The sequence below is a fragment of the Dreissena polymorpha genome, chromosome 1 (assembly GCF_020536995.1).
Source record: "Dreissena polymorpha isolate Duluth1 chromosome 1, UMN_Dpol_1.0, whole genome shotgun sequence".
Classification (NCBI taxonomy): Eukaryota; Metazoa; Mollusca; class Bivalvia; order Myida; family Dreissenidae; genus Dreissena; species Dreissena polymorpha.
Genome location: NC_068355.1, coordinates 169,465,801 through 169,537,889, shown reverse-complemented (window position 1 = coordinate 169,537,889; position 72,089 = coordinate 169,465,801). Strand labels below are relative to the sequence as shown.

The 72,089-nt window shown below is 35.0% G+C and overlaps 1 protein-coding gene and 1 long non-coding RNA gene across 2 annotated transcripts; both read left to right on the top strand.

Annotated features, from left to right (window-relative positions):
* Positions 1-7,703: 7,703 nt before the first annotated feature.
* LOC127860291 (uncharacterized) lies at positions 7,704-9,773 on the top strand. The gene is made up of 3 exons (XR_008039679.1): positions 7,704-7,894; positions 8,449-8,559; positions 9,179-9,773. It is a non-coding gene; the product is annotated as an uncharacterized LOC127860291 (long non-coding RNA).
* Positions 9,774-27,393: 17,620 nt separating this feature from the next.
* On the top strand, positions 27,394-59,135 carry LOC127860140 (GTPase IMAP family member 8-like). Its single transcript, XM_052398000.1, has 7 exons — positions 27,394-27,537; positions 27,797-27,844; positions 30,087-30,125; positions 30,278-30,414; positions 42,314-42,872; positions 44,270-44,394; positions 58,209-59,135. Exons 1-7 carry the CDS (start codon positions 27,513-27,515, stop codon positions 59,115-59,117), a joined length of 1,842 nt encoding a protein of 613 aa, XP_052253960.1. The 5' UTR covers positions 27,394-27,512; the 3' UTR covers positions 59,118-59,135.
* Positions 59,136-72,089: the final 12,954 nt, after the last annotated feature.

The following is a 72,089-nucleotide window of genomic DNA, read 5'->3' as shown; positions in this document are numbered from 1 at the left end:
TATGTTTGATTTAACAAATCAAGCAACGGCTATAGAAAACAGTACGTCTTTTTGCTAAGATGAAATTGAAACACATTTGGTTAATTAAGAAATAATATTTTGTTATCATGGTTTGTTGTCGAATAACCCACATTAAGGAGTATAGATGCGTATGAATCAAATCAAGAGTGCGAAGCACGAGTGATTTGATAACACGCATCTATACTCCTTACTGTTGGTTATTCGACAACAAACCATCATAGAACAATATTATTTAGATTCTAACAAGATTCTGATTGATTTTGTTCAAGCTTTTGGACGTGAACTATATTTTTCAATACTGATTACTCCGCCCTTCTTAGTACAAAGTTCACTATTTAGTGACGTCATTGAATTGTACAAACATATGACGTTTTCATTCATAAATATTTTGCAAATGACGCCACTTTCATTGAGAACAACAATCATAGAAACTAAATGACATCACGTTTATTGATGCTTACTGAAAAGCTGACATGCTATAAATGTTTTCTTAATTACGTTTCCTAACAAATAACATTCTTTGTAGGCGTGGTTATGCCACTTATCACCAAATATACAATTTGTTGTTTCATTACATTTATATACATGCTACATTTATTACATTTCTTTTAGAGTGGGTTTTAGTGCGTGCATTTTACTGCAATATTTTCTTTATTTATTCAGAACTATTTTCGAAACAATAAGCTCCGCCCATAATTATTGCAGAATAACCCACACTTGATTTCCTTCTTTGTCTATAGAAAACAAGACACGTGTGGTGTTAAAATCATCTTTTTGGTTTTGGTTGCAGTTTATTTATGTTTACATATAAGTTGTCTGCAAGTGAAACTCTTAAAATGTACAAGATTAAGCAAAGGCATACATGCCATAATTTTTCAGACCAATTCCGGGACATTGAGTTAAATTGTCTGGGACTTTTGTCGATTTTCCGGGACATGTATAAAATGTAGCGATATTTATAGACATATGCATTTTTGGTACGTTTTTTTTGTTTCGCATTGTTAATTGCATAAGTTCGAAAGCCTATCCAAAATACACTTAATCTATTAACGTCAAATTAAACATTACTACTTCCGTTACTAGATACAAGCCATGTTTTTTCAGTGTAAGCGTTCTAAACATAGATGGTGACGTAACTGCGTTATTGTTATTAAGACCGGTGTGTAACGCGTAGTTGTTGATACGCCATTATTCATTTATAACATTTATAAATAACAAGATGTGTTTGTGAAACACAATGTCCCCCTATATGACGTTTGACCTTGTAGGATGACCTTGACCTTGACCCTTTACCACTCAAAATGTGCAGCTCCATGAGATACACATGCATTTTAAATATAAAATTGCTAGCTTCAATATTGCAGAAGTGACATTACATGAGCAATTTTGACCCATATATTTGATGACCTTGACCTTGACCTTTCACCACTCAAAATGTGCAGCTCCATGAGATACACATGCATGCCAAATATCAAGTTGCTATCTTCAATATTGCACAAGTACTCATAAAATGAGCGATTTTAGCCACATTTGACATCTGACCTTGAAGGATGACCTTGACCTTGACATTTCACCACTCAAATTGTGCAGCTTCATGAGATACACATGCATGCCAAATACCAAGTTGCTATCTTAAGTATTAAAATACTGCAAAAGTGTACATTAAATGAGCGATTTTGACCCATATATTTGACCTTTGACCTTGAAAAATGACCTTGACCTTGACCTTTCACCACTCAAAATGTGCAGCTCCATGAGATACATATGCATGCCAAATATCAAGTTCCTATCTTCAATATTGCAAAAGTTATTGCAAATGTTAAAGTTGGCGTAAACCAACCAACCAACGAACAGACTAACCAACAGACCAACAGACCAACAGACAGGGCAAAAACAATATGTCCCCCACTACCATAGTGGGGGACATAAAAAGTTTTGACATGGTGAACGTAATTCAAATTCACTTATTATTTTTAACGTTATGTTTACTAGGGGTTTAGAACAAGACAATAATAAACCTAGTGAGGATGACGTTTTTATATGCTTACTTTTTTACTCAACTTCTTTGTCGGTTAAACGTGCGAACATAAACTGCTTTTAATTTTTTACTCAGTGATGTTGGACTTCAGATGTGTGAACAACTATCCTTTGCCCTTACGCAGCGGGAAATAATTACGTAGTAGATTAAAGTCAATTAACAATCACATTAAACAATGCAGCCTTTTCGGTTTGACCGAAAACGTGAGACAATCGATATGATAACAGGACCCCTGTTAATTGATCGATTTTGACACGTAGTGTAGTCTGCCTATTCGGGTAGGCATTGTCATGGAGACGCTGCAGATATACACAGATTCGAGGTGCAGTTAAGCCTAAGATAAGGTACATGTATATATGGATTTTGTAAATTCCGGGACAATTGACAGATTTCCGGGACAGCGGGACAAGTTCTTCATTTCCGGGACTGTCCCGGAAAATCCGGGACGTATGGCATGTATGGAAAAGGAATATATCCTACCTTGCCAACATGTGTCCAATGTGCCACAGTCTTTGACGGAGCTTACTCTGATAGAGGAGTCTTGGATTGCACTAGAAGTTACCACAATGTGCTGGAAATAAAGAAGAAACATGGGGTAATACATAGGCGCCTTATTGATATTATTGCTAGATGTATTGGACAGCCAAGGGCAACCAGTAATCATATTTCTCTGTTAACCATTTACCACTAAGATAAGTATTTTGACGCATGTGTAGTCCTTAAGAAAGTTACATTTAATTAAATACCTTTCTTACTAAATTCAAGTTTTAAAGACTTCATTGCAAAGCCTTAGTTACTGATGAGCAGCAAACAGCGTACAACACACCGCAAATTACTTGCAGGCTGTTCTGGTTATATGCTGGTTGCAAAAGCCATTTTCACTTTGCTTCTTATGGGTGAAAAGGTAAATCAATTAAACTCTCTATGTTATAATGCTGAATCCAATATACATGTAACGCCCTCCGTTATAACACTGAATCCAAATTTATAACGCGTTCCGTTATAACGCTGAATCCAATAAAAGGTGCTCCGTTATAACGCTGAATCCAATATTACGCACGTTGGTCTTAGCTCCCATTTTTTCTATTACCTTTCATTTTGATCTAAAGCGTTTTTCTTGACATTCAAAAATGGCAGCGCCGGTTGTGTTGATTGCATAATTTGTCAATTATAATTAATAATCAATTACTGAGGCATTTGACAATTTAAGTCCCGTAATCAATTGTTTGATGCACCTAAAGGTGTAACAAAAATATATGTTTATCTGTGTTTCACGCTATAATGCTGTAACTTTTTATGAGCTATCGATCTTTCGGATGATTTCGAGTTTTTACATTCAGTCTCACAAGGCATTTTTCATTTTATTGTTATTTGTAAACAATATGTATTTTAATATTGTTCACTTAAATGTTATGAAAATGTAACAGGCAAAGAAAAATTCAATAATATATCCACATGATTCAGTTACATGCAAACTCAGGGTAATTGTTTACAAAAGTTCACCCTCATCATTTTCCCTGTTTTCCAGAATTCCCCAAGTAGTTTTTTTTTTGCCTGACTGTGAATGAAGCGATTTATCATAGTTGTTTATTGTATTGCATTCAATCCGATTTCAAAATAACGTGTCCATTGGTTGTTATATTTATATCTGAGCAGTTATCTGAGCAGTGGCCTGTCCAATAACGAACTTAACTCCTTACACTTGTGACTAATGGCGCATCTTTGTGTTTACAAAATTCTTAAACACATTTATCATCATAAATGGCCAGAATTATTTCTTTCATTTGATGTTGTAATTTAATTAGATTATCTGATGTATGTGCACATAAGAAAGCACTTAGTATTTAGTAATCTAAACAGTGAGTACAAATCATTGCAAGAAATGAGCTCAGAATTTATAATGCTTGTCCGTTCATATCATTTTTGTGTGGGTTAGACCTGTTATCCACATTATAGGACCAGAAGAGGTTCCAGACATTTTCTAGAACCAGCACAAGACAGTACATGTATATACCAATCAGGAAAAGTATAATGCACAGATGACGATGAGAAGTGGATATCATATCATATCAATGATAAAATGTTAAAGACCTTTTGGAGGATAAATACAAAACATAACATCTAAAAGTTAAACAGTATCAGACACAAGAAGACATCACATATTGAGGATGAAAGGTATCAAGCAGTGAAGAAGGTGGGCATAATGAATCACATATGAAAGATGTTCCGATAAAAGAAACAAGAAACCGTCGGAGACGGGTGATGCTCCCCAAAGTTTTTTTTTTACAATATTGCACAGTAGTTGGGGGGACAAGAATTCAGTTAATGGAAAATTTCAAAGGGCCATAACTCTGTGAAAAATCATCCGACCAGAACCGGCTGATAATATGCACATCTCCTTTTGGTAGTGAGGCTTCCCGTAAAGTTTAATTGAATTCCTGTCATTAATTGCTGAGAAATAGCCCAGACAAAAATTGTGCACGGACGGACGGACGGACCAACATTCAGGTGTTAATGTGGCAAAAGTTTTCTGTGGCAAATAAAAGTCCACTATTATGGGCTTTTCATTTTTGTGCCAACATTTGGGTTAAACATTTGGGGTTTATGAGGCTGTATTGGTGTCCACGTTTAAGTGTTTCACAGTCCAAGGCTTCAGAGGAATCTGTTTTTACCCTTGAATTTGTTTCTTTCTTATATATATATAGGAATGCTTTTTCAGCTTTCCAGATATCTTAGTTGGACTTAGACCTATCCAGAAATGTCACAGATTCCCGGCTCCTTCTTCTACTTCTGGCGAACAGTAGCGCCAACTTTAGGGTGTCAGAAACAAATTAAAAATAGGGATGAACCTGTATTTTTGACTCCAAAAAACAAGTTTCAATGAGTTGAACACATGGCCAGAACATGCAAGCCAAACTAAGTTCCGAATCCCTTAGCCTATGTTTAAAGTTAAAAATATATAAGGGGTCAAGATATCCAAAAACTAGCACTGAATTCATACCTGGGGACACTTTGTCACATAGATTTTACTATCTTATTGTTTTATTTCGAGGCAATTTAAGGTCTCCGCCGCTAGGTTATATTGACTCTGGGAAAACGGGGTTTAATGCGTTTTGTTTTTATATTTATAGTTTTTATACAGCTCAAGATATCCTAAAAATATACAACAGATTCGTTCTAGGGGACATGACGGCATATAGATTTGAACAACTTATTGTTTTATTTCGATAAAAATATTTTACGTTAAATTTCCAGCTATCGGTTTAAAAAAAAATTTGTTTGTTTGTTCTCAATTATCAAATAAACTGCATTTTCTTTATGAATGTTTCATCGCTGAGCTCAAATCCGTTAAAACAAAGGTGCCATTAAAGTTATTAGGGTCAAAGTTCCCCAACCCATGTGTTTGTGATTAATGGGATTAACTGAAAACGGTGTTTATTCTTCCATTCAAAGATGCAATAACAAAGTCTTCATGTTTATTGTCCTGCAGTAATTGATCTAAAAGTATTGCTTCAAAGAAGCTGTAAGCAAAACAGAACACTGTGTATACTATAAAAGTTTATTTTTATGGCAGTTGACATTTATATACAGCAGTAATCACTGGTACTTTTATACATGGGCTGTATAGCAGTTTTAATTGCAAATATACAATGTCGACCAACTCCAAATTTCAAACAATTGATAGATTAATCGAGATTTACCTTAGGAAGTCGATGGTTGATCGTAATTTCATCTACTGTATAACCCCTTAATGAGCCCCACACGAGAGATGACACAGCTTTCGCAGCAGAGATAATCAGGCTTCAGAGTAAAAAAGGTTTAAGAAGAAACCTTGCAAACAAATTTTTAGAAAAAAAACAATAATAATATGGGCGGGTGTCAATAAGACTGGGCGGGCGTAATGAGCTCTTAAGGGGATTTACAGTTACTGTAGATGAACCCGGGTGTACATTGTCCAGGGTAATCATGGAACTTAGGCTGGAAATCCATGGTATAACATGGAATTCCATGGAAATCCCTGGAATTTGAAACAGTTTCCAGGGTTTTCCAGGGTTTTGTTCTAGAAATGTCCATGAAACGTGGACTTTTTTTCCAAGCATTTTCCAGCCTTGGATGGAAAAGCATGGAAAAGGAATGGAAAATGCTGGATTTAGGCTGGATAACCATGGAAAATATTTCGACATAGCATGGAAAGTGGAACATAGAATTTTTTAAGCATGGAAAAGACTCTAACATTTTCAGCTGACCCTGGAAAAAACTTAGACTTTATAAGAGAAGAAAATAACTTATAAAAATGCAACACATTTTATTCAAAGTAAATCAGAGTTCAACAATTTACACAACATATGAATAAAACATAAAACAATGTGCATAGTTTGGGCAGAAATAGTAGTAGTTATAGTAGTAGTAGTAGTGGTAGAAGTAGTAATGCTGAGGCTGGCAGTAGAATATGTTGTAGGAGTTGAAGTAAAAGTGGTTGTTGTATAAGTTGTATAAGCAGTTAAACTACTGATAATTATACTATTGGTGCAAATTTAAGTGACAGTAGCAGTAGTAGCAGTTATTATTGTGTTGTTGTTTTAGCATTTACAGGAATAGTAGCAGTAACGGTAGCAATAGTAGTATAAATAATAATAACAATACTAGTAGCAGCAGTAGTAGTAGTAGTTAAGGAAGTAGCATTAGCAGCAGCAGCAGCAGTAGTAGTAGAAGTAGTAGTAGTAGAAGTAGTAGTAGTAGAAGTAGCAGCAGCAGCAGTAGTAGCAGTAGCAGCATCAGCAGCATCAGTAGCAGTAGTAGTAGCAGTAGTAGTAGCAATAGTAGTTGAAGTACTAGTAGTAGTAGTAGTAGTAGTAGTAGTAGTAGTAGTAGTAGTAGTAGTAGTAGTAGTAGTAGTGGTAGTAGTAGTAGTAGTAGTAGTAGTAGTAGTAACAGCAGCAGCAGCAGCAGCAGCAGTAGTAGTAGTAGTAGTCGCTGCAGCAGGAGTTGTAGTAGTAGTAGCAGCAGCAGCAGCAGTAGCAGTAGTAGTAGCAGCAGCAGCAGCAGCAGGAGTAGTAGCAGCAGTAGCAGCAGCAGTAGCAGTAGTAGTAGTAGTAGTTGAAGCACTAGTAGTAGTTGAAGCAGTAGTAGTAGTAGTAGCAGTAGTAGCAGCAGTAGTAGTAGTAGTAATAGTAGTAGTAGTAGAAGTAGTAGTAGTAGTAGTATAAGTACAAGTAGCAGTAGTAGTAGTAGTAGTAGTAGTAGTAGTAGTAGTAGTAGTAGTAGTAGTAGTAGAAGTAGTAGTAGTTGTTGTTGTTGTTGTTGTTGTTGTTGTTGTTGTGGCTGTTGTTATAGTAGTAGTAGTTTTGCAGAAGTAGTAGTAGTAGTAGTAGTAGTAGTAGTAGAAGTAATAGTAGTAACTTTCAAAGCAATGTCTACAAGTTTAAATTCTTTAACCCTGTTCAAGGTGTATACACACTCAATATTTAACTACAGTCCAGGTTTGCAATTAACAAACTATCTGATAAACCTGTGTGTGAGTCAGATATGTCTGCTGCTAATCTATTGGTTATAAAATATCACAGCCTTTTCTGATTGGCTGAGTTCAAATACAGAAAGGTTACCTGTTAGATTGAAATTCTGGCGTATTGTAAAAAATTTGCAGGTTAAACTTGTTGTTAAAATGAAGTTAATGTAATGTTCACAAACAGTAGAGTTAATGAGTTTTTCCATTAACAAGAATTTCTTAAAATAATAATGTATGGATATCATTTGGAAAGTGACATGAAATGTTGTTAAAAAGTGATGCATACAAGTGTTTCAGAAGTCTGTCTAGGAATAGAACAACAACTGAAGGTTTGTGCTTTTCATTATTCCTAAATATTCCTTTAAATTTATTCTTCTTATGTCATCATTGTAGACCTTTTTTGTGACATTTTAGGTAAAAGTATGGCAAATATAGAAGTTTAAAAGCAGCTGTCACACACATTTTCACTAAGTGCAGTTTGCAGCTTGATAAAGGAAGTCCTATGTGGAGATATTTAAAGCTTGAATGTAGTATCGGAAGTTTATAATGCATGGCTAGGGAACTGAGGCTAAGGGAGTTATGTGCTGTGCATGATGAGAACTCAATGCTCATTAATGCTGTTAATGTTTATAAATAAATTAATTAAACCAATAGCATTGTTTTTTAGGTTTCACTGTGCATTTTTATACCAATAGAATTACACATCATTCTAATTATAGCAATAATAAATTTGTACAAATCATACCTACAAATTTTGTTATGCTATGCTTTGTGATGTATTAACTTCATTGTTAGTTATTATTTAAAGACAATTTTACTGAATATTTAAAACAATACTTGAATTATTTTCTATATACATTTTCATTATGTGCTTTAACTGTAGCTGACCAGTTGATGGAAGATACTGCAGAGTTTGGCAGGGAAATAACCCAAGACAGCAAAGCGGCTCTTTTGGCGCATTTACCAAGAGGACTAACATGGCCACAAATTCATGGTAAATATTGTTATGCCCCGGGCTCATATAAGTAATTTAGTGTTAACCACCTGAAAGTATTTTGTCTTTTTGGTATCCAATATTTTGGTCTAGTTTCAATTACAGGTTATTTTTATATGAATTAGCAAATTAGCATATCTTTCATATAGCAATATCTGAATATAAAATTCCTATATATGTTTGAGTTTCCAGATACATGCTAGTGTACCCCGTTTTGGGGCATTTAAGAAAACAACAATATAAATTTCAAAATAAAAGAGAGTCATATAAAAATATAAGTTAAATCACCAATTTATTCACTTGAAAGTCTCAGTTTTCCTGTGTGGTTGCCTGTTTGCAAGTAGATTAAAGCCCGTTTGCAAACTTTAAGAGAATAAATTTCAGTAAATGGAAAAGAAATAATTGCTAACTACTTAGGATCGTAAATGTTCGCTCAAATACAAAAAAGCCAGATGTACCGAATTGAGCAGTGATATGAAATATCTAAAATAGATTAAAATATGAATGAGCATTGAAGTATATATATTCAATCATATGATTGCTGCACATTTACTTTTACAGATGAATGTAAAAAACTTATGACTTTCTTGTAATATTGTTTGCTTTGTTTTTCTTTCAGAGATCATGCAGGAGCCGTACAGTATAACAGCAGTACAAGTTCTATAAAAGATCCACGACCTACTGAAGCCCAGCTAATTAACAAAAAAGTTTTTAAAAACTGTAATTTTATCCCACCTGGGTACTTATAATTTACTAAGCTGCCTTCACAAGTTTTAGACTTGCAATTATATTTTAAACTGTCACTTGGAAAGTAATACATGTACATGCATTATGTTCTGAATTTCTTTGAACAATAAAATTATATAAAAGTATTTTAATGAAATTGAGCACCTAAATTGCATTAAAGTGAAAGTAGCTGAGAAAAATAGTATCCTTGTGCTCATGGGCAGCTACATATATTGTGACAAACATGAAGTAGCTAAAATAACTTAAATTTTTCATTTTGTTTCTTGTATATCGTTTGTACAGGGTTCGTGAATTGTTACTGTATATTACTTGACTTGCTTGTATTTTGTTACTTTGAATACATGTTGTTAAGGTTGCATTATACTTTTTAACTTTTAAAGTAGCGCCTGTTCTGTTATGTAAGGGCCTGATTTATGATAATGGACCTAGAGGCTTTGTAAGCATGTATTAAACAACACTTGTTTGATCTGAATAATGTGTTAAATAAATGTAACACAATTTGTAATCTGATGTTATATTTTGATGAATTGTGAACAAAATAATACATCGAAGAAACTAAGGCATTATGTTGATTTTTTGTTTTGTTTTAATCTAACCTTAAATTATGATTTATTTAAGCTGTGAGTATTGTATTCATTTAATACATGAATATTGTTTTTAGACCAGAAATTTCTTTTTCTATTCAGTGACCATGGTAAACGCTGGACAATTTTCCATGTTATACCAGGCATCCATGGAATATTAAACAAAGAAAAACCCTGGAACATTTTCCAGGGTTTTCCAGCCAGCATGGAAAAAATACCGTCCGAATACTCCATGTAATCTGGAAAACCCTGGAAAAAAATCCATGGTTTTGCAGATTACATGGAGTATTCGGACGGTATTTATTCCATGCTGGCTGGAAAACCCTGGAAATTGTTCCATGGTAATTATTCCAGGGAGCCTGGAAAACCATGGAAACTATTCCAGGCTATTTCCACATACCATGGACAATTTTCCACCCTTTTTTTTTAAATATTGACGCTGGAAAAGGCTGGAAACTTAGTCCGAATACTCCAGCCTCATATTTTCCATGGATTTCCATGGAAAACCCTGGACAAAGTACACCCGGGAAATTACGATCAACCATTGACTTCCTAAGGTAAGTCTCAATTAATCTATCAATTTCATCTACTGAATTAACCCCTTAATGAGCCCCACGCGAGATTTTAGAGAATTTTCTATAAATTTGTAGGAAATATTGGAGGTTAAGAAATAATACAAACATTGTTGCATATTAAAGATATGTATGTCCGTTTATTTACATGTCTACCTCATTTGTTTAGCACAGCAGATTGAAAATTAGTGGTTTTATTTTCTATTTCCCGTGAATAGAATCTGGCAAATGTCTTTGCATTTGTCCAGCTGGCTGCTGCCATTATTTGATCTAGTGCAACCCCTCCTTTGCTAGCTTTGGAAGTTGCTGCTGATCTAGTGCTATGGGGCTTGTACTGTTTGTCAATACCGGCTGAGGTTAAGACTTCCTTTATCCAGTTGCTGATTGTGGACTTAAAAACATTTGGAAAAATGGACTAACTGTACTTATAACTAAATAATCATCTTGTCTTAACGATTCGGTTATATCGAGGTATTTACACATTGTTTCCACAATACAAATGTCCATTCCCCCAATATATCTATGAAGAACAATGGCCCTCAAATGTGTCTGCACTGATTTGAATATCATTAGTTTTGAGGGAGTGTAGAGTCTGACATCTCTGTCCAGTGACTAGTAAGAATAACATGCACAATTTGTGGGATAAAAATGCAAGGTTATCAGTTTTCAGTGAATGTAAGAAATCAAGAACAATATTAACATCCCATATGCATTGATAACGTAGGAGAGCTGGTCTTGTATTGAAACAGCCTCTCATAAATCTTAATAAAATGTCATCATCATGAATGTTTATATTTCCACACAGTCTTTAGAATGTTATAATGTGCGCTTCGTGCTGTATTTAACACACTATAACTAAGTCCTTGTTTGAATAAAGATGCTAGAAAATTAATGACATGCTTTAGATTGGGTTTAATGGGATTCTTCGATTGTCCACAGTAGTTAATCCATTTCTTAATATATCCGTCATATTGTCTCTTTGTAGTTTCTCTTCACGATCCGAGGATAATGTCTCTAGCTTGTTTTGAAATTCCTTTGTTTTTTAACGATGTCCTGATAAGCAAAAAAGTCCTAGTCTCATTTTGGGAAGTGGATACGTTTTGTTTGGTTTGTGTGGAAGTGTCAGAATAGATTTCGGAAGCAGAAGTAGATGGCATGATCCGCTGATCAACTGTAATAGACAGGGCCACCATGTCTGTGTTGGCAAAATTGGCCTCAACGAATAATCTGCGCAGCACGTTTCAATGCCACAAAACAGGATACGTAAAACACACCATGCGACAATTGCAGCTATGTTCGCTGTATCTACTATGCCAGGTAGCGCATATGTAAAATCAAGCTCTATCAATAGCGTGTAACAGCGTAGTTATTGACCTACTTTTTAGGACAATATTGTTTGCCTGTTGTCGTTAAAGCAGATATTTGTCTGTGTATACTAATATGTTCATACAAGATGTGTTTGTGAAACACAATGTTTCCCTATATGACGTTTGACCTTGAAGGATGACCTTGACCGTGACCCTTCACCACTCAAAATGTGCAGCTCCATGAGATACACATGCATGTCAAATATAAAATTGCTAGCTTCAATATTGCAGAAGTTACATTACATTAGCAATTTTGACCCATATATTTGACCTAGAAGGATGACCTTGACCTTTCACCACTCAAAATGTGCAGCTCAGTGAGATACACATGCATGCCAAATATCAAGTTGCTATCTTCAATATTGCAAAAGTATTCATAAAATAAGCGATTTAGGCCACATATATTTGACCTCTGACCTTGAAGGATGACCTTGACCTTTCACCACTCAAAATGTGCAGCTCCATAAGTTACACATGCATGCCAAATATCAAGTTGTTATCTTCAATATTGCAAAAGTATTCATAAAATAAGTGATTTGGGCCATATATTTGACCTCTGACCTTAAAGGATGACCTTGACCTTTCACCACTAAAATGTGCAGCTCCATGAGATACACATGCATGCCAAATATCAAGTTGCTATCTTCAATATTGCAAAAGTATTTATAAAATGTGCAATTTTGGCCACATATATTTGACCCCTGACCTTGAAGGATGACCTTGACCTTTCACCACTCAAAATGTGCAGCGCCATGAGATACACATGCATGCCAAATATCAAGTTGCTATATTCAATATAGCAAAAGTTATTGCAAAATGTTAATGTTGGCGCAAACCAACCAACCAACCAACAGACCAACAGACAGGGCAAAAACAATATGTCCCCCACTACTATAGTGGTGGACATAACAAAAGTTAATGTATGCGTAATGTATGTCCGATGATATGAATATGTTTACGGATGAGAATGTAGGGTTCTCATTGATCTGGATTTTCCAGTATGTATTCGTCCCAGCGTCCGTTACAAATTAATTTGCCATTTTTGGACATTGAGCCGTTCAGGCATACGCAGTATTACTACGAGTTAATGAGAATAAACATCCGTATTTTATTTATACAGCGTTTGCTTTTTAACTTTGCAATGTGATTTTCCCTTGCGTTGCAAATTTTTTGCACTCGAAGTATTGCAAAAATGTTAAACTAGGGACACTTATCCCTCCTGTACATCATGTCTGACTCATAGAAACTACATGAGCATTTTCGACACTTTTGCTGTCAAAAACCCGAATGTTTTCCGTCTATAACATGAAAATTGGCTTGAAAGAACAACGATGAATATAATAAATATTATGATTTCGACTTAACCGTGTCTGTGCTATTAATTGTATGTGAATATTCTGAATTTACACTGATTGATAAATTTGTTGCCTGCTCCGCTGCTAATAAGCCTCGTCTCTGATTATCTCTGCTGCGAAAGCTGTGTCATCTCTCGTGTGGGGCTACAGTAGATGAAATCAGAACAAGCTCTTCCTGAATCCTTAACAAATGATCCATACTATATATGTTATTAAATGAACAAACATACTATTATATAGATATTTTATTAAATAAACAAGTGTTAGATGGTGGGAAATTATACTATTATATAGATATTTTATTAAATAAACAAGTGTTAGATGGTGGGAAATTAAGTTATTAAGTCTATTAGGGAAGGAGTAAAATTGACCAAAACAAAAAACTTAACCAAATGTTCAATTATCTAAGAAAAAAAGGGGCCATACTTATGTCAAAATGCCAATCAGAGTTACATAACTTTGCCTGCACAGTCCCCTTATGATAGTTAGTAAGTGTTGCAAATATGAAAGCAATAGCTTTCATACTTTAGGAATAAAGTGTACCTAAACACAAAACTTACCAACCAAATTGTCAATTTTCTAAGTATACAAAGGGAACATAATTCTTACAAATGCTTGATACAGTTGTTTGCTCTTGTTTATAGATTGGGGTCATGTTGGTAAAGAAGTATGCAAAATATAAAAGCAATATGACAAGGTACAATGAAAATATTTGAGGTGCTACGCAAACTTTAACATAGATTTATGAATAATATGCATATTCTTTGTGGAAAAAGGGCCATAATTATTATAAAATGCTTGTTACAGTGTTGTCTGCTCTTGTTTATAGATTGGGGTCATGTTGGTAAAGAAGTATGCAAAATAGCAAAGCAATATGTCAAGGGACATAGAAAATATTTGAGGTGGTACGCATACTTTAACACAGATTAATCAATAATATGCATATTCTAAGCGGAAAAAGGGCCATAATTCTTACAAAATGCTTGATACAGTTGTCTGCTCTTGTTTATAGAGTGGGGTCATGTTGGTAAAGAAGTACGCAAATTATAAAAGCAACATGTCAAGGGAATATTTGAGTTGGTATGCAAACTTTAACATTCCAACGCTCACGCAGACACGCACGCCGACGCCGGGGTGAGTTCAGGATAGCTCCACTATAATATATTTCATATATAATAGTCACGCTAAAAATGACCGAGGTCATGTTATGAACCTGCATAGGATGTAGGAAATCAATGCTGGTAAATTATAAAACCTTCGTTATTGGCCAAACTTTTGATGTTGAAATTCAATAAGATTTTGTATTATGATGTTGTTTAGTGACCATTTCACATATTTCTATTTAATAATCATCTCTTAAGGCGTATTATACTAACTACCAAATACTTATTAGTGTTCTCAAAATGTTGTTTAAAAAATATTTTGTAATTAAAGTGAAACCTTCGTTACCATAATTTTGCGACCAATAATCCTATTTGTATTATTCTGCTGTACACAATAATAATTTGTTTTGTTTTCTGTATCATATTAAAAAGAAAGTGTCATAAGAAATACATTGCTTCGTTATAGAAATTGCTAATTTGCTAATTTGACTGTTAGTGTCTATTTAATTCATTCCTCACATTTTGCAGTTGAATATGTTACATGATTTTTTCAACAGTAGAAAATTAAACCACTGCATTATTATAAATTGCTTTATGTTACATGTATAATGTTCTGTATGTTATCATTCTTGCTTTGAAGGTTAAAAAGTTTGTCATAACACATTTTGATCCTTCTGATTTAACTCTCGATAACATAAAACCTTTGTTATATTTTAAAATCATTGATGCTTTATGTATGATCAAAGTATTGATTAGCAACAGGGAAAATAAAATGTGTGCAATATTGATTCCCAACTCGTATTCATAACTTGCATTTGAGTTGGCTTATGATTTCCTCTGCAGCCTTTTTTAGATAATTCTTTGAAACCTATTTCTGTTTCAATAATATTTTTACAATCAATAGATAATTCAGCATATATCATGTGCGTTTATTTTCTGTAATATGATCAAATGTGTCAAAACTTTACCAAATTCAACATAGCCATGGATATATGTAACCATTTTTCCTAAGCTTTTATAAATTTGTTTGATCATTGCATAACAAACGTGTACATTTCACATCCTAGGTAGAAATAATGGAGGTTTCTTAAGCAGAATGATTGGCTTTTACCCATATTTGTTTGCATGATCCTAAAATAAAAACTACGACAGTGTTGCACTCAAAATTTTCGCACATTACAGCTGGATGATATATCTTCCTTTTATGGTAACATACAATTAATCAGGGGAACTTAAATTTTTCATAATCTTTTTCACCCTATGGCCCTACTTATTGAAAATCAATGAATACTTTCTTCTGTGCATTTCTTAAATCTTGGTTAAAATATTTATGACTCAGTATGTTCTTTGTAGCACCTTGTGTGCTTTTGACTGCTTGCACAAAATTACGTATACAAAAGACATTTGAAAAGCTTTTCACTTTACCTTGTCATATTGATCACAATATGGCATTTTTCCAAAGTTGACTTTGTAGAGATGTCAGAAGACAGCTTGCTCCACTACTCCCTATTTTTATGCCCCACTTCAAAGAAGTGGGGGTATATTGTTTTTCACATGTCGGTCAGTCCGTCCATCCGTCTGTTGGTCTGTCCGTCTGTCGGACCGTCCTCCACTTGGTTTCCGGATGATAACTCAAGAACGCTTAGGCCTAAGATCATGAAACTTCATAGGTACATTGATCATCATACTGGCAGATGACCCCTATTGATTTTCAGGTCACTAGGTCAAAGGTGAAGGTCAAGGCCACGTTTGGAGGGGGGGGGCATATGTCTCCGACCGCAGAACACTTGTTCAATTATTTTTAAGTAAATAGGACATTAATTGGAAAAAGTATGGATGATTATTACATTGAAAGCTAAAAGAAAATGGTTTGCAATTTCTAAGTTTAAACACTTTGTTCACCTATAGTTACAATTTTATAAACCAAATTGTATGCGAAGGTTTCAGCAAAAAAAAAAAGTTAGTTATAAAGTATATATAAATAATAATTTACCTGGGTGGTGGTAAGTTTAAACCCTAGGGGCATAATTTGACAAAATGTTATAGTAGTGGACCAACAACAATGGGTACTACCGAATACTAATCCTCTAAATCGCTGTGAGGATAGGAAGTCACTTACAGGAGGTGGACTCTGTTCATCACATTCCAATAAACTAGTCCATTGTTATCTAGGGATGGTAACTAGCCCTGTTTTTTACATGCCTATAAACTTATCCATCTTTATAAAATGATAGTAAACAGGTTAGCTTTTGCCGAGTGTTGTTTAGCGAGAACACGAATTTCAAATCGGTCACATTGAATTAGAATCATGGACTAACGGACAACAATCTGACCATATTCAGCGCCGTTTAGAGAAGGAGCAAATGCTATTGTTTGTAATTGATGCAGGCAAATTATTTTGCTTCTTGTTAATAAAGATGTATTTAAAAGCACAGACACTATTTCAATTTTGATGTTGATCATTATCTTATAAAAGCAAATATTGCGTTTGATCTGCTGCAAGTTGGCTTATAATAAATATAACATCCCAGTAAACCAAAATACAAATACTGGGGATGAAGGATGTTAAAAATGAGTGCTTATCCAATAATAATAATACTACTCTATCGAAACAAAGTTGACTTTATCCAAATTACTTTACTTCATTAGCGCTTTCAAGGGAATGTCACGTGTAAGCTTAGTACATATTGTTATGTACCCCTTTGCGCAGTGTCTGGCTTAAATTTATCTGGATTGCACAACAACGCAGGACATGTGTAAGGATTTCATTCAATTTAATGTCTGTCATGTCTATCTTAATTCGGTCTTAAAAAGTTAAAATATTTCAAGTAATTTTTTGTCTGGACCTTATTAAACTCATGAATCTGTCTACCCATGCAATCCATAAAAATAATGTCACTAGATTAAGAATGATTTTGCATTTTTTAATTCCGTTTATGCAATTACTTGGCAGTTAACAAATTTGATGACTTATTGTCATTGCAACACCCATGAAACAAAAAGGTTTTCAGGTGAGCTGAAAAAGATCAGACAGCTGGTTCAAATTTCTCATTTCTGCCAATAACAAGTAGGTTTGGAACAAATGAGATCAATATGTGGAATTATCTTGGTTCACAAACACATACATATTTAAAAGATTTACCTGTGCTGAGCTTGCAAAATTCTGAGAGACAGGTAAGACAAGTAACATTTCCACAAGTTATTTATGTATTTTTATCTTTGAAGTGCAGTCACATTCTTAATTAAAAACTGGATATTCTTTTAAGGCACTTGTCAGTTTGATAGTATAAATTGGAGAAGCATGTCTATTTATCTATTTATAGTATGTATATTATTTGAATTTTATTTATAAAACAAAAATTAATAAAGAAGAAAATTGTTCATATAAAATGAATGTACTTTATAACATGGATATTAAAGGCTAATGTTCAGTTGTTTATATTGAAATTTTTTCTCACCCAAAAATCTGTAGATGTCTGTTATCATTACTAGCTTACTAGTCTTGCCCAGAAAAAAACTCTGTGACCCAAAACTCATTGTAAAACTACTTATTAGTAGGTTTACACAGTACTTTTGTGGCAAAAGCAAGCCAAAAGTGAGATGTGTTTAAGCAGATGTGAGCGTAAGCGAGATTTTGATTGGATATAACCATTTATTTAACTCTTTAAGCTGGTTCAGCAAAGCCCAAGTCTCACTATTGCCGGTAGAGCCCCAGTTCATCCTGGTTTGCTAACACCTGTCGACCGGCGAGAACCATGACGATTGGTAGAATTTTTTCAATGCGGTCACACTATTTCCCGGTGCTGCCCCGGTTGACGCCGGTCAATAGCCCGGCAGAGTCCTGGTCAACCCCGGACTGGCTACGGTTTATCCCAGTGAAGCCCCGGCAGAGCCTTGGTTGACACCGGTAATGCCCAAGTAATAGAGCCCTGGTAAACTATAACTCCGCCGGCATTCACCAGGGCTATAATGGCATCAGACCCTGTCAAAACTACGGCAATGCCCCGGTTTAACTCCGATCGTCGCCGGTAATGCCCCGGTGAATGCCGGTGGTGTTCCGGCAGAGCGCCAGTTTACATATGTACCGTAGCTATACCAGGACTCTGCCGGCATTCAACGGGGCTCCACCAGGGCATTGCCGTAGCTCTGCCAGGGTTTGTATGGGCCCTGGTGGAGCTACGGTGCCATCCGGGTTGTTGCCAGTTCTGTCCTGGTTGTTGCCGGTGCGGCGCCCATCATTGCTGGTCCATCCCGGTGACTCCCGGTTCATCTGGGAGGTATTAAACATTTTAATAATTTGCCGATGGAGCCCGGTTGTCCCCAGTGCATCCCGGTGGAGCCCGGGTTCATGGCGGTAGAGCCCTGGTTCATCCCGGAAGAGCCTGGATCACGCACCAGCGCTCCGCCGGCATCATAGTGAGACTGGACTTTAAGTTAATTAATAATTTTCATTACATTTTTAGACTCTAAACGCATATGGGAAACACAGACAATTTACAATTTACTGGTAGGTAACGTTAAAAAATACATTCCATATTAACAAAGAAGGACAATGCAGACAGTGATGGTGTCCGATATTATGTTGTTTATTATGGTTTTGTTGTTTGAATTTTAATGTTTGATGTTGAAAATACATAATTGATACTTAAATATTGATGTTTTGTTGAAAATGTGGCTCGGAAATAGATTTTGACCCATATCAGAATTAGTGTAATTCAACCTCAAACCTTATCTTTATTGTCTGCGTTTTTACGTATGCGTTTTAGTGACCGCCCAAAAGCAAGTGCTTAACAGATTTAAAATGGCTGCTACTTTGACAATATGTTTCATGCAAATTCTCGATTGTAATGTATTTTAAAACTTTAAACACATTGTTTTAACTCTTTATTGGACTTAATCCTTGTTTATGTAAAAAGGCAAATAATCATAAATCACTAAAACATTACGAGTAGAGTAACAGTTGTAATGTGCATCGAATTAAGTGCGATTTCAGTTACCGTCTTTATCCTAATAAACGCGCCCGGGCGCGATGCAAATCACAAAGGGGGCGCGTTTATTTCACCCCCCTTTAGGTATAATATGAACTGACGTGTAAAATATGTTTACCGGTATTTGCCAAAAGTTCCAAGTTCATTGAGCAATCGTAAACATATCACAATTAGTTTTACCAGAATACTGCACCCCATTATCATTCTGTTTCTGCCTTGGCATCGATCCGCCGAATCACGCCGCGTCTTGACACGCGGCGATTCCCTGAGGAGAAATATGTACAAATATTGATTGTATACTATAACAAATGTTAAATAATTTTCAAATTAACGAATAAAAGAATTTCAAATTAAAGAATATAAGAAACAGATACAGATAATACCCTGTTATTCTTATTTATACGCGATTGTTTTAACATTTCGTCAAAACAATGTAGGTCAGTAACCATATCAAAGAAATTTACACAGTTTAATCTCGGAAACGAGACTTGCTCGCGGATCGCGGAATTTGTTGGTTTTGCGTGAGCTGTACTGTACCTTGTTGATAAAAAAAGAATGTTCTGTCAATAAAATGCAATTACTTTACCCCTTAGCAGCCGAGAAAAGGGGGCGCTATTATTTTCATCACTCCTTCATTTTATTTTACGATAGGGGCGCGTTTATTAGGGGGGGAGCGTTTATTAGGATAAAGACGTTATGTCATTTTGTAACCATTCACCTTCGTCGCAATTTGGAATTCCCATTTCTAACAAGAGCACCGCCTTGCGGGTGCAGACCGCTCATCTATTTTCTTTTTAAAGGTGAAGGGACTCTCATTTTCAATCACAAAGGAGGGAGGAGTGGAGTGAAGAGGGGTGTATAGTGTGGGGTTGTGGACATTTATTACATTATCCAAAAAAGCGAAAAAAAAAAAAAAAAAAAAAATTCGGGGGGGGGGGGGGGGGGGGGCGATGGGGGGGGGGTTTGGGTGCGATGGTTGGACGGTATTTCAAACATAACAGTTTAAAAAAAAAAATGGGAGGGGGGGGGGGGTATAGTGTGAGGGTGTGGTGGTAATTTGTGAGATGATCTTAAAAAAAAAAAAAAAAAAAAAAAAAAAAATTGGGGGGGGGGGTGGGGGGGGTGGGGGGGGGGGTATAGTGTGAGGGTGTGGTGGTCATTTGTGAGATGATCTTAAAAAAAAAAAAAAAAAAAAAAAAAAAAAAATTGGGGGGGGGGGGAGGGGGGAGGGGGGGGGAGGGGGGGGGAAGGGCACGGGGGATGGTTTGGGTGGAGTCTATTGTGGTATGTCAGGTAAGAGTAGTTTCATCAAAGTATCAATCAAATCTAATCATAAATAAAGAAGTTATGGCAATTTTAGCAAAATTTAATAATTTGACCTTGAGAGTCAAGGTCATTCAAAGGTCAAAGTAAAATTCAAGTTGCCAGGTACAGTAACCTCATGATAGCATGTAAGTATTTGAAGTTTGAAAGCAATAGCCTTGATACTTAAGAAGTAAAGTGGATCGAATTTAACCATATATTAAAAGTTACTAAGTCAAAAAGGGCCATAATTCCATAACAATGACAACCAGAGTTATGCAACTTGTCCTTTTACTGTACCCTTATGATAGTTTGTGAGTGTTCCAAGTATGAAAGCAATATCTATGATACTTTAGGGGTAAAATGGACCAAAACATAAATCTTAACCAAATTTTCAATTTTCTAAGTATAAAGGGCCCATAATTCCGTCCAAATGCCAGTCAGAGTTACATAACTTTGCCTGCACGGTCCCCTTATGATAGTTCATAAATCTTGCAAGTATGAAAGCAATAGCTTTGATACTGTAGGAATAAAGTGGACCTAAACACAAAACTTTATCAAATTTTCAATTTTCTAAGTATAAAAAGGGCACATAATTCTGTCAAAATGCCAGTCAGAGTTACATTACTTTGCCTGCACAGTCCCCATATGATAGTTAGTAAGTGTTGCAAGTATGAAAGCAATAGCTTTGATGCTTAAGGAATAAAATGGACCTAAACACAAAACTTAACCAAAATTGTCAATTTTCTAAGTATAAAAAGGGCACATAATTCTGTCAAAATGCATGCCAGAGTTATCTAACTTTGCCTGCCCAGTCCCCTCATGATAGTAAGTAAGTGTACCAAGTTTGAATGCAATAGCATTGATACTTACTGAGAAAAGTGGAACTAAACGCAAAACTTAACCAAAATTTTCAATTTTTTAAGTATAAAAAGGGCACATAATTCTGTCAAAATGCACGCCAGAGTTATCTAACTTTGCCTGCCCAGTCCCCTCATGATAGTAAGTAAGTGTACCAAGTTTGAATGCAAAAGCATTGATACTTTCTGAGAAAAGTGGACCTAAACGCAAAACTTAACCGGACGCCGACGCCAACGCCAACGCCAACGCCGACGCCGACGCCGACGCCGACGCCAAGGTGATGACAATAGCTCATAATTTTTTTTCAAAAAATAGATGAGCTAAAAATAGAACATTTTACATTTTACTTGGTTAAATAATCACACTTCAACCAGCGAAGGAAATGGCGGCACCTAAAAGGAAAGAGTAAACTTTTTTGCTAGATGACTGATTACATTAATGAATAGTATATCCAGAATAACCAGCGATGTTGAGCTTGATATTCTACTTTTTGGTAATACACATCTAAACGAAACTGAAAGCTCTGAAATTCTCATACATGTTCAACAATTTAATAAAGAATCCCAGCCAATCGCTTAACAATCCGGTTACGATTAGTCGTTGCTGTTTTTAATATTAGTCCTCGCATCTACAATCTTTAATCCTTACTTGCCTATTTGCTTATTGTTTTCCTTCTTTTTTCTCTTATTTATTTCTTGTATTTTTCTATTTCTTTCAAAACCTACGTATATGTATCACTCCTATTTCCTATGTCTAGCATCAACTAAGTTATATTGTTCCTAATACACTGCCAATCATGTGTAAACATAATCCCAAGGAGAAAAACTATAAGAATTATTTATTTGGTTTCAATCCTTTTCTGATATCTATTGTGTATTTGATATATTGTACTTGACAAAAGAAATAAATATATTTAAACTAATGATGCACTGGGGTGAACTTGGAGTAATAATGGTGCACTGGGGTGAACTTGGTTTAATATTAGTTCACTTAGGGGAATTTTGGGTAATACTGGTGCACTGGGTCGAACTTGGTTTTATAATGGTGCACTTGGGTGAACTTGGGGTAACATTGGTGCACTGGGGTGAACTTGGGGTTAAAATGGTGAGCTTGTGTGAACTTGGTGTAATAATGGTGCACTGGCGTGAACTTGGGGTTATAATGGTGCACTGCAGTGAACTAGGGGTTATAATGGTGCATCGGGATGAACTTTGAGTAATACTAGTACACTGGGTCGAACTTGGTTTTATAATGGTGCACTGGGGTGAACTTGGTTTTATAATGGTGAACTTGGGTGAACTTTGGGTAATACTGGTGCACTGGGTCAAACTTCATTTTATAATGGTGCACTTGGGTGAACTTGGGGTATTATTGGTGCACTGAGGTGAACTTGGGGTTATAATGGTGCACTGGGGTGAACTTGGGGCTATAATGGTGCACTGGGGTGAACTTGGGGTTAAAATGGTGCACTGGGGTGCACTTGGTTGTATAATGGTGCACTTGGGTGAACTTTGGGTAATACTGGTGCACTGGGTCGAATTTGGTTTAATAATGATGCACTGGTTGAACTTGGGGTTATAATGGTGCACTGGGATGAACTTTGGGTAAAATTTGGTGCACTGGTGTGAACTTGGTTTTATCATGGTGCACTGGGGTGAACTTGGTTTTATAATAGTGCACTGGGGTAAACTTGGTTTTATAATGGTGCACTGGGTTGAACTTGGTTTAATTATGATGCACATTGGGTGATAATGGTGCACTGGGGTGAACTTAGGTTTATTATGGTGCACTGGGTGAACTTGGTTTCATTATGGTGCACTAGGGTGAACTTGGTGTGATAATGGTGCACTGGGGTCAACTTGGGGTTATAATGGTGCACTGGTAGAACTTTTACTATGGTGCACTGGAGTTAACTTTGGGTAATATTGGTGCACTGGGGTGTACTTGGGGTTATAATGGTGCACTGGGGTGAACTTGGTTTTATAATGGTGCACTGGGGTGAACTTGATTTTACAATGGTGCACTGGGGTGAACTTGGTTATATAATGGTGCACTGGGATGAACTTGGGGTTATAATGGTGAACTGGGTTGAACAACAGTTTGTGTAACTGCATTTTCAGTATGATGGATTTGTTGTTATAGTTAATGAACTAGGCCATATGATGTAGTGGTAATAGTTTGTCATGGTAAAAAGCTAAAAAAATTTGCATGATAGCCAGTAGCATAATCATGCTTCTACTGTAACCTACAAAATATAACATTATCAGAGGTATATAATTTGCCCCATTGGTGCAAAAAGGTAACATTTAATGTCACATGGTATCTTGTTGCACCAAAGGGGCCATATGGCTGTGATTAGATTAATTAAAATCTTAGACGTTGTGTGCTATGAAAGCCAAACTTATTTCTGCTAAAATATTTGAGGATTGTGAACCCTATCACTACAGTCTACCCACCACTGAACTGTTGTTTAATATTTTGAACATTTTCAAAATAATTACTTGTTTGACAAAGACAAAATAATTAAGGTCTCTTTGTAATGCTTGTTACAAAAGATTTGTTATCTATTGAAATAAATACAAAAGTGTTTAAAATAAATGTAACTTAAGATCTCAGCTTAGCTTACAGCATGAAATAAAGGAAGGTTATTTAAGCATACTTATCTACAACCAATCATTGAATTTCAATGCAGCTGCACCTTGTTGGACTGCTGCCATAGCAAAACAGTGATCAAACAATTTGTTTGTGGCTATAGGCTCAGTGTTCATTTATAATAAACTTTAAAAGAATTTAACTACAGGTATGACAATTATTTTGTAAATAACTTTGGTAAATTGGTCAACCTCATTTGTAAGAAATGGGTATAACCCAAAATAATTAGGTATTATAATAACTACTATGTTTATTAAGTTACAACACATTTGTATAACAGGCAATTTTGAACTAAACTAATTGATTCATATATTTAGGTTATTCATCGATGTTTTGAAAACAACTTAAAGAATACACAATTATTATCATCATACTAGATAAGAAAGTCTGAATGATTTTATAGTTATAAATTGGAAGTGAAAAAGTGAACATTATACAGCAATGTTATGAATGTTTGATCACATAAAACTTTGAACAATATTTCTTCACATAATGTTTGGCAAAAGTGTTTGCTTTGTGTGCTATTATGGTCATATCCAGAAAAATTAGATATTATGTTCCTTTTTAGGTCACTTTTTTTATATTTTAAAGGGGCCTTTTCACGTTTTGGTACATTGACAAAATTGAAAAAAAGATCAGATGAAAACTATGACCTTCTTTTGTCTACACAAGGTTTTTCTATGATTTGACCTAGTGACCTACTTTCTGACCCCAGATTACCCAAATACAATCTTATTTCAGATTTCATCAAGATAAACATTATGACCAAATTTCATAAAGATTGGATGAAAACTGTGACCTCTATTGTCTACACGAGGTTTTTCTATTATTTGACCTAGTGACCTATTATTTGACCCCAGATGACCCAAATACAAGCCAACCCAAATTTCGTCAAGATTAATATTCTGGCCAAATTTTATTAAGAATAGATGAAAACTCTGACCTCTACTGTCTTCACAAGCTTTTTTAAAACTTTGACGTAGTGACCTTGTTTTTGACCCTAGATGACCCAAATTTGATCCCAACCCAGATTTTAACAAGACAAACATTCTGACCATATTTCATTAAGATCTGAAAAAAATGTGACCTCTATTGTCTACACAAGGTTTTTCTATGATTTGACCTAGTGACATAGTTTCTGACCCCAGATGACCCAAATACAATTCCAATCCAGATTACATCAAGATAAACATTATGACCAAATTTCATAAAGATTGGATGAAAACTGTGACCTCTATTGTCTTCTCAAGATTTTTCTATTATTTGACCTAGTGACCTAGTTTTTTACCCCAGATGACCCAAATACAATCCCAACCCAGTTTTTATCAAGATAAACATTCTAACCACATTTCATAAAGATTGGATGAAAACTGTGACCTCTACTGTCTACACAAAAAAATTGTTGACGGACGCACGCACGATGGATGCCCGCCATCACATGATCACATAAGCACATCGTGTCACTTCGTGACAGGTGAGCTAAAAAAACACACCAACAGGCCCTCACCTGAGATTCAAAGGAACTGACCTTTTCTGTGCAGCCCAAGATGTCATAAGAACAAAATGTTCTTACCAACTTTCATGACTAGTGAACACCCTGGCAGCCACGTTTTTCTGCAGATCAAAACCATTTTCATACACATCCAAGATATCATTTAAACAAATATTCTGATTAAGTTTCATGAAGATTCATAAAGCCATATGAGGAAAAATGCCCAGCCCCCTGGTGGCCATATTTTTCAAGCAACTGAAACCATTTTAAAACTCATCCAAAATATCATTGGGACAAATCTTCTGATCTTTCATGAAGAAAGGAAAATAAATGTGGCCTCTAGAGTGTTAACAAGATTTTAATATAGCCATATAAGGAAAAATGAACTGCTCCCTGGCGGCCATGTTTTTTAAAACCAACCGGCATCATTTTTGAACTCGTCCAAGATATTATTGGGATGAATCTTCTGACCAAGTTTCATGAAGATTGGAAAATAAATGTGGCCTCTAAAGTGTTAACAAGATTTTACTTAAGCCTTACATGTATATAGTCATACAAGGACAAATGCCCGCCCCTTGGTGGCCATGTTTTTCAAGCAAACGTAACCATTTTAAAACTCATCCAAGACATCATTGAGACCAATCTTCTGACCAAATTTCATTAAGATAGGACTCTAGAGTGTTAACAATGTATTACTAAAGCCATATAAAGCCATATAAGGAAAAATTCCCCACCCTCTGGTGGCCATGTTTTTTAAGCAACCAAAACCATTTTGGAACTCATCCAAGATATCATTGGGAAAAATTGTCTGACTAAGTTTCATGAAGATCGGAAAATAAATGTGGCCTCTAGAGTGTTAACAAGGTTTTACTATAGCCATATAAGGAAAAATGCCCCGCCCCCTGGCGGCCATGTTTTACAACCAACCAGCATCATTTTTTGACTCGTCCAAGATACTGTTGGGATAAATCTTCTGACCAAGTTTAATGAAGATCGAACAATAAAATTGGCCCCTATAGTGTTAACAAGATTTTACTATAGCCATATAAAGCCATATAAGGAAAAATGACCCGCCCCTTGGCAGCCATGTTTTTCAAGCAAACGCAACCATTTTTGAACTCATCCAGGATATCATTGAGACCAATCTTCTGATTAAAGTTCATGAAGATTGGACAATAAATGTGGCCTCTAGAGTGTTAACAAGGTTTTACTAAAACCATATATAGCCATATAAGGAAAAATACCCTGCCCCCTGGTGGCCATGTTTTTAAAGCAACCACAACCATTTTCTAACTCATCCAAGATATCATTGAGACAAATCTTCTGACCAAGTTTCATGAAGATCGGAAAATAAATGTGGCCTCTACAGTGTTAACAAGGTTTTACTATCGCCATATTAGGAAAAATGCCTCGCCCCCTGGCGGCCATGTTTTTCAACCAACCAGCATCATTTTAACACTTGTCAAAGATATTATTGGGATGAATCTTCTGAACAGGTTTCATGAAGATCGGGCAATAAATGTGGCCCCTAAAGTGTTAACAAGATTTTACTATAGCCACATATAGCCATATTTTTATGAGGAAAAATGCCCCGCCCCTTGGAAGCCATGTTTTCAAGCAAACGTAACCATTTTTGAACTCATCCAAGATATAATTGAGACCAAATTTCATGAAGATTGGACAATAAATGTTGCCTCTAGAGTGTTAACAAGGCAAATTTTGACGCCGCACGACACTTGACGGGCAAAAAGTTGATCTATCACAAAAAACAAGAACAATGAAATACAGAGGCATTTTGATCTTTCCAGTCTACAAGAAGCACCTTGGTCCCTGCTTCCAGTTTAGTCGCACCTTTATTGTGCTGATGACAACGCTGTCCGACATATTGACATTCGGTGTGAATACGGAACTGTTACACTAAGAACTGCGAATGGCTGTTTACCATCAAGAACACGGTATTAACCTAAATTGTTAAACAACTGATTACAGACTTACATAAGAATTTCCAGTTATTTATATAATTGGACATGTTTATAACTGCACTTAATGTACATTTCATTTAAAATAATAAAATTATTGTACTACTACATTTTTTTTTTTACAAAGGTTGACCACCATAAAGAACAATCAATCTGTATTTTAATTTTCTGTGTATAATGGCACTATATTCTTAGTCACATATATTATCAATACAGGCCCTATTTTCTTTTGTAGATCAAGATCGTGATTACACAGGAGATCGTGATTACACAGGATTATCAGGTAATAAAAGAGTTTGAACATGTTTATATGTTACTGTAATTTATGAATCTAGGCATTTCACAAAATTCCTAACCGTTCAGGATTTTCTTGAAATAACTGTTTCACTTAGGTACTTCACAAAATTCCTATTTTTTTGTTAATGTCCAAACATACCGTAAAACGCTGTGTATAACGCGCATCTACCTTTTTAAGATAAAAATCGGGAAAAAAGTTTGTGAAGCAAAAAAATCGGGGGAAAATTCCGTACCACAGGCTAACTGAAAATCGTTATATTTACATTGCCGATCTTCCGTGTTCTTTTATTGCTTCAATTATTAACTATTTTAAAGACTATAACGATACAACTAGTTTGTGTGTTTTTTTTATCATATTATGGGTAAAAATAAATGTTTTGATTTAAATGAATTATGCATGAAATGCACACTTTCCACGAGGAAACCATCAAGGTTTTCATCATATGTCTCCGAATTAACTGTCCACGATTTTAACGTGGAGGAGTACACTAAACGGATGGATTAGTTATAACTAAGAAACTGACATTATCGATTGGTATTGTCACGTGGTTATTCATGCATGACTTATTCACAACCGCGCGTTTATTTACATTGCTGATATCATGCGTTTTTTTTGTGAGTGTCTATAATTGACAGGAGACTTAAACGACTCAAACTTCTCAACACCATTACAACATTTCCGGCGATAAACAAACAATGGAGGTGTGAAGCCGTTTGCCGGTTCGCATGTTTTGATAATAGCCCAGCTACACAAAACTTGACAGGTGACGCAAATTGCTCGATAACCACATCCTCAATCTTGACAAGACGTATGAAAACGTGTAAACAAACACAACGTCAATTTTAAAAACACATTTGAAAAGCAAGAAAAATAATCATAAATATATCGGGAAAGACCTTGCTGATATACAATTGTTAATCGACAAGTGCCTCCAAATAAATTGTTTAACCCTAGTACAGTAGGGTATAATATTGTGGGAAAACAATAACATTTAAATAAAAATGGCTTCCTTCGTTGTTCATTCTCTTCTTCAAATTTATTTGATTTCAATGCTCTGTACGTACCTGAAAAAGATAGAAAATATTTATGTAAACTTTATAATGTTTGTACATCTTATTCAGATCGTAAATATAACACTATTATAAACATCGTTACAGTTCAAACACCGGGAAACAGAATGATATGAATTACCGCAACTGGGTAACTGACAGGGAAAAAATGTCTTGGCATGGCTGTAGTTGTGCATAACGCGCATCAAGTTTTTAAAATGAAATTTTGGGGTAAAAAAGTGCGCCTTATACACAACTTTTTACGGTATGTTGTGGAGGCATCAGAGTGTGTGATTTTTACTAACTTACAAATAATAATGGGTTATTTCTGAAAAACAATTATTATGCCTTATTTTCATTTTTAAAGATGCACTTTACATGACTTGTTACTTATATTGTAAATATAACAAGACTATTGCCAAGCAATTTATGTCCTCTACCGGCTCCACCATTGTCAGAAATTCCACCATTGTCTGATTTAAAAATATTTTTTTTATATATTTGTTTCCATAGCAACCAGAATTTTTGACGTAGATACAAAATGAAATGACATGCATAATGTCCATATTGCCATCTATCCATGTTTCAAGTTTCATGAAAAAATATGAAGAACTTTTAAAATTATCGCAGGATCCAGAAAACTACCATTTTCAGCAGTTTTTTTAGTCTATTTGTTGCCATAGCAACCAGAATTTTTGACGTAGGAACAAAATGAAATAGCGTGCAAAATGTCCGTATTGCTATCTATCCATGATTCATGTTTCATGCAAAAATATGAAGAACTTTTAAAGTTATCGCAGGATCCAGAAAAGTGTGACAGACAGACTCACAGACGCACAGAGCGAAAAACCACAAGTCCCTTCCGGTGAAACCGGTAGGGGACAAAAACAAGCTTAGCTATATGGACTTAAGATTATCAATTGCATCCAATTAATGTATTAATTAGTGTCATAACAAATATATAACTTAAATGTCGCTGTGGCGTTGTGGATAAGGTGCCCATTATGTTACTGGGAGGTTATTAGGTTTGTTTCCCACTGTTCTATAAATTGTCCCGTTAGACACCAAGTACTGGTTCTACCCAGAAAAAGGACTCAAAAAGCATTTTCAATAATCCTTAGGCTTTTTGATGCGATCAAGTTAAAATAAATAGGTTAACTAAATTAAATTTATTTCAGACGAGGCAGAACCATCAAGACAAATGGAGTGCAAACATGGTAATGTATGATAGGTTTCTAGTGAAATATCTTCTTAGAAGAGATTTGTGTATTAATGTATACATGTATTATAAACTATTTTATTTTATCATACCATAAAAACCATTCAACCTTTATGCCACCATATAATGCAAGTTATGAATTGTATTCAGATTTAAGAATTCTTCTTGTTGGAAAAACTGGCCATGGCAAAAGTGCAACTGGGAACACCCTCCTCGGAATCACGAGAGAAAACGGATTCTATGATAAAAAGAGTCGTGTTTCTGTTACAGAAAAGTATAAAAGGCTGGTATGTATTAACTAGGGCCTTCATGTGAATTTATAGCCTGAGCTTTAATGAAGAGAGTCATTGTCTTCATATCAGTATGTTATTCAAGTTTTTTAATAAGCGAAATAATGGCAAAAGCGACTAAATTAAATTCTCATTTTTTAACCTTGTTATGGGAACTTGATTTGACCTTATCCTAGGGACTGGGTTTAGGTGTATGCAACTCTTTCTACCATTCATCCCATTTATTTAAAAGCCCATTAACACTCAACATCAATGACAATTTTGTAAATGAACGCGCGAACGCGAGATTAGCTTCGGGAAGCTCATAAAATCTATGTTGTGCTTCCACCAATGCCTGAAGACAATCTCGCATTTGATAGTAAATGTTCAGATATGGTTGCAGGAATTTCACATGGAATATATTGCTATATTGGTTATTTTTATAAGGAACACTGATTGGTTATGGCCGGTTAACTTTATTTTAAGTAATATTATTTTTTTTAAATAGTTGATTTTGAGTATTAAGTGGCTTTAAAACAAGAAATATCTTTAAAAAGATATTCGTTGTTGATTGTGGTTGGTGTTTTGGGAAAAGATAAAAAGTTATATCAATGAGATCAAAGATAGTGAATGTCTTATATCTGCGCAGTTCTTAGCTGCATCACACGCAAATAGATTACGGGGTGTTATGCCAGATTTAATGACTTATTTCACATTATTAGATATTAATGATCATATATCTGGATACAGAACAGAAATACAAAACAAGAATGGAAATTAAATGAAAACATATAAGTAAACCCAGCTCACGCTAAATTATCTGTACTTTTTAAATATGTATAAGTGTGTGTTTCTAATAGACCTGTTTTAGTTGTTTGTCAAACATTGTTATCTTATTTGATTATTAATAGTTTTGAGAATCATCGCGCTCATGCTTAATAAATTGTTAAATATGATGGAATAATTCTTTGTATTTGTCATGTCTTTGTTGAAAACACATTGAGAATCTATTATTGACATACGATAATTTTATAGACGAATATCAACATTTAAAATATTTCTGGTAAAATAAAATTCAAGTTCACCTAGTAAACACGATATATTATACAACGATCCTTAACCTGACCATGAACTGACCCTGATACCTTGTGGGTTGGAATACAATGCATAAAGTGAGGTCAAATTTCAACTACTTGAATGACGGCTTGTTTAAAAATGAATGCTTTAACATGTTTAATGTTCAAAATCAAAAACAATTTAAACTATGTTTAGCAAAACGAATATCAAGAAAGGAAAAAAGTAGGGATGCAAGAGGTTACAAAAATCATTACCCGGTTAACCTTTTGCTAAAACCAGTTAGTAACTGGTTTACCAAAACACCTTAAGTAGTTAAAATGTTAAAGTATACATAAATAATGTCATACCGCTTGTACTTGTACTCTCTATAGAAACAAAAGTAATTTGAAATCGCATGTGTTGATAACATGTCTGTCTCTGAATAAAATGTATTTTAACAATTATTTAAAAAAGATCTTTTCACGGTTTGGTAAATTGAAAAAATTGAAAAAAGTTGTTTCAGATTCGCAAATTTTCGTTTTAGTTATGATATTTGTGAGGAAACATTATTCCTGAACATTTACCATAGTCCAATATAGCCCTTATATGTATCTTTTGACGATTTGAAAACCTAACAAGAAATGTGTTTGTCAGAAACACTATGTCCCCTTCTGCGCCGCTTTGACTTAGTATTTTTGACCTTTCACCTTGAAGGATGACCTTGACCTTGACCTTTCACCACTCAAAATGTGCAGCTCCATGATATACATATGCATGCCAAATATCAAGTTGCTATCTTCAATATTGCAAAAGTTATTGCAAATGTTAAAGTTGGCGCAAACCAACAGACCAACCAACCAACAGACAGGGCAAAAACAATATGTCCCCCACTATAGTGGTGGGGGACATAAAAATTATAAAGCATAGTAACGCGAAACAATTGAATCATTTGGAGAGTTCAGTTGTTGTCGTTTAAATTTACGAAACTACGAAATTGCTTATATAAGGTATAAAATACTTGAACTGTGTATACCCGGCGGGATAGCCAAGAGGGCTAATGCGTTTTTACTTCAGACTAACTCCAGGACTCCGGGGGTCACTGGTTCGAGCCCTGGTACCGGCTACTTTTTTTTCCTTTTTTTAATTTTATTCTTGATTTTTTACTGGAGCTTTTAAGATCCAATGTTTACATTTATCAATATAAAGCATTTAATGACAAACTTCAAAATATGCTAAAATGTGTGAAAAGGCCCCTTTAATAATTTTGTAAATGTTTGCTAGATATTGTATTTATTTTTCCTGCATAAAAGAATATGAGTAAAAAATTTAAGAATTACACAATGTTCATTTTCACATGTCATCAACTTAATTTTGGTTGGGCCGCTTACATTACGTTTGTGTCGCATCGCTCACAAATGGTGTGTTTCTTGGTTTATTCTGTTTTAATTTTATTATAAATGTTTATTTATTAAATCAGTTTATTGTTGCTTTTTTAAATTAAACTTGCCTCAGACGGTAGTGGTGGCATCGTGGATGAAGTAAATTACTAACAATTATTTTAATTTCTGATAAAACAAATAAGACGTTAACTACAACATCGACAAGATTTTATCTATGAATGCAATTCTTGATAAACCTGTTTCTTATAAATAATTTATATTTGCGAGAAATCATTGTTGAATATTGGTTAACAAAACATCAAAATAAGCCATCCAATGTCTCAACTGAATTTTATCGCAAGTTCAATAAACATGTCAATTTCGTCTTTGCTTATAGCCCCCTATCCCCGAAGTTTGCTAGTTATATTTTAGCGAATTAAACAAAACAAAAGTGCCAATTATCAAAACGTACCCCCTATTTGTTACCATAAAGGAACTGATTTATTGTTTTATTGCCTTGTTTGTTGACACGTTATTTTTTACCGTCGATGGTGCGGCATGTTTTTTTTTACTAGTCGTCAGCGCCAATTGGAAGTATGTTGGGCGCAAAACGTAAATTCGTACGAATTATTTTATGAACAAGAATATCAGTGAAACTGATGGATGCTCCCTGATGATGTGCTTTGTCAATCTATGTGTTGATAAACACTTAAAAAATCTATTATGAGCCTAGGTGACCTTGACTTTGAGCCCAGTGACCTCAAACCTCATCAAAAAGTAGAAGTCCATGCAAAATACCTACATGCTAAATATGTAAGAGATCGGTAAAATATTGAACGCGCTATGAGAAACGAACAAAATTGTGACAGAAAAATCTATTTTTAGCCTTGGTGACCTTGACCTTGACCCTAGTGACCTCAAACCTCATCAAAAGGTAGAGGTCCATGCAAGGTACCTACAGTAACATGCCAAATACGTAAGAGAACAGTAAAATATTGAAGGCGCTATGAGAAACTGTAACACAATTGTGACAGAAAAATTTATTATTAGCCTTGGTGACCTTGGCCTTGACCCCAGTGACCTCAAACCCCATCAAAAGGTAGAGGTACATAAAAGGTACCTACATGCCAAATATGTAAGAGATCGGAAAAATATTGAAGGTGCTATGCATGAGAAACTCTAACAAAATTGTGACGAAAAAATCTATTATTAGCCTTGGTGACCTTGACCTTGACCCCAGTGACCTCAAACATCATCAAAAGATAGAGGTTTATGCAAGGTACCTACATGCAAATATGTAAGAAATCGGTAAAATATTGAAGGCGCTATGATTTTTGGGGAACATAAAAAGAGAAAAAATATTCCAACAAAAAAGCAAATTCAAATTATTTATGTCAGGTTAACCTTTTTCCGAAAATGTAACCGATCAACTGGTCGTTTCAGTACGTCAACCGGTTAACCTCTTGCATCCCTAGAAAAAAAAACACTTTTATTTTCTAAAATATACTAGTACACAGAATGCAATATGGTAGTAATTACTTAATATGAGCACATAGCCTTTGAGTACTAATGCTCTAGCGCTGACAATCTCCTAAATATAAAGGGGCGCACACAAACTGTATTGATGTTGAGAGTTCTGTCTGTCTGTTCTGTCCCTCAAGCAAAAGGCTTGAGTCAAAATTGTTTCATGCTGAACATGCAGTTCACATTGTTGCAAAATGCACTGTAGTATCCCTTTATATCACATACCTCACAAAACAAAAAGTCAACTGTTTGTAGATTTTTATACTACAAAAAATGTCTGGCCTATTGGTAAGATATTTTTATTCACATTTCATGGGACGCTTAAAAAGGTCAACCAAAGTGAATAACTGGGTTAAACAGCTATGCAGAAAAAATCTGTGTCATGCTTGAGGCTTTGTTTTAAACTGAGCTTTAATTGTGACCTTGGAGTAAGGGCCTGAGGGTTAAACATTGCATTTTGTCAAACGCTTAATGCTACTATTCTGTTCTTTAATGGTAGTCATCTGCAATTTGTGTGTACAACAAGAATATACATGTAGTTTTCACAGTCTAGATATTGTCCAATTAAAAATACTGAACACATTTCCACATGATTGATTCATAAATGTGAACTCTAGAGTGTTAACAATGTTTTTCTAAGAAAAAGAAGAGTTTTTATATACATGCAATCCATATTTGCATTCAGCCTAAACAATGCCAAGGTAATTCTGAGCAAGTTTCATCAAGGCCAAGTCATAATTGTTGCCTCTAGACAAGGTTTTCTAAGAAAGGACCAGAGAAACTAGTTTTTAAAACGTATGATCCGGATTGAAACTTCGCCAATATATTATCCAGATAAACATTCTGTTTCATCAAGTGGGATAAAATATGTGGGTTTTACAAAAATACTATTATAAAATTAGTTGAACAATCCTAACAAGAGGCACATGATGACCCTTAAGCGCTCACCTGAATTCAGGTATACCACTAGTCTTGCTGAAGAGATTTGCCGTCATATTGTCACAATTATCATTCTGACCAAGAAGCCTAAGACATTAAGAGTCTTAAATGTTGCCTCAGAGTGGTACCTTTTTTTCAGATTTGACCTAGTGACCTTGTGTTTAGACCCATTTGACCAAGGGTTCAACTTGGCCTAGATATTGCAAAGATAAACAGCATGACCAAGTTGCATCAAGCTTGAGTCATCAAATATTGCCCCTAGAGTGGTAAGATTTTTTTTCGGCGTAGCTGTTTAACCCAGCTTTTCACCTTTTACATTATCGCCAGCAGACCCGTCATAAATGAATGTACTGCAACTCCAATATATCGCTGTTTGTGGGGTCAAAAGATGGCAACCGCGACATGTCTGGCGCGCGATATAACTTGTCGGGTCGTTCATGCACGTATATGTATGCATTAGAGTAGTTTGACAATTTCAAAACATGCTATTTACGTACCTTATTGAATTATGTGTTATGTCCATATGTTATACATTGGTATACATTTGAACATAAAAACATTATTCCATGTAAGTATAATTTTTAAATTCGTATAATTAAATTTGTATTGAAACCATTGCCAAGTTTTATTGTTCAAGAAAGCATACACAAATGAGACCCCATGCACAATATCATGACATTCATCCTCATGGAAACCATGGGCTTTAATAGTAGTGCATTTTGACAAACTGAGGGATCTTTACTTCTAAATACAAAGCAAGTAGTTTACACTGTATCTAGCGCGCAAAGATTGTTGAGATACGTAAGTATTTACCTGTGACATTTACAGTTATAATTGTATACACCTTCATGTGTGGACTGGTGTGTATCCAGCAATTCAAAGCAAATTCAATAGAGAATGGTGACATTCGAAATGACCTGTGAAGTTTGGCAAGTGGTGTTATTGTTTATCGCAGTACACAAGTGTGCAAGTGATTAACAATTAAAGCAAACAATCTGGACAAAACTGGATTTATGAATGTCGGACTATACAGAAAATTAAAGTGGGTGAAACAAGAGCTGTCTCCATCGGAAAACATATGCCCCCGAAAAACGCTTTTTGCGAAACCTAAACGCAGATTTGAAACCTAAACGCGGACCCTAAGTTCAAGGTTAAGGTCAAAGGGGTCAAAATTTGTGTGCATATGGAAAGGCCTTGTCCATATACACATGCATACCAAATATGAAGGTTACATCTGAAGCGAAATAGAAGTTATGAGCATTTTTCAAACCTAAACACAAAAGTGTGACGGACAGGCGAACAGACAGACCGACAGTGCGATCACTATATGCCCACCTTCAGGGGCATAAAAAGGTTGAAATACTAACTAGAATCCTTTTTTTTCTCAGCAAATTCTCAGATTAAAACATGTCATTTCGGGATCATGCTTGTCAGATTTTCCGGAGCCATAGCCAATACGGCATATATTGGACAACACGATATAATGGACCGTGATATATTGGAGTTACAGTGTACACTTCATTTATTCCATTGGCTTATTTGAGCATATTATATATCCCCCAAAGCATTGGCAAAATCACCATGTCTGAGTAGTATAGGACGTAACAGTGTTCAGTGTAGAGAGATGCGGACGTCTCTCTGCATGTTTAAACAAAACTTAGACACACATTTTTGCCAAGTTACAATTGCGCATTGCCGGTAAATTCCATCCCCAAGACTTTCAGGATCTGTGCTGTGCCAGTATATCAGGGGAAGACGGAATATACTATCAATAAACGCCTTATGTTGATAACACAGTATTGCTTTCAAGATATCAAATAAAACAAATTTAAGGGAAAGAAATGAATGAAAATATAACAGAACATGTCATTTGTCTTGTGTCCCTGATAGAAGGGAAATTGTTCAATTATTTAGCCACACATGTAGGACGTATGCAAGCCAGAATAGACTAATGATATTTGCTAGTTTGCTATTAATAACACAGTGTGACTTCAATTTCCTATTGGAAAGTTCTCGCGGTTTGATATTCCATTTACAAGATGCAATGAGATTTTTGAAGACCTGTGTCATTTGAAAACGGGTCTTTTGTTATATCATGCCTGCGCAGCTCCAGTCCAGCTTGCAAATCCGCGCAGTCTTGTGAGGATATGCATAATTAAAATGGCTACTCTGGAGATATCATGAGACTGTGCATGCTTTTTTATAGCAGAAAATGTGACCTCTAACCAGACTGCGCAAATGCGCAGGCTGGGTTTAAGCTACCCTAGCCGCATATGTCATAAGACCAATTTTTCCATCACAAAGATGTAACAGTGGTATTTGAATGTGTGGACAGAAAACTGCGTCTCATCAAATATCGACATATCATATGTTTCAATGATGAAGAAATACATGTACATTCATAATAAACTATGTGAGGACACATATGATGAGATCTCACGTGGTAAAATTACGCGGTTTATAATACATGCACTTCATTACAAACATTTCATGCCCTGAATTTGCGACTATTAAGTGAAAAAAGAATACAAAATATGTAAGCCTTTGTTTTTGATTTAATAAACTAGAAATGTAAATTTCCTAACTTTAGGATAGTCAGGATATACGCCAAATATCTTTTTTAAAAGATAATTCTTGTTAAAGATTTGACCAGGTGCACATGTTTGTAGATGCAGTGACCCAGATTTCAATTTGGCCTTAATTCAGTTATGATAAAACATTTTTATCAAGTTTCATAAAGATGCAGTCATAAATGTGGCCTCAAGAGTGGTACCAAGCTTTTTCTATAATATGACCTGGTGACCTAGTTTTCTCATGTGCATGACCTAGATCCAAAAACAGCATAGGTATTGCAAAAAAGAAAATTCTGAATAAGTTTATCAATATTGAATCATAAATCAAGCATCTAAAGTGGTTATCAAGATTTTCTAAGATTTGACCTAATGAATTTGACCTCCTTTTTTGGACCAAGTTAATGGAGGAACTTGAACAAGATTGAAACTCAGCCTAAATAATATGTTGGTCAACATTCTGATCAAGTTTAATAAAGATTGAGTCACAAATTTAACCTTTACAGTGGATTATCAAGATTTTATAACATTTGACCTGGTGACTTAATTTTTGGATGCACATTTTCCAGATTCAGACTTGGTCTAGATTTAGTCAAGATAAGCATGTTTATTAAAGCGAGTATATACGATTTTGTCAAATATTTATTAATTTATATAAAATGTGAAAAAAAAACTTATTAAACATATATTTTAATATAAATTAAAATAAAAGTTTTGAAGAAAATGTGTCAAAAATGCGAAATAAGCCAGATATTTAATTCTGAAATCGAAAAAGGCTGTACAGTCAAATTCGCCAGCATGTAAATCATGCATGTACGATGTGAATCTAAATTTTGTTTAATGGTTAATTTAAAATTCCTGCATCGATATATATTCATACGACACATGAACACTAACTCTGATCCTCTAATAAAAACACGAATGCTTCTGTTATTGTATGAAAATATGTACGAAATATTTTCATCACAATCGATCGGCTCGGGGCGCTAATTTGTATTTGCTGCATTTTATGAAATTCTTCCTGAAATATTTTTTTTTTCTTGCCTATTTTGTGTTATTGTAACATATTTTATCAATATATTACAATTTAACACATATAAAAAATCGTATAATCTCGCTTTAAGATTGAGTAAGTAAGTGGCCTCTAGATTTGTAACAAAGATTTTCTAAGATTTGACCTAGTGACCTAGTGTTTTAATGTGGCCAGTTTCAAGCTTGATCTTTATATTATCTAAATAAACATTATCACCAACTTTCATCCAGATTGAGTGGTGAATATGGCTTTTAGAAGATAACAATTTTTTTTATCCCCATGCTTTTTAAAAAGCGTGGGGATATTGTGGTTATCTCCGCCATCCGTCAGTCCTGGCCACTATCTCCTCCTACATTAAAAACACTAGAACCTTCAAACTTACACACATGGTAGCTATGAGCATATGTGCGACCCTGCACTATTTGGAATTTTGATCTGACCCAGTGCGTCAAAAGTTATGGGGGTTGGGGTGAGGCCAGGTCAGAGATTTTCACTCATTTTTTTATGTTATTTTACATTAACTTCTTCATTCCTACACAGATTTACTTCCAATTGATACTGAACATCTCCAATGACAATACGGTCAATCTAAACTATGCATGGCCCCATTACCAAACCTGGGGCGCCTCCTTGGTCAAACATGCGGCCTGGGAATACGCGTCGGCCTCTGCCGCGCCATTTTTAAAAAATTAACTTCTTCATTTCTACACCGATTCACTTCAAAATGATACTGAACATCTCTTATGACAATACAGTCAATCTCAACTATGCATGGCCCCATTACCAATCCTGGGGCACCCCGCCCACATTGACCACACCCAGCCAAAATTTTGTTTCAACATAACTTCTTCATTTATTCACCAATTGTCTTCAAATTAATCCTGAACATCTCATGGTCGAGATCCCGAGCTATTTCGGCATAATTAAAATCCAAGCCAGACTGGCGGTCAAGACCCCGAGCTAATTTATAATTAAAATCTAAGATAGATTGGCAGTCAAGACCTCAAGCTATTTCAGCATAATTAAAATCCAAGCCAGTTTGGTGGTCCAGATCCCAATCTATTTCAGCATTATTAAAACCCAAGCCAGTTTGGTGGTCAAAACTCCGAGCTATTTCGACATAATTAAAATCCAAGCCAGATTGGCGGTCAAGATCCCAAGCTATTTCAGCATAATTAAAATCCAAGACAGATTGGCGGGCAAGACCCCAAGCTATTTCAGCATAATTTAAATCCAAGCTAGTTTGGTGGTCAAGATCCAAAGCTATTTCAGTATAATTAAAACCCAAGCCATTTTGGCGGTCAAGACCCCAGGCTATTTCAGCATAATAAAAATCTAAGCCATTTTTGTGGTCAAGACCCCAAGCTATTTCAGGCTTATTAAAATCCAAGCCAGTTTGGTGGTCAAGATCATGAGCTATTTTAGCATAATTAAAATCCAAGCCAGATTGGCAGTCAAGATCCCAAGCTATTTCAGCTTAATTAAAATCCAAGCTAGTTCAGTGGTCAAGATCCAGAGATATTTCAGCAAATCCAAACCAGATTGGCAGTTAAGACCCCGAGCGTTTTAGCATAATTAAAATCCAAGCCAGTTTTGTGGTCAAGATCCCAGCTATTTTGGCACATATAAAAATCCAAGCCAGATTGGTGGTCAAGACCCCGAGCTATTTTAGTATTATTAAAATCCAAGCCAGATTGGCAGTAAATACCCCAAGCTATTTCAGCAAAATTAAAATCCAAGCAAGTTTGGTGGTCAAGATCCCAAGCTATTCTAGCATTATTAAAACCCAAGCCATTTTGGCTGTCAAAATCCCGAGCTATTCCATCATAATTAAAACCCAAGCCAATTTGGATGTCAAAACCCCGAGCTTTTCCTGCATTATTAAAATCAAAGCCAGATTGGTGGTCAAGACCCCGAGCTATTTCAGCATAATTAAAATCAAAGCCTAATTGGCGGCCAAGACCCCTAGCTATTTCAGCATAATTAAAATCCAAGACAGATTGGCGGGCAAGACCCCAAGCTATTTCAGAATAATTAAAAACCAAGCCAGTTTGGTGGTAAAGATCCCAAGCTATTTCAGTATTATTAAAACCAAAGCCATTTTGCGGTCAAGACCCCAGGCTATTTCAGCATAATTAAAATCTAAGCCATTTTTGTGGTCAAGACCCCAAGCTATTTCAGGCTTATTAAAATCCAAGCCAGATTGGCGGTCAAGACCCCAAGCTATTTCAGCATAATTAAAACCCAAGCCAGTTCAGTGGTCAAGATCCAGAGCTATTTCAGCAAATCCAAACCAGATTGGCGGTCAAGACCCTGATTGATTTTAGCATAATTGAAATCAAAGCAAGTTTGGTGGATCCCAGCTATTTCGGCACATATAAAAATCCAAGCCTAATTAGCAGTCAAGACCCCGAGCTATTTCAGAATAATTAAAATTCAAGCCAGATTGGCAGTAAATACCCCAAGCTATTTCAGCAAAATTAAAATCCCAGCAAGTTTGGTGGTCAAATTCCCAAGCTATTTTATCATTATTAAAACCCAAGCCATTTTGGATGTCAAAACCCCGAGCTATTCCATCATAATTAAAATCCAAGCCAGATTGGTTGTCAAGACCCTGAGCTATTTCAGCAAAATTAAAATCCAAGCCAGATTGGTGGCCAAGACCCCAAGCTATTTCAGCATAACTTAAATCCAAAGCCAGTTTTGTGGTCAACACCCCCAACGATTCAGCCTTATTAAATTCCAAGCCAGTTTGGTGGTCAAGATCCTGAGCTATTTCAGCCTAATTAAAATCTAATCCAGTTTGGTGGTCAAGATCCCGAGCTATTTCAGTATAATTAAAATCCAAGCCACATTACCCACCCCAGGGCCCTGCCCACATAGGCCACACCCACCCAAAATTGCCCTTTTGTCCATCCGTCCTGGCCACTCTCTCCTCCTTCACTATTATCATTAGAACCTTGAAACTTAAACACATGGTAGCTTGCGGCATGGGGATACGAGTCGGCCTCTGCCGCGCCATTTCTAGTTTAAGATTTTACTTGGGGACCTTGTTTTCAGATGCTTTCAACCAAGGTGCAATTTTGCATGTTCTTTAACAATCAATCCAGGGTGAGCACAGTAATGATCATGAAAAAGCATACATTTTCTTAATTCATCTGGGGTTTTTTAAATGGGAAAATAATAATAACAATAATATTAATAATTATAATATGTAGGGCAAAATATTAATAAGAGCATTATAACAAATCAAAACCTTAAAACATCACAAAATATGACCCACTTGTTATAACACATTGTTAATTAATATTTAATGCATAATACAATTTTTTTTTAACAGTGAATTAGGTCATACAACCTTTATTTTAAACTTTGTTCAATTGGATTGTTGTAATATAATAAATAATTTATTGCAGGTAGAAACAAGATTTGGAAGAAAATTAGAAGTTGTGGACACTCCTGGAATATTTGATACATCCACTGAGCATGAATTTGTTTATGAACAAATAGTCCAATGCATAGGAATAACATTGCCAGGCTTCAATGCTATCTTCTTAGTACTTAATTCAGAAGATCGGTTTACATCAGAATTGGTCAAAACTGTTGACATTTTCTTTAAATTGTTTGGAAAAGATGTTGATGACTACGTTTTTGTCCTTTTTACCCGTATGGGATCAGAAGATGAATTGAAAAACTTCATAAAAGACGGTGACAAAAAGCCAGATGATGATGGAGAGAAGGCATTTCAAGAGCTTAGAAAACGATGTAAAGACAAACTGTTGTTCATTGAAAACAAAGCTTCCAAAGATGAAAAGGAAGAAATGGTTTGGAATATTTTAAAAGCAGTGGATGAAGCCAATGCCAAAGCATCAAGACCATACTTTCGAAACAAAATCACCAGAGAGCTGGAAAGAAAAGCAAAAGACTTTTATCAGATTCATGTCTGTGGTTTGGGATCTGACCGGTCAAAAGAGGGTAATCATTCAAACTATTTCCTAATGACAATGTACATTTTTTTCAACATTTCAGGTATTAACAAGAGGGCAAAATGCTTCAATATGTGCTGGTAATATTCACAAGTATTTACTATAGCAACATAAGGTTAAACTACTGTTATTACTCTTTTATTTTTGACACTCCAACATCCATGTTTTAAGCCCCAAATTTTTTTTTCATGACCCTTAATTTTTGCACATACCGATTTTTGTCCATAATAAATGACACTAAATTGTCTGACAGTTAATTTTACAATGGAGCTATTATTTCTCCAGAATTCTGCTGTGTTGCGCTTATCTGACACTTTGATCATACATTTTTGCAATTGCATTAAGTTCATAAAACCTGGCAGACAAAGTCCTCAAAGCAAAGAACAATTACATTCGCATTATTGACTAAATAACCATGTAAACCGTTAATAGACACTGGTTTTACCTAACAGCATTTAGTGCAAGATATAGAAAAGTAATGTTAACTATACTGCATAATATTTTATCGGCACATGCTATTATTTGTTGAAACAATTGACTGTTTATAAATAGCATACCGATATCCAATCGTTCATGCAATATAGTTATAATGTATCTTAATTTTCAAAAAGCTGCAATTTTGTCTCTTTTATTATTCTGAAGTGTCCGCAAATGATGAGTTATTATGGTAGCCAACTTTCTGGAAGCCATGATTTTTAAAAACAATAAGAATGATCACAAATCCCCTAGGTCACTCTCTTAGGCCCAAACAAACAGAACTGTTTAGAGCATATCATTTGAGCAAATGTTCTGAGCAAAACTGCTATGATGATTTTCCAAAAATTGGACTTCTCGAGTATTCTCAAAGTTTTACTTAAGCCATAATAGGAAAACTGCCCGACCCCTGGTGGCTATAATTTTAAACAGACAAAAACAAGTTTTTTATCTTGGCAGAAAAAACATTCAAACAAATGTTGTGAGCTTCTTTCAGGATAAAGAATATGACTTAAAATGTGTTATCAAGGTTTCATTTAAGTGTTTTTAAGGAACAGACATGACCCATCCAAACGCCCTGGCAACTATATTTTTTTATCAACCAGAACAGTTTTCCAAGCATTAAAACATATAAGAATTGTTTAAGGCAGGACAAAACCTGTACAAAATAATAATCAGTGAACCTGTGATGTTTTTCAACCGCTATTTTCCCCACAATTGTGGGCAACATACCTAGTTAGCATATTACTTTATGTAATAATTACTTGAAGTTCTGTTTCAAATTATGGAAAATGATCTACAAATTATCTGGGAGCTGAGAAAAGGTCCTTTTGGGTCAGTTGTAGGTCAATTAGATATTTTTATTTTATTCATGTACATTGTATTAATAATATATTTTGTTCATATGTTAAGATCTAAGAATTCTCCTCCTTGGACTACCTGGCCATGGAAAAAGTGCAACTGGGAACTCACTTCTGAGAACAAGCTTGTTTAATGAAAATGCTTCAACACAGATGAACACAGCAATACAGAACCAAGTATGTAATACTGTGTAATGTTAAGCTATTTAGATGTTGTTTTACATCAATACTTGCAAAAGTATGATTTGCAGTCACAAAATTACCTTTATTATTTGTTTTTTACCATATGGTACCTTTCAATGCCTGAGGGACAGTTACATTTTCAAAAGGGGGGATTTTAATTGGGACCCCCTAAAAGGGGTTTTCATTGATAAATACCGGTATCACAAAAAACAAGGTTAAATTACAAATACAGTCTCCAATCACAAAAGAATGTTTAAACAATCTATTTAAACTGGCTTATATATTGTTTTAATTATGTCTTATTCAACAAAGTTCACATCAATTTTAAACACGAGACTCAAACAACATGTCCATTGACTTTTTAAAAACTGCAGAGCAGGCATAATTATGTCATTCAAACACTGGTCTCTGCACTCAGACAGTGTCCAGTTTTTATTTCTGTGTTCTATAGCAGATACCCGAATGTCTGACTTACATAATACTAAATACAGTAAAGTCCCACTTTTCACAGCTTTCAATCAATTTCTTTTCCATAATCTTACCAGCTAAAACACATCATCCGGGTGCAGTTTAAAACAAGATGCGTTTCTAAAACACTATGTCCCCAATATATTTGACCTTAGACCTTAAACGATGACATTGACCTTGACCTTCCACAACTCAAAATGAGCAGCTGCATGAGATACGCATGCATGCCAAATATCAAGTTGCTATCTTCAATATTTCAAAAGTTATGGCAAATAATAAAGTTTGATGCAAACAAACCAACAAACAAATCAACAAAAAAAACAGACAGGGCAAAAACGATATGTTGCCCAGTATAGACTGGGAGACGTAAAAAAAATATCATTTAAACTGAAACAATACTGACCTATCTGAACACAGTAGTGCTTTACAAAATGTTTTTTTCTTAATTTATAAAAAACACAATTTAGAAGGATTCACAATACAAAGAAATGTTAACAAGATGTGTTTGTGAAATACCATGTCCCCCATATATTTGACCTTTGACCTTTAAGTATGACCTTTACCTTTCACCACTCAAAATGTGCAGCTCCTTGAGATACACATGCATGCCAAATATGAAGTTGCTATCTTCAATATTGCAAAAGTTATGCCAAATGTTAAAGTTTGACGCTAACAAACCAACAAACAAATCAACAAACAAGCAGACACGGCAAAAACAATATGTTCCCCATGCAGTATAGACTGAGATAAATAAAAATACATTTCCAAACTGTTCACCAAAGTAAAAGATCTCATGTTAAATTCTGCGCAACGTTTTACAAGCTGCATACAATAGCTTTTTATCAGGACTAAGAATTTGCACAAAAAACATACACTACGTCTAGCGCGATTTCTGCCATCCACCTCACTCCCACCGTGGACAATTTTTCGTGAGCGTGGAAAATCACCGCGATCGGAAGGTGTTTCCATCATGATAGATCGCGTCGACAGTGGATGAACACCGCAGGCGTTATCGGGAAATCGATCTCACGGTGGACCACCATGATCGCGGTGGACCACCGCGGCCTCGGTGGTTCGCGGTGAAATACAGGTAAATGTGAATGAACATGTATATTTCAATATGTCAGACTGTATAATTTTTGCAAAGTTCTAGAATGTTTTGTTACATTTGTATGTACATTTGTATACATTGTAACTTGATTGTTAACAATCGTCATTATTTTCTATTGTTTACCCTTATTCGAGAATCATTTGACATGTCGTACATCGAGCATGATGTGCTTTATGTTTTGTTCCTACAGTTTGTGCGTGAAGATTTACTTGGTGTTTATTTTAAGAATTGTTTGTTTTTGTTAAAATTTCGGAAATGCTCTCTCATTTGTACACGTATAGCTTGCGGTATCCGGACAAACGGCACCCGGACAATAGGCACCCTATTTAAAGTACCCGGTCATAGCTATATATATGGACAGAATCGTTGCAATAAAAAGTACCACTCCATGTATTGTGGTGTTTCCAAATTATATATTGTATACATCTACATATATTTTGTTTGGGTAATGGTGAGATTGATCGGCTGCGCTTGAAGTAATACATTGGATGCACCGGTTTTAATTTTAAATCAATTCACGCATGTAATTGATTAAAACAAGCAACAACGGTTAAACGTTTCATAAACAAAATTTGCAAATTTGGAACGTTTAAAAATCGGTGAAACAAAACATGTTTGTAAATTGTGACGACACATAGCGGTAATTACGGGGATAATTAGTTGATAGTGATTACATAATTATTTCATCAAGCAATGTTCAACGTAGTGTAATTGCAGAAAACAAACAGCGTTAAAAACAAAACCAGCCGACAATATTCGCAGCGATTTTCAATAATGACGATTAAATAATAATTTGCGAAAAATAATGAAGATCTAACAGTTACGGATAATTGGTCAAGCACAGGAAGATAAAATAAATTTTTAATGTATCACTTCTGTCGGACACTGATTGAGAAAAACGCTCTAGGCCACGATGTTGCACAAGTTTATTGACGCATGTTTGACAATACACAGGGTTGAGTGTGTACACATTAATCTCGATACCGATTTTTCATGCTTGATGGCCCGATTTGCACGCGTTTTGCACTCTCCGGAAAACTTGTAGAGGCAAACTTTTGTTTATGTCGTCAGATAAAATAATCGCCATTTTTTCTTGTCAATTTTAAGGAATGTTAATGCAGCATCAACATACTAACACAATATCGCGTAAAGAGAAAAATAATGCATTTAATGTCAACCGTACTTTCGTTTGACAACGGATCATTTTAATTGCCTGCAACGATATCTATTCATACGACACACGAACACTAAAACTGATCCTAATAAAAGACAGTTCCGTTCGGTAAAATATCGTCTATATCTTTTTTATAAACAACTGGGAACAAGATGACCTGTTAATCATGTTAAGCTCAATTGTCTTTGATATTTGTAAATTGTTTAGAGGTGTTATTAAACCAATAAGCAGATAACGTTAATCAATCCACACTTATATTATGTCACTATTATTTATCGTGCTGTAACATTGTATTATGTTTATGCAATACAATTTTGGACTTCGACTTGGTTTGATAACACAGTTTGTTGACGGGATTTATTAATCATCTCTTTCACCAAAGCAATTAGCGGATTAGACGAATTAGTTCAACACGGTGCTGACGGGCTTTATTGATCACATTTAATCGGGTGCTGTTTGTATGGGTATACAATTTAATCGGGTGCTGTTTGTCTGGGTATACAATTAAATCGGGTGCCGATTGTCCGGGTCGACAAATTTACAGGGTGCCGACTGTCCATATATGTAAAAAACACTGGGTTCCGATTGTCTGAGTGCCGATCAATTTTCTGATAACGCCGAGACTGACACTGCAATTCGCCACAGCGAAATCACCGTGTTCAACGGTGTATCATGGTGAGATAGTAATTGTCCACTTTGGGCTGAATCACGGTGATGCAATGTGGATGACAGAAATTGCGCTAGACGTAGTGTATGCTCTGTTTATTGTAGCTAGAATTGGTTAAAGTCATGTTAACAATACAATCCAAACGACTTTTTCAGATAAGAAATGAAATCAAGACAAGTTAAAAATAATATCATATATTTCTCTCTCTGCCAACATTTCACATATGGATATACCACCTTAGGCAACAATAGATTTTGGTGCTGGCAAAAACATGTTTGAAAATTAATATTCATGTATTCTGCGAATAAGTGATATAAAAAACGCACACAAATATAACAATGGAGATAATAGATGCAATAAGGGAATAATTACTTGGTGTTTAAAGTGTGGGAATGAATAGCCAAATAAACACTTTGAAGCCCATAGAATATGACATCTTTACTAAAAAACGTATTGCATAAAATAACAATTTGCTATAGGAGTCAATAAAGGTAAGTTCATCGTTGGGCAAATGTATCATTTATTACACACTTTAATAAATTGATGTGATAGGCTGGGAGGAAATACATCTCTGGGATTATGTCTTCCATATTATGTGTGGGAAATTGTCATGGCTTTCTCAAATACAAGGTGTTTGCATGTGGAGTTCTTTTATTACATTTATTGAATAAATGAATTATATTGCTTGAATTGAAAACTTCCTTTGTTTCCCCAAAAAAGTGTGTGGGCGGAGGAGTTTGTTAGGCTAGGGGTGTTAAAAAAGGTACAATTCAAGCCAATCTGTCAATTCGTTGATGATTTATTGATTGGAAACAATTTTCACACTTATTGTGACCTTGACCTTTGACCTACTGACCCCAATTTTGATAGGGGTCATCTACTGTTCAAGGTCAATGCACATGGGAAGTATCAAGCCAATAAGTCAATGCATAGACAAGTTGTATTGATCAGATAGCTTCTTCAACTGATTGTGCCAGTGACATGACCTTTGACCTAGTAACCCCAATTTCAAGGGGTCATCTGCTGTCCAAGGCCAATGCACATGACAAGTATCAAGCAAAAGGTGAATCAGTTGACGGGTTTGACCGGAAACAATGTCAAACTTAATGTGTAATTGTGACCTTGACCTTTGACCTAGTGACCCGAATTTCAATAGGGGTCATCTACTGTCCAAGGCCAATATGCACATGGGAAGTATCAAGCCAATCGGTGAATCAGTTGACGAGTAATTGATAGGAAACAATTGCACGCTTAGTGTGTAACAGTAACCTTGACCTTTAACCTAGTGACCTAAATTTAAGTAAAGGTTATCAATTGTCCAAGGCCAATGCACATGGGAAGTATCAAGCCAAACGGTCAATTGGTTGACAAGTTATTGATCAGAAACGATTTTCTCACGAAGTGTGATAGTAACCTTAACCTTTGAACTTATGACCCCAATTTCAATAGGGTTCATCTACTGTCCAAGGCCAATGCACATGTGAAGTATCAAGCCAATGGTTCAATTCGTTGCTGAGTTATTGATCGGAACCCACTTAAAATGATAGTGACCTTGACCTTTGACCTAGTGACATCAATTTATATACCAGTTATTTACTGTCCAAGGCCAATGCACATGTGAAGTATCAAGCAATTCGGTCAATTTGTTTACAAGTTATTGATCGGAAACAATTTTCACTCTTAGTGTGATAGTGACCTTGACCTTTGACCTAGTGACAGCAACTTCAATTGGGGTCATCTACTGTCCAAGGCCAATGAACATGTGAAGTATCCAGCCAAATGGTCAATTGGTTGATGAGTTATTGATTGGAAACAATTTTCTCACTTAGTGTGATAGTGACCTTGACCTTTGACCTAATGATCCCAATTTTAAAATGGGTTATCTACTGTTCAAGGCCAATGCACATGTGAAGTATCAAGCCAATCAGTCAATTGGTTGATAAGTTATTGATCGGAAATAGTTTTCACACTTAGTGTGATAGTTACCTTGACCTTTGACCTTGTGACCCCAATTTCAAAAGGGGTCACCTACTGTCCAAGTCCAATGCATATGTGAATTATCAAGCCAATCCGTCAATTGGTTGATGAGTTATCGATCGGAAACCATTTTCACACTTGCTGTGAAAGTGACCTTGACCTTTTACCTGGTGACACCAATTTCAAAAGGGGTCATCTACTCACTAAGCACTCAAGGTGAGCTATAGTGACCACTCTATGTCCAGAGTCTGGCGTTGTTTGCTTTGCCTTTTGTGATTTACATTGTCAACTTTAAGCTCGTGACCACTGTACAGGCAACATTTCTCATCCAATTTTGATAAAACGTCTAAAGAATGTTTATCTGGACAATATATAGGCTGAGATAAAATCTGAGTCACATGCATCTAGATTATTATTCAATGGGGGAAAACTCACTCGAGTGGAACAATATGACATATTTAGGTATACCCACCATGAAGGATACTGCATGGTTTCATAAACTTCAGATCTATCACAGAAAGATCAAATTGTTTAGATTGTCAAATTACTTAACAAAGGGCATTAACCACCTCAACAAATATATTATTAGCTTCGGTGACGTTGACCTTGACCCCAGTGACCTCAAACCTCATCAAAAGGTAGATGTCCATGCAAGGTACCTACATGCCAAATAATTGTAAGAGATCGGTAAAATATTGAAGGCGCTATGAGAAACTGTAACAAAAGTGTGACTGAAAAATCTATTATTAGCCTCTGTGACCTTGACCTTTACCCCAGTGACCTCAAACCTCATCAAAAGGTAGAGGTCCATGCAAGGTACCTACATGCAAAATATGTAAGAGATCGGTAAAATATTAAAGGCGCTATGAGAAACGGTAACAAAAGTGTGACAGAAAAATCTATTATTAGCCTCAGTGACCTAGACCTTGACCACAGTGACCTCAAATCTCATCAAAAGGTAGAGGTCCATGCAAGGTACCTACATGCCAAATATGTAAGAGATTGGTAAAATATTGAAGGCGCTATGAGAAACTGTCACAAAAGTGTGATGGAAAAATATATTATTAGCCTTGGCAACCTTGACACCCGTGACCTCAAACTTCACTAAAAGGTAGAGGTCCACACAAGGTACCTACATGCCAAATATGTAAGAGATCTGTAAAATATTTAAGGCGCTATGAGAAAAACTGTCCCCCATCCTCCCCACCCAAATATTTTGGGGGAGCTTAAACAAGTCTCCTGTCAAGGCCAATTACCAAACAAGAGGCCCATGAGGGCCAGAATTGCTCTACTGGCTGGAATCAATAGGGCTCAAGCCCTTGATATTATGAACAATCTGAGTAAGTTTTAAATAAACAGACCCAAGATGGGAAATTTATTGCATAAACAAGAAGAAACGTAAAATTTAAACTTCAAATGGCTCCTTTTCAAAAATAAGTTGGACAAATTTTCTTCGCTCTCAATGGGGTTCTGGCCCTTAATGATATAAAACATCAGTTGAAATTTCAAAAGGAAAGAACTTTATATGTAAACAAACAAGAAATGTGTTTGTTGGAAACACTATGTCCCCTTCTGCGCCGCTTTGATTTTTTTGTTGACCTTTGACCTTGAAGGATGACCTTGACCTTTCACCACTCAAAATGTGCAGCTCCATGAGATACACATGCATGCCAAATATAAAGTTGCTATCTTCAATATTGCAAAAGTTATGGCAAAATGTTAAAGATTTTCATATTTTTCTCAAATTCAAGGGGAGATAATTCTGGACTTATAACTCCAATAGTGCTCATTTTCAATAGGGTTTGACTCATCATTCAGATAAAGACAATGTGCAAGTTGGGAAATGATCGGATGAAAACTGTGGACTTTATTGCGTAAACAAGCCTTATTGTTCAATTTTCTCAATTCAAGGGGAGATAATTCTGGACTTTTTATTCTGATGTAACCCATTTTCAATAGGGTTTGAGTCCTCATTCATATAAAGACACTTAACAAGTTTGAAAAGAAGCGGATGAAAACTGTGAATTTTATCGCGTATTCAAGAAAAAGTCTAACGCACGCACGCACGGATGGTAGACGGAAACCACGCCATGATATAAGCTCTTCAGGCCTTCGACCAGTAGAGCTAAAAAGGGTTTGAGTCCTCATTGATACAAAGACACTGTGCAAGTTTGCCAAGAATGGGATGAAAATTATGGACTTTATCACATAAACAAACTGAATTTTCATATTTTTCTCAAATTAAAGAGAAGATAATTCTGGACTTATAACTCCGATATTGCTCATTTTCAATAGGGATTGACTCATCATTCAGATAAAGACACTGTGCAAGTTGGGAAATGATTGGATGAAAACTGTGGACTTTATTGCATAAACAAGCCTTATTTCACAATTTTCTCAAATTCAAGGGGAGATATCTCTAGACTTTTTACTCTGATGTAACCCATTTTCAAAAGGGTTTGAGTCCTCATTAATATAAAGACACTGAACAAGTTTGAAAAGAATTGGATGAAAACTGCGGACTTTATCGCGTAAACAAGAAAAAGTATAACGCACGCACGCACTGACGACGGAAACCAGGCCATGATATAAGCTCTTCAGGCCTTCGGCCAGTAGAGCTAAAAATAGGTCACAAGGGTAAATCTTGAAATATGTTGTTACCACCTCAGATGCCATCTTTCTGACTCAGTCTTGATGAAACCTTTTCAGTATGTTATTACTGACGATAATTTATGCAAAGTTTGAATCTGGATTACATGCGTCAAAAAAGACTAGGTCGGATCTTAGAATAACCTTGTTACTACTCTAGAGGCCACATGAATAACTCAATCTTGATGAAACTTTGTCAGAATTTATATCTGGACATTTTATAGACTGAGTTTGAATGTGGTTCATATGCTTTGAAAAACTAGGTCACCAGATCTAATCTTAGAAAAATGTTGTTTACACTCCAGAAGCCACAGTTATGGCTCAATCTTGATGAAACATAGACAGAATTAATGTTTATCCTGACATAATATTGTGCAGGTTTAAATAAAAGTTATATGCATTAAAAAATCGGTCAATAAGTGAAATAAAAGAAACAAGAGATGTGTTTGTCAGAAACACAATGCCCCCTACTGCGCCGCTTTGATTTTTTTTTTATATCCCTTAAAATATTACTTCACTTGTGAAAATGATCTGTACCTGCCAAATGATAAATATAATTTATCTCCCTTTAAAACGTGTTACTTCCCTTGGATTTTTTTTTTACCTTTGACCTTGAAGGATGACCTTGACCTTTCACCACTCAAAATGTGCAGCTCCATGAGATACACATGCATGCCAAATATAAAGTTGCTATCTGCAATATTGCAAAAGTTATGACCAATGTTAAAGTTTTCAGATGGACGGACGGATTGACAGACAGATGGACGGACAGATGGACTGATGGACAGTCCAACTGCTTTTATGCCAGCCTACTGGGGGCATAAAAACCTTATCACCACTTAACTCATAAATTAAGCTTTTGTAACATGTGAGACAACTCATAATATTTATTGAGACAGTTACTACCCTCTGACTGCAATGTTGTTGTTTTTTGTTCATTGTGTCACGGACTCTAGATTACACGGATATGAAACGGGACCGTTACGCCAAATATCTTGTTGTGTCTAAGTCACGTGACCGTGTCGTAACTATCGATCTTCTATCGAAGCGCCGAGGTTATAAATTTGATGTACCCACTCACGTATTTTGTTAAATTATAGTTTCATTTCTAGGCCGATTTTGACAAATTATATATCATTACAAAGCTTACGTAACGTAGTTTTCAGATATATAAATATATATTAAGTTTTTCTTCTGATTTCGGCAGCCCGGCGAGTTATAACTTTAACTTTTGCAAATAACATACCGTTTTGGAGTTTTAGAATCTAGATTTACGGTTGACATGTTCGTACTTTATACATAATTGTAGCGTTTATATTTGGAGTTCAGTTTTAAAAATAACATCTTGCTTAGGAGAATAGAATTCTGTATATGATAGAAAAAAAAATTGTTTAAAAACGAAAGTAATTAAGGAATGAAGGCGGGAAAATGTAGCGCGCGTTCCTAACGCACTGAACTGATGCTGCGGTCTTGGCGATTATGCTTTTGTTTAGATACCGGCCATTGAATTTCCTTTGCCATGATTATTATATTTTTTATGAAATATATTGAAATATTTTGTTCTAGAGACATATCCATAAAGCTAAGTATTAATGAAGCTTAATAAATTTACGATTTCATCTCTTGATTATAACACAGAAAGGGTGTTAATTTTATGATGAAACAGCGTATACAAATGTATAGCGGACCCTCTTGATATTTTTCGGCTTTGCATACTTCAAATATAATGGGTGTCAAAACATTCATCGTTTGTTGTTTATTATCAAAAAGGTAATTATGTAAAATTATATGAAAGGTTATTAACCATAAATTATCAATTAATTAAAATTATTTAAAGATTCTTGAAAATCACGGTCAACTGTCTATGCATGTATATTGAAATATCTTTATAAGTTAACAGAGTTAAAAATATATAGAATTCTAAATTAAAACTCTGTATTATTTGTATTTTTCAGAAAGATTATTTAACCCTGTTGTGGTCAAATGAGAATGCTGTTTTTAATTATGTTGTTCCGTACACTACCATACACTCTTTATAGGACTACGAAATGACGGAGTTTTTTTACCGGTACCCGCTAAATACGTTAAATGTGAAGTATTAGATTTTTTAAAGGTTTAAAATGTACATGTATAGGTATTAAGCACTTATAATTATTGTGATTTAGCTGGCTGACATCTATACAGTATTTAGTTTATGGCAATCTGTATGGGCAGATGACTATAAATGTTTTCAATACGCTACATATCTTATAAACGCAAAATTGAGTATTTGGCGTTACATTACTCCAAGAAATGACCACTAATACCACGAGAAGACATGGAGGTATCATAAAAAGTGTAAACTGACCAGACATTGCCACCTGTGGTTAGGGACCAATATACAAGTATAGGTCCCTGCTGTGGCGTATGACACCATAGTGTTATTTAGTATTGGTCGGCACAGTATCTGATCATAACGAGATAATTGGCTTGTGCTGAACACAGGGGCAATAAAACCACAGATCTATCAATAAACAAGATTATTGAGATATCTTTTATTGAACACCGCGATAAAAATGCTCAAACCATGGACTCTAGATTACACGGATAAAAAACATGGCAACATTCTCAGAATCATCACTGCTATATGGGTAATCACCTAACAATTCGTCTTAAAATAATTTATATATTTGAGTTGAAGACGATGTACTGTTGTTTAAGTCTGAATAAACTATCTGTCTGCCTGTCTAAATCCAAGCCGTCATCGTCCCGGTGAAAAAAAATCTGATTTTCAATAGTTGGACATGATGCCCTGATGTCAAAATACGAAATGACCCGCGTAACACGGACCGTGATTTTCAAGAATCTTTAATAAATTGATAATTTAAGGTAAATAACATTTCAAATAATTATACATAATTACCTTGTTGATAATAAACAGCAAACGATGAATGTTTTTGACACCCATTTTATTTCAAGTATGCATGCAAAACCGAATAATATCGAGAGGGTCCGCTATATACGCTGTTTCATCATAAATTTTACACCCTTTCTGTGTTATAAACAAGAGCTGAAATCGTTAATTTATTAAGATTCATTTATAATAAGCTTTATTGATATGTTTCGTGAACAAAATACTACAATATATTCCCTAAAAAATATAATAAGATGGCAAAAGAAATTAAATGGCCGGTATCTAAACAAAAGCATAATCGCCAAGACCGTAGCATTCAGTTCAGTGCGTTAGGAACGCGCGCTACATTTTCCCGCCTTCATTCCTTAATTACTTTCGTTTTTAAACAAATTTTTTTTCTATCGTATACAGAATTCTATTCTCCTAAGCAAGATGTAATTTTTAAAACTGAACTCCAAATATAAACGCTACAAATTGGTATTAAGTACGAACATGTCAACCGTAAATCTAGATTCTAAAACTCCAAAACGGTATGATATTTGCACAAGTTTAAGTTATAACTCGCCGGGCTGTCGAAATCAGAAGAAAAACTTAATATATATTGATATATCTGTTTACTACGTAACGTAAGCTTTCTAATGATATATAATTTGTCAAAATCGGCCGAGAAATGAAACTATAATTTAACAAAAGACGTGAGTGGGTACATCAAAATGTATAACCTCAGCACTTCGCTGTACGCTAATCGTAAAAGATCGATAGCCACAACACGTTAAAACGCGCGGTGGTAAAACATAAAATGTGTATTTCTTGTGTTTAACTCGCTATAAATCCATTAATAACAACGGGAATATACTAAAAGTTATATTTTTTTGAAAGAGGCATTAATAAGCAACAAGATAACGTATAAACCAATAAAATCGGATGAATAGGTCTTGCATAAGATTGAATTTACTACAGTAAGGGTCAAATACTCGATTCATCTCCTGTCAATATACACTCCGTGATTGTGTGTATAATTTGTGTGTTATTGTTATTGGAGCTTCAATTATTTTTATGGCTATCAAGGCTTCAAAGAAGGCCGCTTAAATAAGCGACATTGTCTATCTTGCAAAAATGTAAACCATTAGATGAGGTGTTGAATAAAGCTCCCCTCTCTGTAACTCCAAGTCACACTTAGAGATTAAAGGTCCAATTAGGCAATAAAACAGCTTGAAAAATTCATGTCTCAGCCATAAAATTGAATTATTTTTTATCTTAAGGTGTTTGGTTGTGTTTAACAACTGTCTCCCTACTCTCAGCAATACCTTTGCCATATCATGTGGGGTTTTGAAATAACTTGGCTAAAAAACAAACCATCATAAGATAAAGTGTTATCCCTACTTCAAAGATCAAGGTTATACACACAATAGACCAAATGCCATCCCAATATCTCACCCTGAGCAAATGTGCACAAGTGAGCTTAAAACGAACTAGAGGCTGTCGCCAGGCAATTACTCATTTCAGTAGCACTTTCACCCCAGAAAGCTTAACATTTATAATGTTTGCATAGTCAACACAGTTGGTTTTGCACAAAATTTATATATATATATATATATATATATATATATATATATATATATATATATACAGGGATCATATTTTCCCGCAACATCAATCGGTCCGGATATAAATGGGGAAAAAGTATCCGAAAATTTATGTCCGAAATCATGACAAATTACGTTAAAATATATACCATTGATTTTGCCATTCATGAAGGTGATATAATAAATGTACAAGTAAAATTCCCATAGGCATTTTTTTTATTAAACGGAACAAGTTTTCTCAACTGGTTTTAACATTTGCTATTTTATTGTTGTTTCGTGTGCTGTTTTAGCAGACTTTTTCATAAGTCTATACCGATGTTTTAAATTGTTGTCGATTCGATAATAGCTTACAAACATGCACTGAACCAAACAAATGACTGTCGTAGATTGGCTACTGACAATAACACACCAAATAATTAAGAAATAATAATAGTTTGTTGTCAAATAAACCACAGTCGATAGTTAAGATGCGTAGGGATTTAATCACAAGAGCAAAACATTTGAAACCACGCATCTAATTTTCCGGTCGTGAGTTATTCAACAACAAAGTATAAAGTACACGAATTATTTCGATTCTAACACGGTTTTACTAAAGATTTATACAATGTATATTATTTTCTTGTGTACTATTTAATGTGAAGTTCCGCCCATAAAAATAACTTTCGGCTGTTCTGTCGATCAGATCCGCGACTTTCATTCATAATTATATTACCGGATTATTACGCTGGTGGAAAATGTATCGGCATGTTTTGTTAAGTTACAGGGCGTGCTTTCAGACGTGTCTTTTCGAATGCGTCTTTAATCGCTGTTCACAAGTTTTTTATTCTTGGTCTGACGTGCAATAAACCGGACTTGACCGGTTTAGAGACTGCAGCGAATGGTTTATCACACCTAATCGAAATAAGAATGTCATAAGGGTGTGTTAGCATGTACACTGTGTAATGGATTTCATGACATGGGAATTTTAGCAAACAGAATCGGACCGACTGTTTGGGATTTTCAATCGGTCTTTCATGACCCCAATCGGTCTATAGGACCGACGAAAAAAATATGATCCCTGTATATATATATATATATATATATATATATATATATATATATATATATGCAGGGATCATATTTTTTTATGGTTATATATATATATATATATATATATATGGTTAATATTATGTTATCACAGGGCTGCTCACCAGAGTAACCAAATTTTGTGCAAATCCAACTGTGTTTACTATATAATATAACATAATAATATTATATAATATATATATTATTATTTTTTTAAGAGTTGGGAAAGCAACGGTCGTAAAGTACAGATTTTGGAATTCCAAGTGATTGATCCCTCCAGCCTAAGTGATGAAGATTTTAAGGAGCAACTTTTACAAGCAGAGAAAGATTTGCATCCCGGATTTCATGCAGTTTGTTTTGTAATTGATCCAAACAGAATCACGGATGTAAAAGACCAATTCCAACGAGTCATGGAATACTTTGGAGATGATGCTAATGATTACGCTTTTGTAATCATGACTTTTACTAAAGATGAAGATGAACTTGAAAAACACTTCCATGCCAATTTTGGGGGAAAATGTTCGGAAGTTACACCTGTATTCAGGTTTTGTAAAGATAAGGAGCTGTACATAGACAATAAGGTTCCACAAATAGAAAAGGAAGAAATTATAAAGGATATATTCACTTCCATTGACAGTGCAAATGCAAGAAAGCTTTCTCCCTGCTTCAGTTCACGTTTTAAACAAGCAAAAATTGAGGAAGCTGCTAAAGCTGCTGAAGCTGCTATTAAAGCTGCTGAAGCTGCAAGAGATGCTGAAATAAAGCACAAAGAAGAACTTCTAAAAGCTGAACGTGAGGCTTTTAAGGCATTAAAAAAACAAATGACTGAACAAAACACTAAAGCTGCTGAAGCTGCTGAAGCTGCTCACAAAAGGGAACTTGAAAGTGAGCGTGAACTTTATAAAACAAAACTGAAAATGGCTAAGCTTACTTTAAAGGCTGAACAGGATGAGGAAGATCGACAGGAGCGTAAAGCTTATAAAGCAAAAAAAAGAAGGGCAAGGCAGAAAGAGGATAAGCGATGGGAGAAAAAATATAATAGAGAAGAACAAAGAAGAGAAAAGTTGGAAATGGAATTGTATAAAATGAAGGTTGAAAATCAAAAATCATCATGTATAATTCAGTAAATTCAGTGAAAAATTGTATCATATTATGAAGGCAATAGTATCATATAATTTATAATTTGTATGGTAGATATGTTACAATTAGTGTTAATCTTATTCAAAATACTTGATTTTATGTGATGACAAAACCACATATTAGGTGTTCTTCACTTGAAAATATTATAGGTTTAAACTAAAATATAAGGCATGAAGACAATAAGGCAAAAATAAGACAAACAAGAAACATCTTTAAAAAAGATATACGGTGTTGATTCAAGTTGGAGTTTGTGTAAGGTAAAGAGTTCAATGAATGAGATCATGGAAAGCGAATGTCTTTTTCTGTGCAGTTCTTAGCTGCATCACACGAAGTACGGAATGTTACGCGGAGTTTTTCGCGGCTTATTTTACATTATTACATATTGCTGGTCATAAACCTATAGATACAAAACAGACAAGGGACAAAATTGTCACAAAACCAGGTTTTCAGTTGAAAAAAAGTCTGATAAAGGGAGACAATTCAAACTGAACTGATTGTTTAAAATTAATCCCATTTGTTTCAAAATAAATTTATTTTTAGTCGTGGCGACCTTGACCTTGGAGATATACACGTAATTCTTTCGGGCGACACACCGTCCAATGATAGTGAACAAATGTGCCAAATGATTTTTGTTTTAATCTCAAAATGAATGATATAGTTATGGCCCAGACAAGCTAATTTATGGCAATTTTTTACCTTTAAACTCAAATTGTGACCTTAACCTTGGAGATATCGATGTAAATGTTTCGCGCGACACACCGTCTCATGATGGTGAACAAATGTGCCAAATGATTTTAAAATCTCACAATGTACGACAAAGTTATGTCCCGGACAAGCTTGTTCTGCCTGCCCATCCGCATGCCGACATGCGCCAATCTAATAACCAGTTTTTTCCTTCGGAAAACCTGGTAAAAAAGACCAATATGAAATACTAATGGACTATTACATGTCTGTGGTGCTCCAGTGGTTTGTATAGCACAAAGTGATTGTTTGATGCATTTCACAATACAAAACAACATTTCAATGCATCAATTCAACAAATTAAGTATAAATTCAAATTTTCCAAATTCATGACACAATATTTTCATATATACTTTTAACTCTCTGTACAGTTTGCTGTATAAACCATACAAACTTTGTTTTCCTTTGTGGTAACCAATAGCAAATGTGCCTTCTCAAATTGTTGCCAAGAAGGTTGTATTGTCCTTTGTGTTGTGTATATTATGTCATTTAAGAAGATATTGATGTATGTATCGTGTGGATATGAAGATTTAATGCATGACATTTTTCTCTTCTTCCCCTATATAAGTTACTGATTAGAATAATGCAGGGGCAGCTTTCTCCCGTCTGTGATACTGATTTCAGCATTCGTACATTTTCCCCTGTATATGTAACAGATGAGAAATGTAGAAAGCTTTTCTCCTGAGAATGTTACTTATAATGTGAATTATAAGTGAATACTTTATCCCTACTTATGTTGATATTAATGACATCCTTTCTTTATTTCCAAGTTGCTTATTGGAATTGTCATTGCAATTAAATCCTAATTTAATTTCCATATAACATTAGAGCTGTCAATAATCATGTTCATGCAAATGTATGATAACATAACTTTATTTCCATGTTACGTTAGAACTAGAATTATAAATGATTTATGTGTATGTATGAAATCCAACATACTAGAACTGTCGATGCATATGTTTATGTGTATGTAATATCATGCTAACATTGACCTTATGCTGACCTGTATGCTTTAATATATTTAAGAAATGTCATAATGAATACATAAGCTTTTGTCATAGAGTTTGATTTGGCCAATAAAAAGATATCCCTCTTAATTACTATTATGATATGATTCATCAGCTGAAACAATTACATGTTTATATATATGACAAAATCTGGGCATGGTATGTTTGGTTATAGTGTACAAAGTTTCACATAGAAACAGTAAAAAACCTATGTACAGTTAATCATTTGTATACATATTATACTAATGGTGTTTGTTTGTGTTGTACTGAGTTGAACATTTGATTATTTTCAAGCTTTTGTTAAATTGTTGTATGCAACGATAAATATATATCTATAATTGTTAAAACAATTTTTGATAAAATCAAATAGCTTTAAAAACAATGCATGCAAAAGATGAGAGCCATTGAAAGGTTGTTGGTTGGAAAACAAATAAAAAATATATATGTATAATTGTATGCAACTTATGTAGCTTTTTTGTTTTATGGACTGATATCTACATGTTTGTATATATATATATATATATATATATATATATATATATATATATATATATATATATATATATATATATATATATTCACACATATGGCCAGTTACGGGGTCTCTGATTTAGAAATAGGTTATGGGGTTCCCACTTTAAATACATGTATCTCCATACCCTTTTTTATCCGATATAAACACGAATTAAGGTATATAGGGGTACCTACTATTATTATTGTATATAAATACGTCATTTATTTAACGTCTTATACAAGGAAATATATAGCGAACTTATTTGCGAGGTATATACAATTTCAATTTCAGACCTGATTGTGGTTTTCGATTTAAGACCTTATTGTGAGATTTGATTGCATTACCTCCCCTACACCCCCCTCATAGTAATTAAAGGAGCCTAGATTGCGGGGTTGTATATAGACCCCGTTTTTTATATTGACCTCGTAAGTACAGTCTGAAAACTACAGAGACCGCGTAACTGGCACTATGTATTGGTATATATATATATATATATATATATATATATATAATGGACTAATTTTTATGATAACACTCAATGCATAGAGTGAATTTATAGCTGTGTTTTCTCTGTATGTAATGAATGGTAACACTGAAACAGGACACACATATGTACGATAGGAATGAGAGCAGGAAAAAAAGAATTAAAAAATATAAAATAAATAAAATACAAAAAAAATGCATGAATATGATTTTTAAAAGCTTCACAATTAATAGTTATCTATATAAAAAAAAATTTTTTTATAGAGTTTCTTCATAATTATCTTTCTTTATTATTGTATACATGATCATGCTATACAAAAAACAAAGGAAGATATAAGTACACATTTCATCTGGTCCTCTATTACAATCTCATTCTATCCAATTTTTACACTGCTTTGAGTTTTTGCAGTTTGGTTCTGATGACTTAAGAACTAATGGCACAGACATTTAAGTGTTTGTAATATTATTACAAACATACTGGTAACAAGAGCTGTCACCATAGGATAACATATGCCCCCTATAAACGCTTTGATAGAAGTTATAGCATTTTTCGAAACCTAAACGCAGATTTCGAAACCTAAACGCGGACCCTAAGGTCAAGGTCACAGGGGTCAAAATTTATGTGCGTATGGAAAGGCCTTGTCCATATACACATGCAAACCAAATATGAAGGCTTTATCTCAAGGGACATAGAAGTTATGAGCATTTTTCGAAACCTAAACGCAGATTTCGAAACCTAAACACGGACCCTAACTTCAAAGTCAAGGTCACATGAGTGAAAAAATTTGTACGTATGGAAAGGCCTTGTCCATATACACATGCGTACCAAATATAAAGTTATATCTCAAGGGACATAGAAGTTATGAGCATTTTTCGAAACCTAAACGCAAAGTGTGACGGAAAGACGGACCGACGGACGGACAGTCCGATCACTATATTCCCTCTTTTCTTCGAAAGGGGGCATAAAAAGATGCATTTTTATGAGATTGGGTAAATATACTTAAGCTTTCAAACATTAACCAGACATTGTTTATGTTGCATCCATCAAGGACCAAGTTATCCACTTATTTATCGAAGCTGCATTTGTCTTAATGATTTTTAGTGGTTTAAATTGCATGGTTCATATTAGGTCAAAAACATTCCAGCAGAATATGGTTTTAGTTGTAAGAGTTGCACTTCATAGTATGTTTCAACAACGAAATTCAACCATTGCAGTTATTCTATCACTGAAATCCATTTCATGGTAAAAAAGGGGTAGAGAACGCACAGGCCATTGAACTTGGTCCTTGTCCTTATATTAATAGACACAAAGATTCGTTATACAGATATTTCTATTTCTATTTTGTCATAGGGACCTCTGTATGTTTTTCTGTTGTTTGTGGGGCAAGGTGTTTTATTATTCATTATTATGATTTACTAAATATAATATTAAAGGGGCATAATCATGATTTTTTACATAAATTACCTGCGTAAAATAGTAGCAATTTTACTTTTAAAACAAGTATTTGTATTCCATTGAAATCCATGTAATTTATTTACGAAACAAGTTAAGCGTCTTTTTATTACAAAATCAAAATATTAAAATTGTTTCAAACATATAATATTTTATTTTAATGTCAAAGTCAATGTATATGTGCATTTAACAGCTTAATTTGCTTTTAATGAACTATTTTTCCTGCAACCAGTACATTTTTTATGAAATTTACCATTAGTATGCCCCTTCAATGATTCCATGGGCCATGAGATTATTTTATTGGTCTGCATATTTGTTGGAAATAGTAATGGCCTTGAAAAATGGTTTCAAATATAGACATGGTTCAACAAAATGCTGGCCTTCAAAATTATGTAAAGAAAACAAGATAAAAAAACAACAACATGCCTTGAAGAAAACAAGCATCAATTTAACAATTTTATTGCTAGTCCATGTGATCTTTGTTTTTGGTTTTGTATGTAGCTGTTTGAGAGGCCTTTTTTTATAATACTATGTGTGGTCTATGTATAAATAACGCGATGTTCAAGAATTCAACTTAAGCTGGACTGACATTTCACAAAATGCATAAAGATCTCTGTTAACAAAGGCTACAGGATATTGAATATTTTAAAAAGGATTACTTTAATATTCATAAGTATTAAAATACTTATAAAGGGTTTGGAATGGGTATACTCATGTATATAATACGTTTTATTGTCTCAATTTTACCAATATATAACAAATGTTCATTATATTGACATGTGGCAAACATTAGGAACCAAAAAAGAACAGCACCTTGCTCTTTCCGTCTTGGTTTTAGCACTGATCAAAAACAATGAGAATCTAAACAGGGCCCATATTATTCCACCAATTCTTAGGATTAAGAATAAATAATAGATTCAAATTCAATAACAAAAACTTTCCAGTTTGCATATATACAAAGCAACAATGCTTGTGTCATTCACCATATTTTCCTTATTTCTTAATTAAGAATGTAGAGGTGGTAAAAGTTAATAATTATAGACTCAATACCAAAACTCTAACAACATAATTTTTATAAAATCAACATAAAATGCTTCATCTTAAATCTAAGAGTAAGCTGGTCATATAGGTCCAAGAAAATAATTGTAGTCAATCCATGTAGTATCTTTGTATTTTTGAAAACAAATTCTATATTGTTATCAAGTAAAAACAATTTTTCAATATTACTATATTTGTTCCAGAAGACCTTTACATTCGCAATAAGTATTTTTTTTACAGAAAGTGTGACTATTAACACACACAGTTTTGTTGATACTTTACGTTGTTTTAACATTGAACTGTCTGTATGTGTACACAATTGCTTTCTGTGTTTCTAGAAGTTTTTAATTTCATTGTTTTACAATATTCCTTGTCATTCATTTTTGTGGTATTTAAACAGCATAGATTGATTGCCTTTCATATTAATTTTTTTATGTTCATGGATATATAATGAAGTTTATTTGTTTGTCAAGCTTACTGATAAAAGAAATTTTGATCAATGTTTTCCTAAAATACATTAATTTTGACACTGAGGCCACAACAAATTGACAGATTTTCATGATTTTTCAAGATTTATTTACAACATTTCCTGAAGACAAATTGCACATGTAGACAAATTTTAGTACATGCAATATGATATGATGGCAACATAACTAGTCCTATATATACATAATTAATGATAATATGTTCATCCTATTTGGCGCACCTAAAATTTGTAAAATGAATTCAACATTTGTATGCGTCCAGTAGGGTGGCATATAGCACTCGCACATCAGTCTGTTAGTCTGTCATTCCGTCCATTCAGCATCTGTTTCCAGAGTTTGTTTCCTTAACACTTGCAGATATTAACTAGATTTTTGGTTTGTGAGTCAACCTGGATGACTTACAGATCATGTTTGAGTTTCGTTCAGGATTTTTGGCAAAGTTATGGGCCTTTTCACTAGAAAAGCAGTTTTTCTAACTTTTTCCTAAATGCTTGCAGATATTGGGTGACCTGATTTTTTGTGTATTGTCTAGTCCAGGCGTTCCAATCCATTGATTGTTTATGCAGTTACATGCCTTGGACTTAATCGTTCTTATATAAAATAAAACTTTCTTGATTTCTTTCCAAAACACTTTGAAATATTAACCTGACTTTTTTGGGTACCTCTGTTTTTTCTGTTTATTTTAGTTAAGTTTACATAGTTTACAACATAAACTGTTATTTTAAGTTTAACAGTTAATAGTACAAAATTACAGCAATCAATGAATGTGTGTGGCACAAATAGTGAACAAATATGTACATAATAAGTTTTATTAGTCAGCGCCTTGAGTTTGCCTCTGATTTAGTCAGTGGAGCAACTGATCAATATGTTGTGGCCTGAATAATATGCAAAAACTTGGATATGTTGTTTTTTTAAGTTGATTAACTTTCTCTTGAACACATTTTTATAAGATGAGTTATTATTGTATAAATTTAAATATAATAACTAAACAATAATTCAGATTTTATTAAATTTTAAAGAACAAGACAATTTGTAAGACAATTAATAATAATTGTTTTATATTCATTTTTTAATACCACATGAAATGTATAATAAATTTATTATTCAGATTCAAATAAAAACTTAAACTATAACTTACAAATGACAATCTATCTCACAAACTCTGGAAAGCACATACTTTATAGCATAATATATCTTCTGTTTGTGTGAATACAAATTTCTTCTGAAAAATAGTGTTTGTTGTTGTATTTAACATATAAGAATTCTAACAATACCATGACCTCTCTCTTAATGTTTTACCTCAAAAGGTTTCCATAAATAAATTGCATCAATATGAATATATCCATATAAATGCATAAGTTATATACTGCAAAACCAATATTTATTGTTGGACATTACTGTTCTAGGATTTTTGGTGGGTCAGCTCAAGAATTAAATTAAATGTTTTAGAAACATTTACGTCTCAAGTCTTATATCAGTCATTATAAAAAAATACGAATTGAAGATCCAACAAATATGATCGAGTTTCCAAATCCACACAATGTCATGTCAATTAAATGAAATAAATCCACAGCAATACAATCCAAACTAGAAATGGTGCGGCAGAGGCCGACGCGTATCCCCACGCCGCATGTTTGACCCAAGGGCGCCCCAGGGTTGATCATGGGGCCATGCATAGTTGAGATTGACTGTATTGTCATAAGAGAAGTTCAGTATCAATTAGAAGTGAATGGGTGTAAAAATAAAGAAGTTATAGTAAAAGGCAATTTTGGGAGGGTGTGGCCTATGTGGGCGGGGTGCCCCAGGGTTGGTAATGGGGCCATGCATAGTTGAGATTGACCGTATTGTCATAAGAGAGGTTCAGTATCAATTTGAAGTGAATCAGTGTATTAATGAAGAAATTATAGTAAAAGGCAATTTTGGGCGGGTGTGGTCTATGTGGGCGTGGCGCCCCAGGGTTGGCAACGGGGCCATGCATAGTTGAGTTTGACCGTTTTGTCATAAGAGAGGTTCAGTATCAATTTGAAGTGAATCAGTGTAGAAATGAAGAAGTTAATGTAAAATAACCTAAATTTTTTTTATAGTAAATGGATTTTTTTGGTGGGTGTGGCCTATGTGGGCGGGCGCCCCAGGGTTGGGATTGGGGCCATGCATAGTTGAGATTGACCCTAATGTCATAACAAAAGTTCAGTATCAATTTGAAGTGAATCCGTGTAGAAATGAAAAAATTATAGTAAATGGAAATTTTTGGTGGGTGTGGCCTATGTGGGCGGGGCGCCCCAGGGTTGGGAATGGGGCCATGCATGGTTGAGATTGACCGTATTGTCATAGGTGAGGTCCAGTATCAATTTGAAGTGAATCGGTGTAGAAATAAAGAAGTAAATGTAAAATAACCTAAAAAAATGAGTGATAATTTCTGACGCGGCCCCACCCCAACCCCTATAACTTTTGACCCAGGGGTCAGATCAAAATTCCAAATAGTGCACCGTCGCACATATGCTCATAGCTACCATGTGTGTAAATTTCAAGGTTCTAGTGCTTTTAGTGTAGGAGGAGATAGTGGCCAGGACGGACAGACAGACGGACGGACAGACGGACGGACGGCGGAGATCACCACAATATCCCCACCTTTTTTTCAAAAAGCGTGGGGATAAAAAAGAGCACAAGAAAAGAACATCATGAGTAAACAAGAAGACCTGAAATTGTTCTCTATTGCATTTGTTTATTGGAGAAAACTCAAGTCATAAATACCAATTCAAATATTAAAAAAGCTAATTTTTACTAACGTAATAATATTGTCAGAGCTTTGTCAACTTGCATTAATTAATTGTGCATGGAGGTCATACTTATACTTTTTACATGGACAAGTGGTGTAAGTTAAATAAAATATTAGCAGCAATGACTTGAGGCCAAGTTGTCTATAATAATGTGCAATTGTCTTTTGTTTTTGTTTTTTTAATATTCTGTGACCTTGACATATTCTTTTTTGTTTAAAAAACATTATTTTCTAATCAGCATACTAATTTATATTATCATAAGTTGAGCGTTGTCTATGTACTGAAGAAAAACCAAATTACAAAATGCGACCTTTGACCACTGGTGACCTCTTAATAAATATACATCTTCCTTTCCTCCCATGTAATCAGCATACCAGTTAAGCTGATGACAAGCTTTGACCTTTCAACCTGGAAATCAACAAGGGCGGTTTGTAAAACATGCATGCCCCCCATATGGGCTGTCAATTGTAGTGGCAGCCATTGTGTGAATACGTTTTTTGTCACTGTGACCTTGACCTTTGACATAATGTAAGTTATCATCCGGAAACCATTGTACTATTTCGAGTCACTGTGACCTTGACCTTTGACCTAGTGACCTGAAAATCAATAGAGGTCATCTGCCAGTCATGATCAAGGGGGGGAGTGAGAGGGGGGTATAATGTGGGGTGTGGTAATTTATTAGATGTTTAAAAAAAAAAAATTTTTTTTTGGGGGGGGAGCCGGGGGGGGGGGGGATAGGGGGAGTGAGAGGGGGGTATAATGTTGGGTGTGGTAATTTATTAGATGTTAAAAAAAAAAATGGGGGGCCGGGGGGGGATGGGGGGGTGAGAGGGGGGTATAATGTGGGGTGTGGTATTTTATAAGATGTTTAAAAAAAAATTGGGGGAGGGGTGGGTGGGGGCGTGGGGTGGGTGGGGGGTGAGAGGGGGGTATAATGTGGGTGTGGTAATTTATAAGATGTTTAAAAAATATTTAATTTTTTTTGGGGGGTGGGGGGGTAGAGGGGGTGGGGGGTGTGAGAGGGGGTATAATGTGGGGTGGGGTAATTTATAAGATGTTTAAAAAAAAATTGGGGTGGGGAGGTGGGGGGTGGAGGGGGGGTAGGGGGGGGGGGGTGAGAGGGGGGTAATAATATGGGGTGTGGTAATTATTAGATGGTTTTTTTTGGGGGGTGGGGGTTGGGGTGAGAGGGGGGTATAATGTGGGGTGTGGTAATTTGTAAGATGCATAAAAAAATGGGGGGTGGTGGGTGGGGGGAAGGGGGTAATAATGTGGGGTGTGGTAATTTATACATGTTTAAAAAAAAATTGGGGGGGTGGGGGGTGGGGGATGGTAGGGGGGGGAGTGAGAGGGGCTATAATGTGTGGGTTTGTGGTAATTATTAGATATTTAAAAAAAAATGGGGGAGTGGGGGGTAGGGGGGTAGAGGGAGTGAGGGGAGGTTATACTGTGGGGTGGGGTTATTTATTAAATGTTTAAAAAAAATTGAGGGGGGTGGGGGTAGGGGGGGGTAGGGGGGGTGGGGGGGGGGGGTAGGGGGGGTGGGGGGGTGAGAGGGGGGTATAATGTGGGGTGTGGTAATTTATTAGATGATGTTTAAAAAAAAATTGGGGGGGGGTGAGGTTGGGGGGGAGGGATTCTGGTAGGGACGTGGGGTATTGTTTGGGTGGAATCCATTGTGGTATTCAGGTAAATGTTGTTTTGTCAAAGTAATAATAACATGTGATCATAAAAAATAACAAATGATCTCACACTGACATGATAAATATCCTCTATTCATTAAACATGAAATTTAAACTTATTGCATTTGTTTCCCCTGTATATAAGAAAGATATAATAGTGTATTACCTCCCCTGTCCTGCTTATATTTATATTAATCAACAAAATTAAACATTAACACAATATTTAATATACAAAATATACAAAATATCTCATATTCTGATAATATTTTTACTGATCCACTTTATTTTACTCAAAGGATGATGTTTCATTGGACTGATAATTATAGATTTAGGTTTATAGACCAATTGCTTCAGTTATATTGTTCAGATTTCGCCCTGTTGGCCGCGTATGCATTCTTGAGTTATCATCCAAAAACCATTTTACTATTTCGGGTCACCGTGACCTTGACCTTTGACCTAGTGACCTCAAAATCAATAGGGGTCATCTGTGAGTCATGATCAATGTACCTATGAAGTTTCATGATCCTAGGCCCAAGCATTCTTGAGTTATCATCCGGAAACCACCTGGTGGACGAACCGACAGACCGACATACCGACATGAGCAAAGCAATATACCCCCTCTTCTTCGAAGGAGGGCATAATAAATCTATCTTTCCCCCAAGTAGCCATCATACCAATTAACAGGACTGCCTACTTTGTGCAGGATCCATGTTTATTAATGAATGGCATGATCTTTGGCAAAATCTTCCTATATTCATCATATGGCAACACAATGGTCTACTGAAAAAAGTAGTCTTTTTTGCGTGGATGAAATTTAAGACACTGTGATTTGTTTAAAGACAGTTTTAGCTGAGTCCTTATACATCTTAAATTAAGATGAATTCTCCCTACCTTGACAACAATGGTCCAACAGTGTCATGATCTTTGGTGGTGCTGGCTAAGAACACAGCCATCATGGCGCTGGGAGTAACGACAATGTGCTGGAAATATACAAGAAACAAGGGGTTATACAGAAGCACCTACATAATTGTAATACTAGATAAATTGGACATAAGTCGAGAGCAAACAAGAGTCAGTCTTCGTATTTTGGTATATTAGTGATCCGATTTTCATTACATTATCTACACAATTTGTAAAATTAAAATGCTAATATCAAATCAATAACCCAAACAAGAAAGCCCACAGGCTCCGGATGTTCAACCAATACCTTCTAACCAGAATGAAAAATGTATCCCCAAAAATTGCTTAATGGCTTATTTATGTCAGGGGTAAAACTTGAATGTATTTGTAGAGGCCCATGATACGATTTCCCATGCTTTATATGAACCCCTTTTAGTTTCAGAGTGACACTTTTAAAAAGTCTTAAACCATAGGCATGCTGACATTTAACAATAATGGCATAGTTTTTCAAAGGCCCATTGTACACTGTTATATACCAAATATGAAACATCTGGGGCTTGCTATTTAAGAGAACATTTGTAAAGTGGTGTTATTATTTCAGACAATATAAACCAAGTGAACCCTTGAATGTGGCCAGTTTTAGTCAAATAGAAATACGTTGCACAAACTGTGTAGAGTACCATAAGAGGATATTAGAATTGAACCTGAGAAGGTTGCAGTTCCAACGATCAAGTTATTTTGAAATGTATGTCTATAAAACAAATGCGGCCATTACACAATGCCAGGTTTAATTTCACTTTAAATAACTGTGAAATTCATAGTCTGCTCTGCATATAAGGCTTTCTACACTTACAATTTAACACACTACTTCTAAGTTAATTTACTGAGCGGAACATTTTTGGGTCAGAGTGATCTTGTCCCAGCACTTAACATTCATGGTAGTCAAACTGGTAAACAATGTTTTATCTGGAGAATTTATCAAGAATTTACTTATCTGATGGGTCAAGTTTGTTTTCCCCACACAACCAATATTGGTTAAAAATATAAAGAGTTTGCTGTATATTATTTGTTCTAATGGTTTGTTTACTTTCAAACAGAAACTATGATCAAGTCTCAATCTACATTACTTAAACTGCTCAATAGAGAACTATTGATAAGGGGCATAATTATATTGGTAAATTAACAAATAAACAATGTAATATTAACTTCCCTTTAATTGTAGTTTATAACATTATTATCACCTTTGGTACATTTCCAATTTAACAGTATGTGTGCTTTCATTGAAACCATAAACTTGCAGAACATCATAAGCTTCCACCTGGGAACTAAAAACTACACTAAGACTACACTACAATGCTTTTAAGGGCCTGCTAAAATTTAGGTTTTATGCAAAGATTATTTATAATTTATGTGCATCTTAGTGCCAAGGTGTAAATTAACTTAATAAATTAACATAAAAACAAGAGAGCCCTATGTTGCTCACCTGAGGCATGTAGAAACTAACCTGTTATGTATGGTTTTGTGATAAATGTGTAATAAATATAGTTTTTTTATCAAATGCTATACCCTGTTTCCCATGTAATACAACCATTACATATTTTTTATATTACACATGTGTCATACAACATTTTTAAGCGTTTTCATTGGCTTAGTTTTCGTTTATTGACCAATCGCATTTTGTTATTTTGCTAAAATGACGTTGCAATGTCGAATGACGTCACCAAATGTACACAACATTCGGGATTACTTATTATGTTTGCGTTAATATTTATTTAATTTGCTCATTTAAAAGCATGTGATAAAAAAAGATCTGACACTCGTTGTCATATCATACCATGGTATTTTATTAAACTTGTCCAGGAAATTCCTGAACTCGTTT

Coding starts and splice junctions, on each gene's coding strand:
- LOC127860140 (XM_052398000.1), top strand. CDS start 27,513: ATGGCTGTTTACCATCAAGAACACG. Junction 30,415..42,313: donor CAGAAAAGTATAAAAGGCTG/GTATGTATTAAC, acceptor AATTTATTGCAG/GTAGAAACAAGATTTGGAAG. Junction 44,395..58,208: donor ACACAGCAATACAGAACCAA/GTATGTAATACT, acceptor TATTTTTTTAAG/AGTTGGGAAAGCAACGGTCG.